General features: G+C 41.5%; 2 protein-coding genes and 1 pseudogene across 2 annotated transcripts; 2 read left to right on the top strand and 1 right to left on the bottom strand.

The window, feature by feature from the left end:
• Positions 1-50,387: 50,387 nt before the first annotated feature.
• On the top strand, positions 50,388-62,485 carry LOC122050328 (alpha-dioxygenase 1-like). Its single transcript, XM_042611244.1, has 14 exons — positions 50,388-50,477; positions 50,563-50,823; positions 50,920-51,072; positions 58,202-58,366; positions 58,464-58,517; positions 59,035-59,363; positions 59,828-60,023; positions 60,459-60,574; positions 60,707-60,923; positions 61,013-61,158; positions 61,242-61,469; positions 61,549-61,751; positions 61,857-62,100; positions 62,201-62,485. Exons 1-14 carry the CDS (start codon positions 50,388-50,390, stop codon positions 62,424-62,426), a joined length of 2,628 nt encoding a protein of 875 aa, XP_042467178.1. The 3' UTR covers positions 62,427-62,485.
• On the top strand, positions 56,817-59,652 carry LOC122051687 (annotated as a pseudogene).
• Positions 59,821-60,241, bottom strand: LOC122051688 (tubulin alpha-3 chain-like). Its single transcript, XM_042612908.1, has one exon. It carries the CDS (start codon positions 60,189-60,191, stop codon positions 59,967-59,969), a length of 225 nt encoding a protein of 74 aa, XP_042468842.1. The 5' UTR covers positions 60,192-60,241; the 3' UTR covers positions 59,821-59,966.
• Positions 62,486-72,089: the final 9,604 nt, after the last annotated feature.

Here is a 72,089-nt window from a genome sequence, read left to right as displayed (position 1 = left end):
CACTCCTATGTGCAGTGAAAATTTAAAATTTTATTTATAATTTAACAATTAAATCAAAGAAGTGTTTGTATGTATTTTTAAACAAACATAAACATAATCTTTATCTAAGCATGCATTATAATCTAACAGTTTAAGTTATTGGACCTCGTGGTTATTTTGATATGATCAACCAAGTTAAGTTAGGTTCTGTTTTGGTTTGATCCCAGTGTCTAAGTGTGAAGGAGCTTAGGAGCACAGAAAGTCGAACGGAAGACGCAGCTAGCGAGAAGGATGGCACGGGAAGGGAGCCAACGGGCTCGATGTATTTTAGGGACGAGGTGCTCGGAAGAGTACACCGATGGATGAGAAGAACGTACACGATGTTCGAGGGATGAGAAGTTGGAGCAGAAGCCTGCTCGAGAAGAAGGTGAGAAATTAGGTTTGGGTGAGCTCTATTTCGGTTGGTCGAAATCACCCAAATGATCAGAGCAGCGGAAGATCCAAAGGAAAGCTTGGAGCAAGGTATACGCTGCTGGAGGCGCCTTCAAAGAGCATTAAAGGCACCTCTGAGGCACCCCAGCACGCCTTCGCTTCCTTCAAGCGGAAGGCGCCTTCCATGAACATGGAAGGCACCCTCTATGTGCAAGGGAGGCACCTTCTATGCTTATAGAAGGCGCCTTCGACCCAATCTTGCTACTATTGGCAGTGGATAAAGCTACAGATAGGATTTCCAAGAGTTATAAAAAGGACCCTGGAGCTAGAAAATACAATAACAACTGATGTAATTACTTTCCTAGTCTTTTCTGAGCTTTCATTGTGTGTAAAAGGCTTTTTCGCCTTCAGAGAAGGAGATTCTTAGTGAGCTTTGCAACTGTAACGCCCGAAAATTCTCAAAAGTATTTTAGAAATATTCTATGTTTTTTTTGAAATTTTAGAATATTTTTATGGAATTTTTAGAGTAGAGGAAGTAGTAAAAATAAATAGAAACGTAAAATAGCTTAAGCGGGAATCGAACCCGAGACCTATTGGGTCCTACGACTTATAGTGGACTCTAGTAACCAAGTGAACCCAGCAGGGCCGTGCTGAAAGGAAAGGGAAACAATTTTATTTAAGTTAGAGTTGGGTGAATTAATTCCTTAATATAAATAGGGAATTAAGTGAGGAGTTTTAATTTTACCGTGACTTACCTCTTCTCCTCACCCTTACACGCCGCCCCCTTCTCCTCTTCTTTTTCTAGGCGCACCAAGCCCCAAGGGCTAGGGTTCCGTCCCAAGGGTTCCCGAAGCACCTTCCGGCGACAACTTCAGTTACGAGGATGTTTCTCTCCGCGAGAAGAACGTGTGGACGCAAGAGAATCATCGAGAAGATCGTCTCCACCGGAGATCTAGCGATCAGATCGTAAGGAAATCTAGCGCGAGATGTAAGAAACCCCTCACCTGCAGTATAAGTAGTTCTCGTGTGATTGCATGCTTTAGTTTATTAGTTTATGAATTTTCGGCACATAGGGTGTGCAACAGCGCACGCCAAGTGCTTGATAGCATGTTCAGCACAATTAAAATGCGACTTAGGCATTTTAATAGTTTAGCTAAATGCGATAGAAGCATTTAATTAGTATATGCAGTTTTTCTACAGCTTATATGGGACTACGGTTCAATGGGTGGGCTCCCACAGTCGCCTCTAGGTTCAGACAACCTAGCTCTAGATTCAGATAACCTAGAAATAGCAAGATAAGAAAATTTAGCTATAACCAGTATTTTATTTTAGCAGTGGCACTGTACCGGATTAGATATCCAATGGGTTGGGCTCCCACAGTCATCCCTAGGTTTAGAAAACCTAATAAACCCTACTAAATACGGGACTTGCAAACCCGGGTCTAGTTAGCGATGCGCGCATAGCACGTACAGTTATCGGGCCCATCAGCAGCATGATTATGTATTTTCATCTATCTATGATAAATAGATTTTTTAAAACTCACAAACCAGTTGTGTATACAGTTTAAACTCAGTTCTAGCTTAGTTTTAGTTTTAGCTCAGTTCATGATTCAGCTTAGTTTCCATTATTGATACATGTGATAGCTCTATGATTAGTTTTGGTTTCTATGTTGTATGATACCATGCCATGCTCTCACCTGTTCAGCATGTATTTCAAATAGCATGTTTTCAAATCATAAATTGCATCGTATGCATGTTTTGTGAGGTAGATGGTTTCTTACTAAGCGATAGCTTACAGATACTCTTTCCTTATATTGCAGATAAAGGTAAAGGAAAGATGGACTAGCGGAGGCTGGAGGGCAATGTGATGAAGATGTGTGTGGAAGGAACCTGGAATAAAGATCTTGGAGAAATTAGCAAACTAAGACTTTAGTTTTATATAGTGTTATTTTCCGCATTCCTAGTTATTTTAATGCCTTGAATCGTGAACGATTTGCTTAGATTGTTAGTACTCATGCTCATATTCCTAGTTAGGTGTTATTGGTATGTTTCCAGCTATTATAGAACTCTTGTAGGTGAGTTTGGCACGAATCAGTGCTGAAATCAGAGGTTTGCTGCGAAATCAGAAACCCCAATCGATCAGTTGATCGATTGGGGGCCCTCAATCGATCAGTGGATCGATTGGGAGCCTGGTTCCGCGAACAGTAAGCTTCTGGATCGATCAGCCGATCGATCCAGTCGCATTCTGTCGCGAACAGTAAGTTCAGGGATCGATCGTTCGATCAGGAAATCGCTCCCGCGAACAGAGAGCTCTGGAATCAATCATTGGATCGATTGGCCAGTTTTGATCGATCAGCCGATCGATCCAGAATATTACCCCGAGCACAGTATCAATCTGAATCGATCCATGGATCGATTCAACAGCTTGCAATCGATTGAGTCCAAGCGGGATCGATTGGGAAGCAAGGTTTCGACCAGGAACCCTTGTAATTCAGTTCCTTGACCATAGGGGATGTAGGATATGCCATGTATACCTTAGATTACATCCCTCAGCACATGTAGGACCAGGAATTTGTATTAGCTTGACAAAGTTTTTAATTGGTACAGTTTTCCGCACCTAGACTTAGTAATGGTCATGGATGTAGCTTAGCACAGCATAATGTGACGGTCCGGCCTTACAGCCTAGCCAGTAGAAGGCGGGTCATTACAGAGTGGTATCAGAGCAGAAGTTCCATACTTCCTACACACACATCAGCATTGAACCTGCAGCTTCCAAGTAAGAATTTCTCTCACTTTGTTATGTTTATTGCTTTTATGTTTGTAGATAACTAAAGTATGCTTATCTGTGATAGTAACTAACATGATAGTATTAGCTAGGTAAACATGATGCTTTAGTTATGTATGTCCTTTGTTCCTTTAGAAATGGCACGAGGACGCCCAGCTAGAAGGGCACCAGCTACTGAGTCCCAGCATGAGGCAGGCAGTTCAGTGCCTCCCCCAGACCTTACAGCATTCTAGCAGAACAGCAACAGGAGATAGCCACCTTAAAGGCTAATCAGCAGAATACTCCCACTGTCACCCCAGAACCGAACATAGCAACCCCAGTAGTTATAGAGGTTCCCCCAGTCCAGCCTACAGCACCAGTAGCCCCGACAGCAGAGGCAAAGAGAGAAGCCTATCTGATCCAGTGGCAGAGAGTCAAGCCCGAGAACTTCTCAGGCACCAGCGAACCATGGGATGCTCAAGCCTGGTTCAAAACACTGGAGAGTACGATGGAGCTTCTGGACTGGCCAGAACATGAGAAGGTGAAATGTGCCTCCTTTTGCTTGACAGGAGATGCACATATGTGGTGGGAGAGAATTAGAGCGAAGCGCCCAGTGAACCAGATGACATGGGCTGACTTCGAGAAAGAATTCTTCGAGGAGTTCTTTCACATGCGGGTCACAAACCGCCACTACGACGAGTTCACTGAATTTCGTCAGGGCAACCTATCAGTGGAGGAAGTCATGAAGAAATTCAATAGACTGGCTCGTCTATGCCCCGAACTAGTCAGCACTGAAAAAGAACGAGTCCGGTTGATGCTCAAGATGTTGAGGCCGGAAATAGCAATGAACGTGGCTGGCGGCGTTCATAGGCCGCAAACCACCGAAAAACTAGTCAGCAGTGCTCTGACCACTGAGCACTACCAGAACAATATCAAACAGCAGAAGCAAGTCCTCTCAGAGTCCAAAGGGCAAGGAGGCTCAAGTACTCAGAAATAACAGGGCCACAGCTCTAACTGGAAAGGGAACTCCAGCAACAAGCGCAAACCAGGGAGTTACCCGAAAGGAGGACTAGCTAGTAAACAACCTAGTTATCCCAAATGTGCTACTTGTGGGAAATTCCACCCAGGAGTTTGTCGCAAGGGCACACGAGGATGCTTTGAATGTGGACAGGAAGGGCATATGGCTAAGCAGTGCCCAAACAAGACAAGTCTCCCTCAACCACAGCCGATACAGTATGGAGGCCAGCCAGCTCAGTTACATCACATGCAGGCCGTTCTAGATGGTCCACACATCAGCCAGGGCTGACTAGAAGCCCCTCCAGCTACGACCAATGCGAGGATCTACTCACTCACCAGAGAGGACGTAGCGAATGCCTCGACAGTTGTTACAGGTCAGATTAGTATTTTACAGCAAAGTGCAACTGTCTTATTCGATACTAGGGCAACCCATTCTTATATATCCAGGGCATTTGTCGAGAAGTTAGCGATACCCCCAGAGGTACTCAGTAGTCAATTTATGACGACATTACCTTTAAGAGAAATTATGACATCCACGCACTGACTCAGAGCAGTGCCAGTCATTATAGTAGACAGAGAACTCTTTTGTGATCTGATAGTGCTAAATATGACTGATTACGATGTTATTTTTGGGATGGACTTCCTGATCAGATACGGTGCCTCTATAGAGTGCCGTAAACATAAAGTCGTATTTTAACCCGAAGCAGAAGTGCAGTTTGAATACGTCGGAGAACCAAAGAGAAAGGCCAAGAAGTTTCTCTCAGCTCTAAAAGCACAGAAGTTAATGGATACAGGATGTACGGGATTTTTAGCGCATGTAGTCAATGTCAGTCAGGATAAGGACCAACAGCTAGCAGAGGTCCGAGTTGTATGTGACTACCCAGCAGTCTTCCCAGAAGAGTTACCAGGCCTAGCACCAGACAGGGAGATTGAATTTGAGATAGAACTCATTCCCGGTACGAATCCTATCTCCAAAGCACCTTACTGCATGGCTCCAGCAAAACTGAAGGAACTTCATGAGCAATTACAGGAGCTGCTTGACAAGGGCTTCATACGTCCTAGTCACTCACCATGGGGAGCGCCTGTATTGTTCGTAAAGAAGAAAGATGGGAGCATGCGCCTGTGCATAGACTACCGGGCACTGAACCAAGTTACCATCAAGAACAGGTATCCTCTTCCCAGAATTGATGACCTGTTCGACCAACTAAAGGGAGCAGCAGTGTTCTCTAAAATAGACCTCAGATCAGGTTATCATCAGGTGAAAGTTAAAGAAGGGGATATACCCAAGACAACATTCAGGACTAGATACGGACATTATGAGTTCGTAGTCATGCCCTTTGGCGTGGCAAATGCTCCAGCTACTTTCATGGACCTCATGAACAGAGTATTCAGGGACTACCTAGATAGATTTGTTATTGTGTTTATCGATGACATTCTTATCTATTCAGGAACTCAGGAAGAACACGCAGAGCACCTGAGAATAGTATTGTAGACCCTTCAGCAGAACCAGCTGTACGCCAAGTTCACGAAATGTGAATTTTGGTTAGATCAGGTGTCCTTCCTGGGTCACATCATCTCAAAGGATGGTATCATGGTAGACCCTAGTAAAATAGAAGTTGTGAGTAACTGGAAAAGACCCAAGAATGCCAGTGAGATCAGAAGCTTTTTGGGACTAGCAGGTTATTACAGAAAGTTTGTAGAGGATTTCTCCAGGATAGCCTCCCCACTGACAGATCTCACCAGGAAGAACAGAAAATTTCAGTGGACAGAGGACTGGGAGAACAGCTTCAGCGAGCTAAAGAGGAGATTGACTACTGCACCTATTCTGGCTCTACCTGAAAACACAGACAGCTTTGATATTTATAGTGACGCCTCTAAATTGGGACTAGGAGCAGTACTGATGCAAAATGGCAAGGTGATCGCCTATGCCTCCAGACAACTCAAGGACTATGAGAGGAATTATCCTACTCATGATCTTGAGCTTACAGCAGTCGTGTTCGCTCTCAAAATTTGAAGACATTACTTGTATGGAGCTCAGTGCAGAGTGTCCTACTAACTAGACTGTGAGGCCGATCGTCACAATATGCTAACTAATTCATGTACGGAAAGCTGATCTGATGAAAATTTTGCTGAACTAATGATTATGCTTCTGTTAATCGCTATACTATCTGAACTTAATGTTTAAACTACCCCTTGAATTGCTGTGGCTATGCTAGAAGGGGTGTTCTAGGTCTTTGCTGTCATCTAAGGCTGAACTAAAGTGTTTTCAGCTGGTACTAGGCCTCTGATCGATCCACGGATCGATCCAGCGTGCTACTGTGCACGGAGACTAATTTGGATCGATCGGCTGATCGATCCAGGTTGGTCAATCGATCCAGTGATCGATTCAGGACCCTACTGTACGCGGAAACTAGCGTCGGGATCGATCGGCTGATCGATCCAGTATGTCCAATCGACCCAATGATCGATTCAACGACGCGCTGTACGCGGTTCAGCTCGGATCAATCGGCTGATCAATCCCCAAACCTTCTGTTCGCGACGGAACTCGGCTGGATCGATCGGCTTATCGATCCAGGCACGTTCTGTTCGTAGAATAAGCTGCCCAATCGATCAACGGATCGATCGAGAAGCCTCCAATCGATCGGCTGATCGATCGGGGTTTCTGATTTCGTATCAGAAGTCTGATTTCAGCACTGGTTCATGCCGAAATCACATACAGCAACTCTATAAGCATAAAATAGAACTAATAAGCATAACATTACTCATGGAGTGCTATCTAATATGATGACAACTAACCATCTATGTATACTGTCATAATTCAAAACACTTAAACAACTAAAGTGCAGGAAAGTAATGACTTAAAGAAAATGCTATGTTCTAAGTGGGCTAGTTCCCAAGCATCGTTATTTCAAGTTCCTTTTTCCACACACATCTTCATCGCATTGTCCCCCAGCCTCCGCTAGTCCATCTTTCCTTTACCTTTATCTGCAGTATAAGGAAAGAAGTATCTGTAAGCTTTCGCTTAGTAAGAAACCATCTACCTCACAAAACATGCACACGATGCAATTTATGATTTAAAAACATGCTAATTGAAATCTATGCTGAACATGTTAAAGCATGACATGGCATACTATCATACAAAATACAGAATCAAAACTGATCATAGAACTATCACATGTATCAATAAGAAAGAGCTAAGCTAAAGCATGAACTGAGCTACACTAAACTGAGCTAGAACTGAAATGAAACTGTATACACAACTGATTTGTGAGTTTTGAAAACTATTTATCATAGATAGATGAAAATAATAATCATGCTGCTGACGGACCCGACAACTATACGTGCTATGCGTGCATCCCTAACTAGACCCGGGTTTGCAAGTCCCGAATTTAGTAGGGTTTACTAGGTTGTCTGAAGCTAGGGACGACTATGGGAGTCTAACCCAATGGATATCTAATCCAGTACAGTGCCACTGCTAAAATAAAATACTGATTATAGCTAAATTTTCTTATCTTGCTATTTCTAGGTTATCTGAACCTAGAGTTAGGTTGTCTGAACCTAGAGGCGACTGTGGGAGCCCACCCATTGGACCGTAGTCCCATATAAGCTGTAGAAACTGCATATGCTAATTAAATGCTATTATCGCATTTAGCTAAACTATTAAAATGTCTAAATCGCATTTTAATTGTGCTAAATATACTATCGAGCACTTGGCGTGCGCTGTTGCACACCCTATGTGCCGAAAATCCATAAACTAATAAACTAAAGCATGCAATCACACGAGAACTACTTATACTGCAGGTGAGGGGTTTCTTACCTCTTGCGCTAGTTTTCTTATGATTCTAATCGCTAGATTTCCGGAGAAGATGATCCTTTCGACGATCTTCTCGCATCTATGCGTTCCTCTCGCGGAGGGGAGTGTCCCCGTATCCAAGATGTCACCGGAAGAAGCCCTTGGGACCCTAGGGATGGAGCCCTAGGCGTGCTTGTGGTTAGCGCCGAGAAGGGGAACGGGAGAAGAGAGGGGCAGCGTGACTAGGGTGAGGGAGAGGAGAAGTTGCGTTAAAAAAAACAACCCCACTTAATAATTCCCTATTTATATTAAGTGGTAATTTCGGCCCAACTTACACATAAATATTATTGGTCCCCTTTCCTTTCAGCACGACCCTGCTGGGTTCACTTGGTTACTAGAGTTCACCTTAAGTCATAGACCCCAATAGCTCTCGGGTTCAATTCCCGCGTAGGCTATTTTACGATTCTATTTATTTTTGCTACTTCTGCTACCCTAAAAATTCTGTAAAAATATCCTAAAATTCCAGAAAAATACTAGGATATTTCTAAAATAATTTTGAGAATTTTCGGGTGTTACAGTATTAGCTTGACAAAGTTTTTAATTGGTACAGTTTTCCGCATCTAGACTTAGTAATGGTCATGGATATAGCTTAGCACAGCATAATGTGACGGTCCGGCCTTATAGCCTAGCCAGTAGAAGGCGGGTCGTTACAGGAACCGACTTGGATTAACAACTACCTAGGTTATAACCAAGTAAATAGTGATATTTTATTTCTTTTTTAAGTTGTTATTTCTTTTTATAATTGCTTTACTAATCTGAGTCCAAGGATAGAGGAAGGGTATATTTTTCTGTTTCAGGCAATTCAACCCTCTCTTGCCGGCCCTGTTACACCAACAAGTGGTATCAGAGCCCAACCGCCTCAAAAGAACTAACCACCGACTGAAGCATCAAGATCAAGACGATGGTCAGACCAATGATCTATCCACCAAAATTTGAAGGAGAATTTGCGTTATGGAAGAAACGCATAGAGGTATTCTTCAAAGCTAACTTATAAATTCTACTAATAATTAAATACGGCTTTGTAGCTCCAAAAACCCCCCAAGGAGAAGAAAATGAAGAATATCAGTGGACCAAGAAGGAGCAAGCAGACTTCGTAGCAAATGGACGAGCCAAGTTCCACCTACTCAGCATACTTCCGCCCCAGGAAGTAAATTGAATCAGAGATTACGACTCAGCAAAGGAACTTTAGGAGAAGTTCCTGGAATTGCACGAAGGAACTTTCGAAACAAAGCTTGTGAGACGGAGCGTGCTCCAGAATCAACTGCTAAGAAGGGTATTGCCTTGATTGCAGGTACAAGAAGAACCCAGGAAGCAAAAATAAAGCATAAAACCAAACCAGAGTCCGAAAAAGAACCAAACTCAGAAGATGATGACGATGAGATAGAAGCCAAACTCGTCAAGTTAGTACGCAAGCTCTACAGAAAGAAGAAGAGGTTCACAAAGAAGGATATCAAGAAGGTGGTTCAGTCCAAAAAGGCACAAACGAGTCCAAAGGTAAAGTTCGAAGTAACCTGCTACGGATGCAATCAAAGGGACACGTCAAAGCCAATTGTCCAAACCTAAAAGAAGTAAAGAAGCATAGGAAGAAGAAAGCACTGCAGGTAACATGGGACGAGTCCTCTTTAGAAGACTCCGACGAAGAGCTCGAACAGACGAGCTTTATTGCACTGACGGCCCGAGAACACATCGACGAATCAGAGACCCAAAGTGAATCAGAAATCGAGTCTAAGCAAAGCTACGGATCCATATCCATTTCTGAATGACCCAGACCCACTGTAAGAAATTCACTGCATAATTTAGTTAATTATTTAATGCGCAAGTTAGCTAAATCTAATGTTCGGGTCAAATCGCTTCAAAGGGAGGTAACAGCCCTTAAAGAAGTGACTAACCCTAGCTCCTTGACTGATTTCATTCAGACTGTAACCTCAACTCAAGTCCAAAAGCTTGAGGAAGAGAATTCTAGCTTGAAAAATCAAGTCAAGGAACTAAATGACACGTTGGAACAGTTTACTTTGGGCTCCAAGAATCTTGATATGATTCTTGAAAAAAATGAGCCGTTTACAACTGATCCGGACTTGGATTTAAGGCTAATGGAAAATACAAATCTTATTTATCCCTTGTTAATCGAAATAATAGAAAATTAGTCCAAGCATGGGTCCCCAAGTCAAATTTGGTTAATCAAGTTGGACTTGGATACTATTGGGTCCCCAAGGATCAGATTCATTACCTTGATAGACCTTATCGAGGCTATGATCCAAGGGAAGCCAATAGAAAGACCATTTTTATCAATAGAGAGAATTGTTTGATGATTGCTTTTACTGCTTTTATTATACATGCTTATATTAGGTTAGATAAGGACTTAGGCATAATTTACACTTGACTAGTTAGACCTAGGGATTTTAAAAGGAAAATTAAATATCCAATTTCTTTGAAAGGCTTTGTCTAGAAGTAGTGGATGATCTCATACCCAAGAAGGTATAATGCCTCTCCACAGCCTAGAAGCCAATCTTTGAAATATATATTTAATTGACTAATTGAAAAACTTGAGTCTAACTCAAATGTAAATTAATCCTTAGACATAATTAAAGATAAAATTAACCATCTCAAAAAAAAAACTCATAAGTTCCTTGATTGATAATTTAGAAAAGGGTGAGATGGACTTAGGTAAAATTTAGATCAACCAAATTAATTTAATCTAAATAAATCAATTAACATAATTAAACTTAAATTAATTTAATCTAAATAAATCAATTAACATAATTAAACTTAAATTAACCTAAATAAATCAATTAACATAATTAAACTTAAATTAATTTAACCTAAATAAATCAATTTAACTTAAATTAATAAATCAATTTAAACTAATTAATAAATCAATTAATAAATCAACTTAAACTAATTAATAAATCAATTTAACTTAATTAATAAATCACTTAACTTAATTAATAAATCAACTTAAACTTAAACCTGATTAACACCATAAAACCATCTCACAATCACCCATAGGGATATCATGTTTGACAACCTAGACCGGGTGAGATAGAACATTAAGGAGTTAATTTCAATCAAACTATCTTTTGATCCATCAAATTAAACCAAATCAAATACTTTATATGTAGGAACATAAAGATTTGGATCAATGGATGCTAGACAGTTGATCCTGTCCGAATCGTCGAACCAAAGGACGCTGGGCACGTGGCGCACTCCTAGTCGATGGTGTAGGCCTCCGTCTGGTCGCACGAATCTCCGGCGAACCTGCACAGAAGTCGGGCCGGGAAGGGGTTCCCGGCGGCGACCCTCCGACGCTCAAGTCAGGTAAGCGAGTGGTGGAAAAAGTGGCTCCAAAGCTTGTAGAATGCGTACCTCCGACGAAGTAAGAGGCTCTTTATATAGAGCGGTGAAAGAACTAATGCACGTCCACCGAGGCGCATACGTGTCTGCAGCCCATACCTCGGTATGTACCTGTCAGAGAGCTTACCTGACACCATACTGCTACAGTTCAATCACGTCTTCGATGGGACAACAGAACACCTTGTTGTCAAACTTAGAATATGGCCTAGCCATAGGACTTGACGGCTGTCAGAAGATGTTCCTATCCTTCACCCACCGCCCGGCCGGGACGTCCGTCCGGCCGGACGGCGCGAAGAGCGTCGTCCGTACGGCCTTAATTCCCTGTGCCAGCCGGCCGGCACGCCCATTATGTCCTGCCTTCTCTTAGGCCTTCCGCTCGGTCATTATTTACTATTTCATTGAGCGTCGGAACCCCGACCCCTGTCAGGGCGTCTTTCACTATCAGACGTTTACGGGCAGGCCGATCGGCCTGCCCTTTTTTCATTCGTCCGGTCGGCTCACCCTTCTTCGACGGACCACCTGGCCCTTTGACCTCCACGTGGCGTTGACCCCTCGTTAGGGGGTCCCGGGCTCTTACCATCGGATCACTTGCCTTCCCCTCGAGTCTAGTCGAAGGAGGTGAAGTCCGACTGACTGGACTGCCAATCTGACTGAGCAATAATTGCTGCATTGGGCCACTCGGCCAAGCGTAAGGATGCTCATCCGTTCGGCGGTATCTTGTCCATGCCTTGTGTTTTCTTGGCATCCATGTACGATGCTCTCCCCTATTACCCATCACGTGCGCTGCGCATGGTAAGGGGAGTTCATTAAATGCGGCCAGTATCCTGCTGACACGTGGCGATCGTGCGTTTGTCAGCGTATGGCGGTGGCGTCACTTCCGATGGGACAGCCGCCGTTTGAAATGAACGGTTGGATGACGACCTTGATATCGGTGACCTGAATCGGACGGTGGAAATTGATGGCGGTCGCCCATATAAAGCTCCCGACCCCTGCTCTTCGCCGCATTTCGACCTCCTCGTTTCTAGACATCCCGCTGCTCCTCCTTTCGCCGGCGACCCTGCGTTTCGGCTTTCCGGCGACCCTACAGCTTCTTCAGACCATCTTCCTTGCTCGTAAGACCCTTTTTCTCGCTCCCAACGTTTTCTTCTTTCTGTTAATGGTTTCCTACAGTCGGTTTCCACCCATTCCTTGCTTGAACCTTCCCCTTTTGTCCCGCATTCTTGTCTTTCGACCATGACTAGCACCTCGCAGTCTACCGGCGGTGCTCCGGGTCTATGGTACTCGACCATGGAAAGCCGTTTTGATGAGGAGGACGCGTTGCGTCTCGCTCGGACTTACGACATTCCTTCCGACCACCAAATAGTATTAGCCACACCGGCTGATCGGCCTCATGAACCGCCGATCGGCACAGTTCTTTTTTTCCGAGACCAATTTCTGGCCGGACTACGCTTCCCACCCCATAAATTTTTCCTGCAAGTCTGCAATTACTTCCGCATTCTGCTCGGCCAGGTAGTTCCCAACTCTATTAGGCTGCTGAGCGGAGTAATAGTTTTGTTCAAACTGAACAGCATCCCCTTAGACCCAAAAATCTTCCACTACTTCTACTATCCCAAGCAGGCCGAGTGGGGAACTTTTGTTTTTCAATCTAGGATAGGTTTCGTCCTCTTCGATGGCATGCCGAGCTCCAACAAACATTGGAAGAAGCACTTTTTCTATATACGTTTTCCCGAGCGGCCAACTTTTCGTACCAAGTGGCAGACGGCGATGCCAGCACAGCCGGAGCTTGGCAAATTTAGAGGCGACGTGGCCTACCTTCATGCAGCCGAACGGCTGGTTGGTCAGCGTTATCATATTGACAAGCTGCTCCTTCCGGGAGTAATGCACATATTTGGCTTGTCCTCTACCACAGCCGATCTGCCCTGCAGTATGAGTAAGTTCCCTTATCTTCCCGTTTATTTTGTTCTAACTGATTTATTTTTTGCTTCTGCATCTGAAGTCATGTGGCGCGCCAAGGCGACTGAGAAGCTCAAGTTGAAAGCCGCTCAGATTGAGGCGGTGATGAACAAAGAGGTCGCCGAGCGGGGCCTTGGTCTAGCTGATCCGACCGGCGAAGCAAGTGAGGGGACTCAGAATGCCCCTGAAGCCGTAGCAGCTACTACCTCCCACGAGGAGGCAGCGGGCGACACAGAACCTCCTACCCAAGCCGAGGTGGAGGGCCGTTCGGCCGACGATGTTCCGCTAGTCACTCGGAAGCGCCGCCGCCCGGAATCTGCGTCTGCCTCCACTCCACTTGATGAGCCACAGCCCGAGCGGGGCGCGGATGCTCCGATGTTGTCTGGGATGGTTTCCCTCGAGAGTACTCCGACCCCACATGGCTCTCCGAGGGCTAGCTCTGAGGTGCCGCCATCCAGCCCTTCTAGAACTCTGCGCCGTATCAGGCGTTTGGGCGACCTTCCCTCCTCGTTCACCGGTAAGGCCGATGCCTCTCAGAGCGAGCCGAGCGGCTCGAATTTAATTAAGACCGTTATGCGCCTCCCCTCAGAGGAATACATGGCTGCTGCTGATCGGCCAGTGGTCCCCGAGCAGCAGATCACCTTGACGGGCCCCCTTGCAAAAGCTTGGGAGGACGCTCGGCGTCGCATAAAAGCGATGACTCCTGGGCAGCTCGGCGACAGCAACCTCCAACAGGCCACCGGGGTATGCTCTTCTTCTTTATTCGTGTAGTTGAATTAAGTTTTTAACCTATTCACCTTTGCTCGTAGAACTGGGTGGAGCAGATTGCCATTAGCAATCAGTTGGCCGAGCTGGAGGACGAACTGAGCCGCCGGGGACAATCAACAATCGACGGCCGCTCTGGAGAAGGCCAAAAAATCACTTGAAGCCGAACGGAAAAGGGCTTCCGATCTGGCGAGCAAGGTCGTTCGGCTTGAGGCGATGATCAAGCAACGAGATAAGGAGATCAAGACGGCGACCACCCGGAAGCTCCAGGCCATCGAGGATATGGACCGGATGAAGGTGGAGATCCGAGGGCTGGAGCAACGCATCAAGGATCTGGATGCTCTGCTGGCTACCGAGAAAGGAGAGCCGCTCGGCCGATCTCCAAAGATTTGATGGAGACTTGCAGGATCTCCAAGCCGCCAGCGACGCTGCCCACGCCGCGCTCAAAGAATATCAAGAGGGGGAGTCGGCCCGTTCTGACGAAGTGAGGAAGGCGTATCTCCGCTCGGAAGATTTCGGAGAGAAGTTTACCGACAAGATATCCCTCACTTTCGAAGAAGCGATCAAGGCGGCGGTGGATTACCTGAAGACCAAGGGCCACCTGCCCGCTGAGCTGGCCATCCCCCCCGAGGACCTCGCGGCCGTGATGGGCGCCATCCCCGACACTCTTTTTGACTTTGACGCGTGATAAGCGTTTTTTTCTGTGTATGAACTTTTTTGTATTCCAGCCGTTCGACCCAACTTTTTTGGTTCACCCAGTGGATAATAGATAATCTTTTCTGTTCCTTCAACTTCTGTTTTGGCAAGAAATTTTTCACTCGTCGCGACTGAAGTGTTCTTTAAAACTCTTCCGCTCGGCACCACGCTCGGCACCATGCTCTACCAGACAAGTCGATTGTTTTTAATGTCTTTTATCATGCGACTGAGCAGCCGGTCGGCGTTCTAACGAAGCCGCTCGGCGTTTACACGCTACTATCTTTTAACTTCTACTGACAAACTTTTGCTCTGTGCCTTACCCCCAAAGGGGTTTTCCGTACACATTTGATAAGCGAGCCGCTCAGCCGTATGTTGGTCTTAACGACCAGGCTATCGTTGATCGTATCATGTGAATGGCTATCCGCTCGGACGTTTATAGACGCCGACTCGTCTCTCGATATTTAACGTCAGAGCTCGACGATCTTCCGCTCGGACGTTTATAGACGCCGGCTCGTCTCTCGATATTTAACGTCGGAGCTCGACGGTCTTCCGCTCGGACGTTTATAGACGCCGGCTCGTCTCTCGATATTTAACGTCGGAGCTCGACGGTCTTCCGCTCGGGCGTTTATAGACGCCGGCACGTCTCTCGATATTTAACGTCGGAGCTCGACGGCCTTCCGCTCGGGCGTTTATAGACGCCGGCTAGTCTCTCGATACTTAACGTCGGAGCTCGACGGTCTTCCGCTCGGGCGTTTATAGACGCCGGCTCGTCTCTCGATATTTAATGTCGGAGCTCGACGGTCTTCCGCTCGGACGTTTATAGACGCCGGCTCGTCTCTCGATATTTAACGTCGGAGCTCGACGGTCTTCCGCTCGGGCGTTTATAGACGCCGGCTCGTCTCGATATTTAACGTCGGAGCTCGGCGGTCTTCCGCTCGGCGTTATAGACGTCGGCTCATCTCTCGATATTTAACGCCGGAGCTCGACTTCGCTCGGCGTTTATAGACGCCGCTCGTCTCTCGATACTTAACGTCGGAGCTCGGCGGTCTTCGCCGGACGTTTATAGCGCTCGTCTCGATATTTAACGGAGCTCGGCGGTCTTCGCTGGCGTTTATAAGCGCCGACTCGTCTCGATATTTAACATCGGAGCTCGGCGGTCTTCCGCTCGGGCGTTTATAGACGCCGGCTCGTCTCGATATTTAACGTCGGCTCTCGACGGTCTTCCGGCGTTTATAGACACCGGCTCGTCTCTCGATATTTAACGTCGGAGCTCGGCGGTCTTCCGCTCGGACATTTATAGGCGTCGGCTCGTCTTTCGATATTTAACGTCGAAGCTCGGCGGTCTTCCGCTCGGCGTTTATCGGCTCGTCTCTCGATATTTAATGTTGAGCTCGACGGTCTTCCTCTCGGACTTATAGACGCCGGCTCGTCTCGATATTTAACGTCGAGCTCGGCGGTCTTCCGCTCGGGCGTTTATAGACGCCGCTCGTCTCTCGATATTTAACGTCGGAGCTCGACGGTCTTCCGCTCGGGCATTTATAGCGGCTCGTCTCTCGATATTTAACGCCGGAGCTCGGCGGGTTAATTTTGAGCTGCCGATCGGCGAATCCATTGGCCATCCTTTGCATTAATTTTGCTTCTGCATTACAAGGACATGGGTGACTAACATATACAAAAATGATTTACATTCGTGCACCTTTCACCCTGCTCGATACTGGAGATGATTCGCACTCCACGGTCGATCCAACTGCCTTCCTCCTCCAAATAATATGCTCCGATCGGAGCTTCTCAATAACCTTGAAGGGTCCGCCAGGAGCTTCTAACTTGCCGACATCGCCGACCGACTTGACTTTCTTCCAGACGAGAGGAATGATCCGGGGATTACACGCGGTTGTAATTTTGCTTCATCCATTGCCCATCAGCCGAACGGACGCCTTGGCTCGCTCCTCGTCGACCAAATCCAGCTCCATGTTCCTCCGTTCGGCGTTGCCATCATCATAACTCTGAATTCGGACGGACTCGACGCCGACTTCAACCGGAATAACTGCCTCGCCACCATACACCAAATGGAATGGTGTGACGCCCGTCCCTTCCTTCGGAGTCGTCCGGATGGCCCACAAGATGCCCGGCACTTCATCCGGCCAACTTCCTCCCAAATGGTCGAACCGAGCGCGCAGAATACGAAGAATTTCCCGATTGGCTACTTCGGCTTGACCGTTGCTTTGGGGATAAGCCACGGACGTGAAGTGTTGCTCGATGCCGTAGCTCTTACACCAATCCTCCAGCACCTTCCCTGTGAATTGCCGTCCGTTGTCGGAAATCAGTCGGCGAGGGATGCCGAACCGATAAATGATGTGTTGCCATATGAACTTTTTGACCATTTGCTCGGTGATCCTGGCTAGCGGCTCGGCCTCCACCCACTTGGAAAAATAATCTACCGCCACTAGTAGAAATTTCCGCTGTCCGGTCGCCATAGGAAATGGACCAATGATATCCATTCCCCACTGGTCGAACGGACACGAGACTGTAGATGCCTTCATTTCCTCTGCCGGTCGGTGGTTGAAGTTATGGTACTTCTGGCATGAAAGGCACGTCGACACGGTCCGAGCGGCGTCTGCTTGTAAAGTCGGCCAAAAGTACCCGGCCAGGAGGATCTTCTTGGCCAACGATCGTCCGCCCGGATGCCCTCCGCACGATCCTTGATGTACTTCTTGGAGGATGTAAGCCGAGTCCTCCGAGCTCACGCATTTCAACAACGGGCGGGAGAAAGCCTTTTTGTAAAGCTGATCGTCGATGAGTGTGAACCGACCGGCTCTTCTCCTCAGCAGCTGAGCTTCATACTCATTGGATGGTGTGGCGCCTGAGCGGAGGAACTCTATGATGGGTGTTCTCCAGTCGCTCGGAATCGTGAGGCCTGCCATCCGGTCGACATGCGCCACCAACAATACTTTTTCAATTGACTGCTGAATGGCGATCGGCGTTATTGAGCTCGCGAGCTTGGCTAACTCATCGGCCGCTTGATTTTCTGCTCTGGGTATCTTCTGAACAATAACTTCTCTAAAATCGGCTTTGAGCTTTTCGAAGGCTTCAGCGTAGAGCTTGAGTCGAGCATTATTAATTTCGAAGGTACCCGAGAGCTGCTGAGCGGCCAACTGCGAATCCGAATGAAGCGTTACCCGACCGGCTCCGACATGCCGGGCAGCCTGCAAGCCAGCTATGAGGGCCTCATATTCTGCTTTATTGTTGGTAGCTTTATAATCTAGCCGGACGGATAAGTGCATCTTTTCTTCTTGAGGGGAGAGCAACAATATTCCAATCCCGCTTCCGAGCCGAGTGGACGACCCATCCACATATATTCTCCACATAGCTTCCGGCTCTGGCCTTTGCACCTCAGTCACGAAATCGGCCAAGGATTGCGCTTTGATCGCCGAGCGGGGCTGGTATTGGATGTCGAACTCACTTAATTCCGTCGTCCATTTGATGAGCCGTCCAGAGGCCTCTGGATTTAGTAGGACACGTCCGAGCGGGCTATTGGTTTTGACAATGATCGTATGCGCCAGGAAGTATGGACGAAGGCGCCGAGCGGCCAGGACCAAAGCGAAAGCCAGCTTCTCAAGCCCAGTGTAGCGAGATTCAGCATCTTTTAAAATGTGACTAAGGAAATATACAGGCTCTTCTCCGCTCGACCTCACTAAAGCTGAGCCGATTGCATGCTCGGTTGAAGACAAGTACATATGAAGTGGCTCACCCGCAATCGGCTTGGCTAATATCGGGAGAGAGTTCAGAAATACCTTCAAATCTTCGAATGCCCGGTCGCATTCTTCGTCCCAGTAAAATTTTGTAGCTTTGCGTAAGATCTTGAAAAAAGGAAGGCTCCGGTCGGCGGTTTTGGAGATGAACCTGGACAGAGCGGTGATCCGACCGGTCAAACGCTGCACTTCCCTTGTATTTCTTGGAGGCGGCATATCTTGTAGAGCTTTCACCTTGCTGGGATTTGGTTTGATTCCCCGCTCGGTCACTATGTACCCCAGAAAGTGCCCTCCTTTTGCTCCGAACAGACACTTCTGGGGATTTAGCTTGACTTCATATTTGCGCAGCGTTCGGAAGGTTTCCTCCATGTCTTTGAAGAGATCAGCCGCTCGGACTGATTTAATGAGAATGTCGTCCACATAAACTTCTAGATTCCGCCCGATCTGCTCTCTGAATACTTTATTCATCAAGCGCTGATATGTGGCCCCCGCATTCTTCAATCCGAACGGCATTACATTATAGCAATAAGTGCCGTCGGCCGTCACGAAGCTAACCTTTTCTTGATCTTCACGGGCGAGCGGCACTTGGTGATAGCCCTGGTAGGCGTCGAGCATACAGATTAATTCGCAGCCGGCCGTAGAGTCCACCAGCTGATCTATCCGGGGCAGAGGATAAAAATCTTTCGGGCAAGCTTTGTTGAGATCCCGAAAATCAATGCACACTCTCCACTTGTTGCCTGGCTTGGAGACTAACACTACGTTAGCCAGCCAGCTCGGGAACTGCACCTCGCGTATATGGTCGGCTTTCAAAAGCTTTTCCACCTCCGCCCGGATGATGGCATTCTGCTCGGCGCTGAAGTCCCTTTTTCTTTGCTTCACTGGCCGAGCGTCCGGTCGGACATGCAACTCGTGCTGCGCTATGCTCGGCGAAATTCCGGGCAGCTCATGTGTCGACCAGATGAAGACATCATGATTTCTTCGGAGGCATTGGATCAGCTCATCTTTCTGTTTCTCCTCCAGATCGGACGCAATAAAAGTCGTGGCCTCCGATCGGGTTGGGTGAATCTGCACTTCCTCTTTTTCTTCATAAATTAAAGAGGGTGGCTTTTCGGTGATGGCGTTTACCTCAATTCGGGGCGCCTTCCGAGCGAAATTAGCTACTGCTCGGACCATCTCGATGTAGCATCACCGAGCTGCTAGCTGATCTCCCCGTACCTCTCCCACTTTGTCCTCCACTGGGAACTTGATCTTCTGATGGAAGGTTGAGACGACCGCTCGGAATTCGCTGAGCGCCGGTCGTCCCAAAATGACATTGTAGGAAGAGGGAGAGTCGACTACCACAAAGTTTGTTGTTCTTGTCCTCCTGAGCGGCTCTTCTCCCAGCGAGGTAGCCAGCCGGATCTGTCCGACCGGCTGAACTTCGTTACCAGTGAACCCATAGAGCGGAGTTGTCATGGGTAACAGCTCGGCTCGATCCATTTGCAACTGATCGAACGCCTTCTTGAATATGATGTTGACTGAGCTCCCTGTGTCAACAAATACGCGGTGAATAGTGTAATTGGCTATTACCGCTTTGATGAGCAGAGCATCGTCATGGGGTACTTCAACTCCTTCCAAGTCCCCGGGCCCGAAACTAATTTCGGGTCCTTCCGCTCGTTCTTGGCTACAGCCGACCGCATGAATCTGGAGCTGCCGGACGCTCGACTTTCTAGCTCGATTGGAGTCTCCTCCGGTCAGCCCGCCAGCAATAACGTTGATCTCGCCTCGGGAAGTATTGCTTCTATTTTCCTCTTCCCGAACGGATGGTCGAGACCGTTCTCTGGACACTCGGCGATTCTCCTTCCTTGGGGAACGATGCCAATCGGGAGTCTGTTGCTGTGGCCTATCAGCTCGCGTCCGATCGGCGTCATGAGTTCTCCGTTGCCTGTCGACTGAGGGAGACCGTCGTCCGGCATTCCGGGGCGCAGGATGAGCCACGAAGGGAAGACTTCGACAATCCCTTGTGTTGTGCGTATCCGTCCGGTGGAAGGAGCAAAACATCAGGGTCCATTTCTTTTTTGGCTTGGGTCGGGCGGCGGCTACCTCTTGCATGTGGGACCTGGCATGGGGGGATTGGATTACTTCGTCCCTTGGTCCTCTGGGCGGCTGATGAACAGCGTGCTGTTTCCGCTCGGCTGGAGGAGCCCGCTCGGTTGGAGTTTCTTTTTTCCTAGCCGCTTGTGCCTCTTCCACGTTGATGTATTCGTTCGCCCGGTGTAGCATGTGATCATAGTCTCGGGGCGGCTTTCGGATGAGCGACCGGAAGAAATCCCCATCCACCAGGCCTTGTGTGAAGGCATTCATCATGGTTTCCGAGGTGGCCGTTGGAATGTCCATCGCCACTTGGTTGAACCGCTGGATGTAAGCTCGAAGCGATTCACGGGCTTCTTGCTTGATGGCGAACAGGCTCACGCTCGTTTTCTGGTAGCGTCGACTGCTCGCAAAATGGTGGAGGAAGGCCGTTCGAAAATCTTTGAAGTTCGTGATGGATCCGTCCGGCAATCTCCGAAACCACCGTTGAGCCGATCCCGAGAGAGTGGTAAGAAAAACTCGGCACTTTACTCCATCTGTGTATTGATGGAGAGTAGTTGTGTTATCGAACTTACCCAGATGATCATCTGGGTCGGTTGTCCCATTGTACTCGCCGACCGTCGGAGGCGCGTAGTGCTTTGGCAGAGGGTCTCGTAGAATAGCCTCTGAAAATTGGCGATTGATCCGCTCGGGCGATGCGTCCGCTCGGGAGGCTTTCCCCTTTCTGTCATCTCGCCTAGGAATTTTCTCCAAAGAAGATCCCCTATCCCTATGAGCTGGTACGGCTTCAGGGGTGCGGAATAGGGCTCGATGAAATGCAACGGTGGTCGGTGGTGCTTCCGCTCGACCACCAGACGCCGATGTTGCTTGCTGCTCAGGCCGCTCGGCTGTGTCTTTTTGTTTTTGCTCCACGAGCTTGGCGGCCCTTATCTCGATCAGAGCGTCAAGTTCCTCGTTCGATAGCGTCACCACGTGTTGTCGTCCAGCCTCTTCCATGGCTGCCGATCGGACGCAGGAGCATTCCCACAAATGGCGCCAAATTGATCCTGTCCGAATCGCCGAACCAAAGGACGCTAGGCACGTGGCGCACTCCAAGTCGATGGTGTAGGTCTCCGTCTGGTCGCACGAATCTCCGGCGAACCTGCACAGAAGTCGGGCCGGGAAGGGGTTCCCGGCGGCGACCCTCCGACGCTCAAGTCAGGTAAGCGAGTGGTGGAAAAAGTGGCTCCAAAGCTTGTAGAATGCGTACCTCCGGCAAAGTAAGAGGCTCTTTATATAGAGCGGTGAAAGAACTAATGCACGTCCACCGAGGCGCATACGTGTCCGCAGCCCATACCTCGGTATGTACCTGTCAGAGAGCTTACCTGACACCATACTGCTACAGTTCAATCACGTCTTCGATGGGACAACAGAACACCTTGTTGTCAGACTTAGAATATGGCTTAGCCATAGGACTTGACGGCTGTCAGAAGATGTTCCTATCCTTCACCCACCGCCCGGCCGGGACGTCCGTCCGGCCGGCCGGCGCGAAGAGCGTCGTCCGTACGGCCTTAATTCCCTGCGCCAGCCGGCCGGCACGCCCATTATGTCCTGCCTTCTCTTAGGCCTTCCGCTCGGTCATTATTTACTATTTCATTGAGCGTCGGAACCCCGACCCCTGTCAAGGCGTCTTTCACTATCAGACGTTTACGGGCAGGCCGATCGGCCTGCCCTTTTTTCATTCGTCCGGTCGGCTCACCCTTCTTCGACGGACCACCTGGCCCTTTGACCTCCACGTGGCGTTGACCCCTCGTTAGGGGGTCCCGGGCTCTTACCACCGGATCAATAGTAAATGCTCTAGGTACATGACTGGAGATAGATTGAAATTCACTAAGCTGAAATTCAAGAACCTAGGGCCTGTTGCATTCAACAACGACGGAACACTTAAGGTAATCAAAACAAGTAATATCCAACTAAGTTCCGATTTCTATATTCAAAAAGTTTTATTGGTTGATCGATTGAATTTCAACTTACTTAGTATTAGCCAATTATGATGACTCAGGGTACTTAGTCACATTTTCAAAATCTGAGTGCTTAATTAAAAATGTTGAAAATCCTAAAATCTCACTTAAAGGAATTAGGAAAAAAAAATCTATTCAATTGATCTACCAACCTCCTCATTTAAGTGTCTATTGACACAACAAGAGGAAACCAAGTTGTGGCACAGAAGACTAGGTCACACTCACACCAGACTTATTTCAAAAATGAGTCAAAATGGCTTAGTTAGATGTTTGCCCAAATTAAAATTTACCAAAAATTCAATTTGTGCTGCTTGTCAACAGGGTAAACAAATCAAGTCAACCCACAAGTTAACCAACTTGAATAGAACTAATTCAATACTTGAGCTCCTTCACATAGACTTATTTGATTCACATAGGGCCAAATCACTAAGCAAAAACCAATATTGCTTACTAATAATTGATGATTACTCAAGGTTTACTTGGGTAAAATTTCTAAAAACTAAAGATAAAACCTACAAAATCTTTAAAACCTTTTGTAACTTAGTAGAAAATGAAAAAAAAACATACTAAAATTAAAAATTAGAAGTGACCATGGGGGAATTTGAAAACCTCAAATTTATTGAATTTTGTGAAACTAATGGATATAAAAATGAATGCTCATGCCCTAGAACCTCCCAACAAAATGGTTTAGTAGAACGAAAAAATAGAACCCTGCAAGAAGCCGCTAGAACCATGTTAAATGAATACAACTTAAATAATCAATTTTGGGCTAAGGTAATTAATACAACCTGTTACATTCAAAATAGAATTTTAATCAATAAAATTCAAAATAAAACTCTATATAAAATATATTATAATAGAATTCCCAATCTAAACTATATTAAAGTGTTTGGGTGTAAAGTTCATATCTTAAACACTAAGGACTACTTAGGAAAATTCACATCAAAATCAATCTCAGGAATCTTTTTAGGGTATTCCACAACCAGTAGGGTCTATAGAGCTTATAACAAAAATACCCTAAAAGTTGAAGAAACAATTTATGTGATTTTTTATGAAGAAGATAATTTACCTAACTCAATAAATGAAACTATTAATCAAAACACTGAAAATATTAATTAAAACACTGAAAATATTAATACAAGAAACATAGAAGATGATGAAGATGTTCAAATTAAATCTAGTCAATTACAAGAACCAATTATTTACTCTAACATAAGACCATCAAGAACAAGTATTAATCACCCATCTAACCAAATTTTGGGTGATCCAACCTTAGGGGTTCGAACTAGAGCATCTTATAGGAACCTAAGTCAGATAGCCCTCATTTCTAAAATTGAACCCAAGACTATAGAAGAAGTCCTACCAGACCCAGACTGGATACTAGCAATGCAAGAGGAGTTAGCCTAATTTTAAAGAAATTAGGTCTGGGAATTAGTACCTAAACTCATAAATAAAACCATAGTTGACACTAAATGGACATTAAGAAATAAATTAGATGATCAGGGTGAAATAGTAAGAAATAAAGCTAGGTTGTTGCTAAAGGGTTCAGCCAAGTAGAAGGATTAGATGACGATGAAACCTATGCACCCATAGCCAGACTTGAATCTTTTATAATGCTGCTGGACCATGCAGTACATAAAGGATTCAAGCTATACCAAATGGATGTAAAGTCCGATTTCTTAAATAGGTTCATTAAGGAAGAAGTATATGTTGGGTTCTTCGGGTCGCGAAAACCGCTTTTTCGCGTCGCGGAAACCCCGAGTCACCCAAAGCCGTAGATCCGTGCAAAGATTCGTAAACAAAAACTTTTCGAAAAACCTTTTCTTGTACGAGTTTGTAAAACCTTAAGATCTACACTAGATAAGGGTTATACCTTCGAAGCGTGCCTTTCGCTTATCCCGCTCGTCCAAGGAATTGCTGGATCTCTAGACCGTCAAGCGCCGGTCCTCTAGAAGTATCCACACGGACACGTAGGTGGAGAAAACCTCACACAAAGGTGTGCTAGCACCTTGGTGAGATTCGGCCAAGCAAGGAGGAGAGGGAGAGGGAGAGCTTGAGAGGAAGAAGGAGGAAGAATCACCACACTTGAATGAAATGAATGAAAATCAAATCAAATTCAAAAGTGGCCGGCCACTTCTCATCAAGAGTAACTCCCCATTAAATGCAATTAATGTGAAGTTAATAAGAAAATGGCTTTGTAACTTCCATGAGGTGGCACACCATGATGATGTGGAACATCATCATTGGTCCACCTAATGCCAACTCACCAATGAGGTGGCAAAAGGTCAAGTCAAAATTGACCTTTGGTCTTCCTTCTCTAGTCAAGTCAAACTTGACTCAATCTCTACCATGGTTGATCTAATCCAACCATTTGATTCAAGCCAACTTAATATAATGAATCTAATTCATTAAATTAAATTGATTTAATAAGTCATAATCTAAATTAGACTCATTAAATACATGACTCAACTTGAGTCGAACTCAAGTTAGCCCAATTAGGATTACTCTTAATCCAATTTGATTCATCAAATGAATCTAATCCTCTTGGTTCATCATATGAACCTAATCTCCATCTAATTGTCCTAAGTGTGTGACCCTATAGGTTCTTGTAACGTTGGCAATGCCCTAAACCCATTTAGGAGCATAAGTAATGAGCGGTATCTAGCAACACATCATTACTACCCAAGTTACAAGAATGTCGAGATCCGACATCACCTTGTGACTACTAATTGTGACTCCTCACAATATGTGACATTGTCCTTCTATCCTAGACATCTAGATTGATCAATATGAGGCATAGACCGTGTCATCCTCTAATCAATCTAAATCTTGAACTCCAAGTAGACTCACTCGATCAAATGAGCTCAACATCTAATGTTGACTCATTTGGGCATGGCCATGCACTTAGTGGTCTCACTCTATCAAGAATATTGATGTCGCTCCCGTCATATGGGAGGGATAGATCCCATCTACATCACTCACATCCCTCTGCATAATTTGTTACATACCCGGTAATCGCCTTTATAGTCCACCCAGTTACGGGTGACGTTTGACGAAACCAAAGTACATAACTCCTTATGTAGGGATCCATGGTGACTTCAAGTCAAAGGACTAATAGTCATACTAATAGCCACATGAGAAAGTATATGACACTCATATAACGATCCATGATACTTTCTCATGGTGGGTTATTCAGTATACATTCTCCAATGTATACCCATGTGTCAGCTTGATATCTCTATATCCATGACTTGTGAGATCAAGTCATCGAGCTGACCTACATGCTAGTCTTATTGCATTAACATTGTCCCTGAATGTTAATACTCGACTACGAATGATTTAGAGTAGTGTTCCCTATATCATCTCACTATCGATTCAACTAATCGATTGATATAGGTATGAACCTTCTACTCAAGGACGCTATTATACTTAGTCTATTTGGCACTAATACAAACAAGTATAATAACCAAACTAATGCCTTTATTAAAATACAAGAATATGATACAATGAGTCCATACAATCATCAAATGATTGGCTCTAGGGCTCTAACTAACAATCTCCCACTAGCACTAGTGCCAATCAGTATAGGCTCTAAGGCCTAATGACCTAGTGTGACCATCATGCTTCCTCTGTGCCAAAGCCATGGTCAAGGGATCTGCGATGTTAGCCTCTGAAGGTACTCTGCAAATCTTCACATCTCCTCTATCGATAATCTCTCGAATGAGATGGAAGCGCCGTAGTATATGCTTGGTCCGCTGGTGTGAGCGAGGTTCCTTCGCTTGTGCTATAGCTCCATTGTTGTCACAATAGAGCTCAATGGGGTCGAGAATGTTGGGAACCACCCCAAGTTCGATGATGAACTTGCGGATCAAATCGCCTCCTTTCGCCTCGATGCGGAATGTACTCACATTGTAGAATTAGCTCATATCCTGCTTCGAACTCTTCCAGCTGACAGCACCACCATTAATGCAAAATACGAACCCCGACTGCGATCTATAGTCATCCTGGTCGGTCTGGAAGCTAGCATCACTGTAACCCTTTACAGTTAGCTCATCATTGCCTCCATATATCAAGAAATATTTTTTAGTCCTTCGTAAGTACTTAAGAATATTCTTGACCGCTATCTAGTGATTTTCACCTGGATCTGACTGGTATCTGCTCGTCATGCTTAAAGCATACGAGACATCAGGTCGAGTACATAGCATGGCGTACATGATCGATCCTATGGCTGAGGTATAAGGGATCTGATCCATTCGATCTCTCTCCTCTCTAGAAGAGGGACCTTGAGTCTTCGAAAGACTCACGCCATGTGACATCGGCAGAAATCCCTTCTTGGAATTCTGCATGGCAAACCGAAGGAGTACCTTGTCAATGTATGTACTCTGACTTAGGTCAAGCAATCTCTTAGATCTATCTCTATAGATCTGTATCCCTAGAATGCGGGATGCCTCACCTAAGTCCTTCATTGAGAAGCAACTCCCTAGCCAGGTCTTGACAGACTGAAGCATAGGGATGTCCTTCCAATGAGCAGTATGTCATCCACATACAATATGAGGAAGACAACTATGTCCCCTACAACCTTCTTGTAGACACAAGGCTCATCTTCGTTCTTGATGAAACCAAACTATTTGATTGCATCATCGAAACGAAGATTCTAGCTCCGAGAAGCTTGCTTTAGTCCATAAATGGACCTATGCAGCTTGCATACTCTGCTAGTATGCTGTGGATCTACAAAACCCTCAGGTTGTGTCATGTACACATCCTCGAGTAGGTTTCCATTCAGAAACGCGGTTTTGACATCCATCTGCCATATCTCATAGTCATGGTAGGCTGCAATAGCAAGCATGATCCGAATGGACTTAAACATCGCTACTGGAGAAAAGGTTTCATCATAGTCAATACCATGAACCTGCTTAAAACCTTTAGCTACCAAGCGACCCTTATAAATAAGTCCATCCATGTCAGTCTTTCTCTTAAAGACCCACTTACACCCAATGGGTTTTACCCCTTCAGGTGGATCAACCAAAGTCCATACTTGGTTGGTGTACATGGATTCCATTTCGGATCTCATGGCTTCTAGCCATTTCTCAGAGTCTGGTCTCATCACAGCTTCCTGATAGGTGGTAGGCTCATCCTCTATGAGCACAATGTCATCATGGTCAGACAAGAGAAATGAGTATCTCTCAGGCTGACGACGTACCCTATCAGACCTGCGAAGAGGTATGTCTACTTGAACTGGTTGTTGTTCCTCAACTCTTTGTGGAACATTATCCACAACACTTTGTGGTTCCAGTTCAATTTCCATCGAGGCATCAGTGCTATTGTTCGCATCTTGAACTTCTTCAAGATCGAACATGCTCCCACTAGTCTTTCTAGAAACAAAGTCCCTTTCTAGAAAGACCCCAGTCTTTGCCACAACTACCTTGTGCTGACTGGGAATGTAGAAGTAATATCCCTTAGTTTCCTTGGGATATCCGATGAAATAGCACTTGTCGGATTTGGGTCCTAATTTGTCTGAGACTTGACGTCATACGTAAGCCTCACAACCCCAAATCCTCATGAAAGACACATGGGCATCTCTCCCAGTCCATATCTTATATGGTGTCTTTATCACGGCCTTTGATGGAACTCGGTTGAGAATGAAAGCTGTCGTGTCTAGAGCATATCCCCATGGATATGTCGGAAGATCTGTGTGACTCATCATAGATCGTACCATATCTAATAGAGTACGATTCCTCCTTTCGGATACACCATTCCACTGTAGTGTTCCAGGAGGAGTGAGTTGGGATAGAATCTCACACTCAGCTAGGTAGTCACGAAACTCATGGATAAGGTATTCTCCACCTCGATCTGATCGAAGTATCTTAATACTCTTGCCAAGCTGGTTCTGTACTTCATTCTTGAATTCTTTGAACTTTTCAAAGGATTCAGACTTATGTGTCATCAAGTACACATAACCATATCTACTGAAGTCATCAATAAATGTGATGAAGTATCTATAACCGCCTCTAGCAGCAACATTGAAAGGGCCACATACATCACTATGTATGAGTCCTAACAAATCAGTTGCTCTCTCACTATGCCCACTAAAGGGGGTCTTGGTCATCTTGCCTCGTAGGCATGACTCGCATATCTCATATGATTCTAAATCAAATGAGTCCAGCAAACCATCCTTATGGAGCTGGGATAAGCGCTTGTCATTTATATGACCTAAGCGACAGTGCCAGAGATAAGTTTGGTTCAAGTCATTTGACTTGAACTTCTTGGTATTTATGTTATAAATAGGGCTCTCAAGGTTTAGAATATAGAGTCCGTTTATTAGTGGTGCACTACAATAGAACATATCTTTTAAATAAACAGAACAACATTTGTCTTTTATTATAAAAGAGTATCCTTTCTTGTCTAAACAAGAAACTGAAACTATGTTCTTAGTAAGAGCAGACACATAACAACAATCATCTAAATCTAGTACAAGCCCAGAGGGCAAAGACAGCTGATAAGTTCCTACAGCAACAGCAGCAACCCGTGCTCTATTGCCTACTCGTAGGTCCACCTCGCCCTTTGCCAATGCTCTGCTATTTCTCAGTGCCTGCACATCAGTACAAATGTGAGAAGCACATCCAGTATCTAATACCCATGATGTAGAAATAGATAGATTGACTTCTATAACATATATACCTGAAGTGGAAGTCTCACTTCGCTTCTTCTTAAGATCCTCCAAGTATACCTTGCAGTTCCTCTTCCAGTGCCCGGTCTGACCGCAGTGGAAGCAGGTAGCATCCTTGGCGACCCCTCCTTTAGGCTTCAGTGCCTTGCCTTTGCCCTTGGTTTGGGACTTTCCCTTACCTTTGGGCTTGCCCTTGCCCTTGTGCTTACGGATAATCCTACAGCAACAGCAGCAACCGTGCTCAATTGCCTACTAAGTAGCTCCAGCATGGCTTGTCAATCCTGCTATGTTATAATTGAGAACGAATTGACTATAGCTATCCGGCAAGGACTGCAAGATCAAGTCAGTGGCCAGCTCTTGGCCAAGTGGGAACCCCAATCTTTGTAGGTTCTCTATGTACCCAATCATCTTGAGTACATAAGGACCTACAGGAGCCCCGTCTGACATCTTGCACTGAAACAGTGCCTTAGAGATCTCAAATCTCTCATGCCTCGCTTGTCCCTGATATAGTTGGCGAAGATGCTCAACCATATCGTAAGCGCCCATCAACTCGTGTTACTTCTGAAGCTCAGAGTTCATGGTCGCGAGCATTAGACAGGACACATCTAATGCGTTGTCTTGATGCTTCTTGTAAGCATCTTTGTCTGCTCGCGGGGCATTGGCAGGAGGAGCCTCCGGAATGGGCTGCTCCAGGTTTACGTTCTGGGTGAGAACTATTCTCAAATTCTTGTACCAAGAAATTCGCTCCGTTGAGCTTGTCCTTCTCAAGGACAGATCGCAGGGAGAAGGAATTCGTGTTTGACGTCATGGTTATCTACAACAGAAAATTTGCAGAAATAAATATCATATTCTTTTAAAATCATTTAATTAGGCCTTTAATTAAAAGATGCTCCCACTGAATACTATAATTCATGTGGGACAAGATCCACATCATACTAACCCTTGAGTTAGCTTTGGCTAATACGCCCAAGGCTTAGTATGACGGTAGGTAACGATTACCAATTACATCTCTATGCAACTCTTGTTTATAGAATCAATATCCGCATTTATATTAAAACTCGAGTTAGCTTTGGCTAATACGCCCGAGAGTTAATATAGATGTGATTTTTGACCTATCTTTTCCAACCGTTGGAATAATGCCTATAGTTGACTCGATCCAACCGAGTAACTAGGAATACTCAATCTAATTGAGTTTGTATTCACCCATGCGTTGATAGGCGGGACCAAGGTTGTCCCTCCGTACCCTACCAAGATAATATGTATTGCTCTGCTTTGGCAGATTCAACAACACATGTGATCGAGGTAGTGATAGGTATCACGGCACGGTTAGACATTTAGAGTTGGTTCGATCTAGATCTAATCTAATCGAGAAGGATGCATCTTGTGCATGACTTAGATCTAATCTAATCGCAAGGGTGCATCATGTGCACGACTTAGATCTAATCTAATCGTTAAGGCACTAATTAATTAATTAATTATTAAACATGCATCAAATACATAGCAATTAATTAATTAATCTATTTGTGATTTAGTCATGGCCCTACTACGATCTTCTCAAGCCAATGAGAAGATCGAATGGTCAACCTAGGGTCAACAGCTTCTCCAAGCTCCTCCCTTTGACCACCTTGTGTTGCTCGTGCCCGCCTCGGAACTCCGTCTCGTGTGGACCCTCCACCGCTCCAATTTGTACATTACAATTTGAAACTCGAGTTACATTCGAGTCTAAATCTAATTTACAACAAGAATATAAGAGAAGGCATGACGCGCAGGTCGCGAATAAATAAAAACATACAACACGCGCAAACACATAACGACACGCAGGCCGTATTATGAATTACAACACAACCAATCATATTGGGTTTTGGGCCATGACTATCACAAAATTTATATATAATTCAAAATTATATATTTTCATAATTTTCTATAATTTTAAAATTAATTTTTAAAATTTTTACGAGTAAAATTTCCCGGCGGTCCCGTTTAGCGGTTTCGGGCGCAATCGCGGAACGGATCCCCTTGCGGGGCCCAGGGGCAGCGCCCCTACCCGCGATCTAACCATCGCGAGGGTTCCTTTGCGATCCAACAGCGCCTAAACCCGCTGTCCCAAAACGATTTGGGCCGAGACATTGTCGTTTCGGAAAAATCTTCCCGGCGGGTTCGTTTTTAGCGATTTCGGGTGCAATCGCGGAGCAAATCCCCTTGCGGGGTTAGGGGCAGTACCCCTACCCGTGATCTAACCATCGCGAGTTGCTCCTAAACGATCTAATGGCACCCGACCCCGCTGTCCCAAACGGATTTGGGGCAAAACGAAGCCGTTTAAAGGAAAACTTTCCGGTAGCCGAAGCCTACAAGTGTCGAGACACTTGTGCTTCGCTTCTACGGAAAAATTACTCATAAAAACTCTAAAAACTCAATTTTTACAGAAAATTACAGAAGGTATATTTTTCATAAAAATACAAACGAACTCGTACAAGTCTTTGCACGTGGCTCTGATACCACTGTTGGGTTCTTCGGATTCGCGTCGCGGAAACCCCGAGTCACCCAAAGCCGTAGATCCGTGCAAAGATTCGTAAACAAAAACTTTTCGAAAAACCTTTTCTTGTACGAGTTTGTAAAACCTTTAGATCTACACTAGATAAGGGTTATACCTTCGAAGCGTGCCTTTCGCTTATCCCGCTCGTCCAAGGAATTGCCGGATCTCTAGACCGTCAAGCAGTATCCACACGGACACGTAGGTGGAGAAAACCTCACACAAAGGTGTGCTAGCACCTTGGTGAGATTCGGCCAAGCAAGGAGGAGAGGGAGAGGGAGAGCTTGAGAGGAAGAAGGAGGAAGAATCACCACACTTGAATGAAATGAATGAAAATCAAATCAAATTCAAAAGTGGCCGGCCACTTCTCATCAAGAGTAACTCCCCATTAAATGCAATTAATGTGAAGTTAATAAGAAAATGGCTTTGTAACTTCCATGAGGTGACACACCATGATGATGTGGAACATCATCATTAGTCCACCTAATGCCAACTCACCAATGAGGTGGCAAAAGGTCAAGTCAAAATTGACCGTTGGTCTTCCTTCTCTAGTCAAGTCAAACTTGACTCAATCTCTACCATGGTTGATCTAATCCAACCATTTGATTCGAGCCAACTTAATATAATGAATCTAATTCATTAAATTAAATTGATTTAATAAGTCATAATCTAAATTAGACTCATTAAATACATGACTCAACTTGAGTCGAACTCAAGTTAGCCCAATTAGGATTACTCTTAATCCAATTTGATTCATCAAATGAATCTAATCCTCTTGGTTCATCATATGAACCTAATCTCCATCTAATTGTCCTAAGTGTGTGACCCTATAGGTTCTTGTAACGTTGGCAATGCCCTAAACCCATTTAGGAGCATAAGTAATGAGCGGTATCTAGCAACACATCATTACTACCCAAGTTACAAGAATGTCGAGATCCGACATCACCTTGTGACTACTAATTGTGACTCCTCACAATATGTGACATTGTCCTTCTATCCTAGACATCTAGATTGATCAATATGAGGCATAGACCGTGTCATCCTCTAATCAATCTAAATCTTGAACTCCAAGTAGACTCACTCGATCAAATGAGCTCAACATCTAATGTTGACTCATTTGGGCATGGCCATGCACTTCGTGGTCTAACTCTATCAAGAATATTGATGTCGCTCCCGTCATATGGGAGGGATAGATCCCATCTACATCACTCACATCCCTCTGCATAATTTGTTACATACCCAGTAATCGCCTTTATAGTCCACCCTGTTACGGGTGACGTTTGACGAAACCAAAGTACATAACTCCTTATGTAGGGATCCATGGTGACTTCAAGTCAAAGGACTAATAGTCATACTAATAGCCACATGAGAAAGTATATGACACTCATATAACGATCCATGATACTTTCTCATGGCGGGTCATTCAGTATACATTCTCCAATGTATACTCATGTGTCAGCTTGATATCTCTATATCCATGACTTGTGAGATCAAGTCATCGAGCTGACCTACATGCTAGTCTTATTGCATTAACATTGTCCCTGAATGTTAATACTCGACTAGGAATGATTTAGAGTAGTGTTCCCTATATCATCTCACTATCGATTCAACTAATCGATTGATATAGGTATGAACCTTCTACTCAAGGACGCTATTATACTTAGTCTATTTGGCACTAATACAAACAAGTATAATAACCAAACTAATGCCTTTATTAAAATACAAGAATATGATACAATGAGTCCATACAATCATCAAATGATTGGCTCTAGGGCTCTAACTAACAGTATATGTTAGTCAATCCCTAAGATTTGAGGACTTGGACCACCTGAACCATATTTTTAGGTTAAAAAAAGCCCTATATGGACTAAAACAAGCACCTAGGGTGTGATATGAATGTCTATCAAATTATTTAATAACTAAGGGATTTAAACAAGGTCAAATAGATCAAACCTTATTTGTAAAAATCTTAGAAAAAGATATCTTTATAACCCAAATTTACATAGATGATATAATTTTTGGTTCGACAAACACTAAATTTTTAAAAGAATTTACCAAATTAATGGAAAGTGAATTCAAAATGAGCCTAGTTGGGGAGCTCAACTTTTTCTTAGGCTTACAGATTAAACAAATCAAAGATGGAATTTATATTTTTCAAACTAAATATGCTAAAGAACTAATCAGAAAATTTGGCAGGAAAAATTTGAAAAATATAAATACTCTAATGACAACTAATATTAAAATCAATTCTGACTTAGAAGGAAAATCAGTAGGCTTGAAAAACTATCGAAGTGCGATAGGAAGTCTACTCTACCTAACCACAAGTCGACCCGACATTCTATTTGCAGTAGGTATGTGTGCAAGATACCAATCTTGTGTAAAAGAGTCACACCTAACAAATGTTAAGAGAATTCTAAGGTATATTTAAGGGAACCCTTAATGTAGGATTTTGGTACTTAGGACTTGCACCTTTGACCTAACTGGCTATTCTGACTCAGACTATGTCGGATGCAAACTAGATAAAAAAAAGCACAAATGGTAGCTATCAATTTCTTGGTCAGTGTCTAGTAAGTTGGTCAAGCAGAAAGTAGCACTGTGTTGCTTTATCCACTACTGAAGCTGAATACATAGCTCTAGGAGAATGTGCATCTCAACTACTATGGATGATACATACCTTAAAAACTATCAACTAGATTATAAAAACACAAAAAAATTTAATTGATAATGTAAGTTCAATTAACTTAACCAAAAACATAATTCACCACTCAAGAACTAAACACATAGAGGTAAAACGCCACTTTGTAAGGGATCATGTAGCTAAGGGTGATATTGTATTTAACTATGTTGAGTACAAATCAAACCTGGCTGATATTTTCACAAAACCCTTACCTAAACTTGAGTTCAGTACACTTAGAAGATAGATAGGACTGTGTTTTGTAGAATAGAGTTTACTGTCAAACTTAATTCTTCTAATTGTTATTTCAGTCTGTTACTCATTTTTAAAATTCTAGAAAAAATATTTTCAAAATTCCAATTTTATTAGTTTTTCAACACATTGGACTTAGCTTAGGTATTTACCCCCTAGAAAGCATGTACCCCTAATTCTTAGCCAGAGCATCTCACAAGCACACTAGGTTTACCTTCCTTGTGTATGAAAAACACTTAGAATTTACTTAATTTGACTAATCAAGAGAAAACTACTACCTTTTGGTAAACAGTTAGTAATTAAAGGTTAGACAATTGTTTGTAAGTAAATATTTTGGTTACTCATGCTTGGAATCTAGGATTTTTTATATATAACAAAATTATTTTGGCATTAATCAAAGGGGAGTGAACAAGGGATTTTTAAAACCAAGTTGATATTTTCTTTTGACTTAGTTTTTGAAATAATAAAAAAAATATTATGGTACTTAGTGTTAAAAACTTTTTTATAGTTTTTTCTCTACATTTTACTAAGTGTTGGAATTTTTTTGTTAGAATAAATTCTTGGTTTTTGAAATAAATATTTTTTTACTCAGCTTAAAAATGTCTTTTGGAAAAATTATTTTAACTACATTTTACTAAGGCTTTTCTTTTTCTGAGCTTCAGTGCTAAATTTTAAGATTCTTTTAAGCTCATTTTTTTCTAAAGTCAACATTTTTTTATCAAAATATCTTAATATCTAGCTAAGCATTAAGTAAAAGTACTTATCTTGAGCTTATCTTTCACACCTTTTTTTTAAAAAAAAAAGTAAAGTACTTAACTAAGTTTTAGAACTCTTTAAACGTTTATAACTTTCTCTCTAAGTAATTTTCAAAAATTCAAAATTTTTCTAAAGTTTCTTTATCAAAACTAATATTTAAAGTACGAGTTGCCTTTCAGGGGAGCTAATTATTCCCTTTTATAATTAGTATTTTTGATCTATGGCAAAGGGAGAGAGGAAAGTAAAAGTTAAGTTAAAAATAAATAAAAAGTTAAGTTAAAGTTGAATAATTAGAACAACTTGTTATTGCATCACTTACTATGTTTTTAATGTCATGTTGTATTTATCTTACTATCTTTTTATGCTATGATCTTGTTATATTTTTACTTAACTTTGAATTTTATTGTCATAATAAAAAAGAGAGATTATTAGTGCGGTAAGCATCCGACGATCGAACCTAAGTTTTGATAATGGCAAAGGGTTCAAAGTTAAGGTCATTTGTGATCTAACATATTTAAATGAGTTTGCAGAAAAGTCCTAAGTGTACTTAGGCAAAAGTCCTAACTGCGGTTAGGCAGGTGGAAAACCCTAGGAGGTGGTAACCCTAGGCGAAAAGTCTTGACGGGTCGAGGGCTTCAGGCAAAAGTCCTAGAGTCGAGGACTCTACGTGGAAAGTCTTGGTATCACGAACCAGGTGAAAACTGGGCGGGTCGTGGAGCGGAAAGTCCTGGAGCCTCGGGCGCTGAGCAAAAGTCTAGTTGGTCTAGAGGATTAATTGACAACATGTAAACTCTCTTGAGTGGAGTAGGTGAGGATGCGCTCCCCGATGAGGGAACAGTAGGCGTCGGTTCGACTTAGGGTTTCTGGTCGAGAATCCGAAATCAGAACTAGACAGCCCGATGATTGTCAAATACTTTAATTTTACATATCTATATTGTGATAACTTTGTTTTGCAGGGTATACTGGTTTGTTGGACTAACGTATTTTGTAGGAAGCGAATTGGACATCCTTGCCTCGGATAAACAGTACCCGAGGTGCCCTCCATGGAGCTTGGAGGCGCCTCGGGTCGCATGTAGAGACCCTCTCGCAGCAAGGTGTGAGGGCGCCCTGGATGCTGAACAGAGGGCGCCCTCTATGGAGCTGAGGGTGCCCTAGACGTAGGTGGAGGGCACCCTCGATGAGGTTAGAAGTGCCCTTAGGTGGATAAGCTGCGAAGTGGTCAAAGCTCATCCACGCAGCAAATTCGGTGCGGATGAGGGTGCCCTCCATGGTGTTGGAGGCACCCTCAATGGGATTTATAAGGCAGATTCAAGCAACAGTAAAGGAATAACACAATTTGACAACCCTTCTTCCGTGTGCTGCTTAAAGATAGATCCAACGAAGCTGCAACAAGTCTCCGACAACCAAAAGCTTCAAAGATTACTATTTTCATTGTTGGTATAATTTCATTACTATTTAATATTGTAAACCTAAACTGTAATATTTCCGGATTGATAGTGATTACCCAAAGTAAACACTTAACGAGCGTGGGTCTTGGAGTAGGAATCGCCCCAGGCTTCGAACCAAGTAAAAAACTTGGTGTTTACGTGTTTGCATTATTTACTTTTCCACTGCGTTTACTTTGAATCTTCCGAAACGAAAGTGAAAGCCACGAGCGATATTCCACCCCCCCCCCCTCTAGCGCTTTCGATCCAACAAGTGCAACTTGCACCAACACTTCCTACATCCTAAATCTAGAGATCTACTTCATTGTAAAGGAAATACAACCAAGAGACAAGAAGTAAAGCAATCTACAACTCAAAATGTAAAGAGAGAGAAGAAAAGGCTTATCCATGTAACGTCGATCTTCTTAGATGCAATCCTCACTCTGGAAGTGGGCAGATCGACAAAGATGGACGATCTCAGGTTCCCTCAAGGGGGAGAACCCTTCCCCAAAGAATGGGAGCGAGCCCCAAGCTAAAGATAAGTAAAAAGGAGAGAAAAAAAATCTTTTATATAGTGCTGGGCATGGGCCTGGCACGGCCACAGTCTCGTCCCATTCCACGGTCGTGTGAAACCACACGGCCATAGTCTGGTTTGGTGGCATGGCTGTGTGAAAACACACAGCCATAGTCTGATCTGGTGGCACGACCGTGCGGATTCACACAACCAAGGTTGACTATGTTGGTGCGGGAAGCATCCGACGATCGAATCAATGTTTTGATTATGTCAAAGGGTTCAAGTTAAGTTATTTTGTTATCTGATATGCTTGAATGAGATTGCAGGAAAAGTCCTAAGGTATCTTAGGCAAAAGTCCTAGCTGCGATTAAGCAAGCAGGAAAACCCTAAGGGGTGGTAACCCTAGGTCCTAGGGGGTGATAACCCTAGGCAGAAAGTTTTGGTGGGTCGAACCTTCGGGTAAAAATCCTAGGGGATGGTAACCCTAGGTGGAAATCCTGGTGTCGCGAACCAGGTGGAAGTCTGGACGGGTCATGGAGCGGGTGTCCATCATAAAGACTGGAAGACTCGAGCACCGAGCAAAAGTCCAGTCAGTCTGGAGGATCGAACTGGTAAAAGGTAACTTCTCCTGAGTGGAGTAGGTGAGGACATGTGTTGGGGTTGCAAGGTTGCAAATATAGTCCCACATTGAAAACACATGAGAAAGATCATGAGTTTATAAGAGAAAAAGATATCTCTATTGGTATGAGACCTTTTGGGTAAAGTCCAAGAGCAAAACTATGAGGGCTTAGGCCCAAAGTGGACAATATTATGTAATTGTGGAGATATCTAAATTCTTTTAGATCCTACAATTGGTATCAGAGCCCGGACTATCAGAAATTTTAACCTCCAACTGTGCACAAGAGCTATGATTTGATTGAGTCATGTGGGTACAATATTGACCTTGAACAAAGAAAGTGGGGGCTTCTATGTTTGGATCAAGAGGACCAGACACTAGGCAAGAAGTCCTAGTTGCGACTAGGTAAGGAAGTACTAGTAAGTTGGGTGGACCAAGGGGCAGGAAGACCTGGTGGGTCGAGGATCGGACATGGGAAGCCTGTGGTCCTTTGTTTGAGGGGGGGGGATTGTTGGGGTTGCAAGGTTGTAAACATAGTCCCACATTAAAAACACATGGGAAAGATTATGGGTTTATAAGAGAAAAAGATATCTCCATTGGCATGAGGCCTTTTGGGTAATGCCCAAGAGCAAAACCATAAGGGCTTAGGCCTAAAGTGGACAATATCATGCAATTGTGGAGATATCTAAATTCTTTTCGATCCTACAACGTATTCCCCGCTGAAGGAACAGTAGGCGACGGTTCGACCTAGGGTTTTCGGTCGAAAATCCGAAGTTAGAACCGGACAGTCCAGTGATTGTCAGACTTTTATTTTTATGTTATGATTATGTGCTAACTTTATTTTGCAGGATATGTTATTATGTTGTGGAATAACATATCTTGCAGGGACAAAAGAACAAGGTTTGCCTTGGATGAACAGTATCTGAGGCGCCCTCCATGGAGCTTGAAGGCGCCTCGGGTACAAGGCTGAGAAGTCTGTGCAGCAGAGCTGGAGGCACCCTCATGGAGGCTTAAGGCGCCTTGGACATCCTTGAAGGCGCCCTCAAGGAGTATGGAGGCGCCTTAAAGAGGATAAGCGGCGAAGAAGTCAGGCCTTATCCACGCACGGCTGACCCGGGGATTGGAGGTGCCCTCAAGGGACTTGAAGGCGCCCTCAACAGCCTTTATAAGGCAGTCTCGACCAGCATCTTGCATCAAGACATTCCAAGCGATCCTTCTTCTGTGTGCTGCTCAAGAGACGATCCAGAACAGCTGTAGCAACACCCCGACGACTAGGAGCTTCAAATTTATTATTTCTGTTGTCGGTATAATTTAATTAATGCTTTACTTATATTTCATACTTGTAATCTTGCGCGATTTTAGTTGTTCCCCAAAGTAAACGCTCAACGAGCGTGGGCCTTGGAGTAGGAGTCGCCCAAGGCTCCGAACTAAGTAAAAATACTTGGGTCCTTCTGTGTTTGTTTTAATTTCCGCTGCACTTACTCGTTAAGTTTTCTGAATACGAAAAGTGAAAGCCATGAGCATTATTCACCCCCTCCCCTCTAGCGCATCTCGATCCAATAATTGGTATAAGAGTGGGGTAGCTTCGATTTGGTGTAACCACCAGTCAAGCATATTTTTCATGGTAATTTTTAGTTTTTCAGAATCGATCGGAATAGGTATTCTTGCTGTCTTCCGATCTAATTTTTCGGAATCGATTTTTTATTCTCGAAGTTGGTGCAACACCACTCGAGATCGAGTATTAGTTTTCTTGTTTCCTGCATTACTAATATAGGATCAAGTCCTGGGACAAGTTTTTTTTGTTTTTCCTTGTGGAAGTTTCTATGGCTCTTCAAGAAGACTACAGTACAGCTCGACCTCCACTCTTCACCGGAGAGGACTTTGGCTACTGAAAGGGTTGAATGGAGTCATACCTTCAAACACACTTTGAAGTCTGGATTATCGTCAAAATCGGTATTGAACTTCCAACTGATGACACCGGCAAACCGATTTCGTGCGAGAACTGGGATGCAACTCTGATAAAGAAGGTAGAAGCAAATGTCAAAGCCACGTATACACTTCAGTGCAGCCTAACCAAGGAGGAGCTGAACCGTGTCAGCCCCTTCTCAAGTGCAAAATAATTGTGGCAGAAGCTGATTGAGCTACACGAAGGTACTTCCAATACAAAAGTAAGTAAGCATGATTTAATAGACAAATTATTTGAGCAGACTAATACTACTTTGGCCGAGAAAGGTGTTACGTTGGTTGCAGGTACAAGCAAGACTGGAATTACATGTTACCAGAAGGGACACTACAAGGCAGATTCTCCAAACCAGAAGCAACGAAGAAGGAAGGTGTTGAAGGCAACATGGTCCGAGTCATCAGACGAATCTAAATCTGACAAAGAAGAGTAAGCAAGCATCCTTGCTTTACCAGTACAAGCACATGTTGTAGAAATCGAGTCCGATTCAGAATTTGAGAGCGAGTCAGAAACCGAGTCCGAACAAAACCATGAATCCACATCTGTTTCCAAAGGGCCCAAACTCACTGTAAGCTCCTTAATTTCTAACATAGATAATCTAGAAAATTTAGTTTCTTATTTATTAAAGAAATTGGCTAAATCCAACGTCCGGGTCAAGTCACTCCAAAAGGAGGCAACAACCCTTAAGGAAGTGACTGACTCGAGTCCTTTAATTGAGTCAGTTCATATTGGAAGTTCAACCCAAGTCCAACAACTTAAGGAAGAAAATTTCAATTTGAAAACTCAAGTTAAAGAACTCAAGGACACATTGGAACAGTTTACCTTGGGTTCCAAGAATCTTGATTTAATTCTTGGAAAATAACGAGCCGTCTACAACAAATCCGGACTTGGATTTAAGGTCAAACACAAATACAAGTTGTACTTATCACTTGTGAATATAAATAATAAAAACTTAGTCCAAGCATGGGTCCTCAAGTCTAACTTGACTAATCAAGTCGGACTTGGTCAGTATTGGGTCCCCAAGGATCAAATACATTTCCTTGATAGACCATATCGAGGCTATGATCCAGGGGGAGCTAATAGAAAAACTGTCTTTATAAATAAATAGAATTGCTTGATGATTGTTATTTTCTGCTTTACTTTTATGCATGCTTATATTAGGCTAGATTAAGGACCTAGGCGTAATTTACACTTGATTAGTTAAACCTAGGGATTTCAAAAAGAAAATTAAATATATAATTTCTTTGAAAGGCTCTGTCTAGAAGTGGTGGATGATCTTATACCCAAGAAGGCCTAATGCCTCGCCACAGCCTGGGAGTCAATCTTTGAAATGTGTATTTAATTGACTAATTAGAAAATCTGAGTCTAACACAAATGTAAATTAATCCTTAGACATAATCTAAATTAAACATAACCATCTCACAAAAATACATAAGATTCCCTGATTGACAACTTAGAATCGGGTGAGATGGACATAGGATAAACTTAGTCGAATTTAATCAACCTAATTTAATTTAATCTAATTAATCAACCTTAATTCAATTTAATCAATTTAATAAATTTAACTTAATTAATTTTAATCTTAATTTCAAAATTATAATCTAATAATTTCAAAATTCAAAATCATAATCTACATAAAATATAATTTTCAATTCATAATAATTTCAAATTTCAAAATCATAATCTACAAAATAATAATTTTCAAATCATAATAATTTCAAAATTCAAAATTAGTATTTACAAAATTAGAAATTTTCAAATCATAATTAAATTTTAAATTATTAATCATTAAATTTTAAATTTTCAAATCATATAATAATTCATTTTTAAATTATAGTTAATTCAAAATCTTAATGATAATTAATTTTTAAAATCTTAATTAATTCTAAATCATATTTTCAAATTATGATTTAAAACTGAATTAATTATATTTTCAAAATCTTTAAAATTTTAAATGTTTAATCATTTGAAATTCTAGCTCACTAAATTTTCAAACTTATCTTAATTTCAAATATTGATAAAAATTAAATAAAGTTAACTCCGTCTCTCACTCACTCATAAGCTGAACATGCTTGATAACCTAGAATGAGTAAGATGGAAATTTAGGAAAATTATATGTAACAATTGCTAAGCTTTTGTTAATTTACATGTTTGGACTCTAAGACCCTAAGAATTTATTAATCAAGGGGGAGTGAAGGAAGTCGAGTTAAGTTTTTCTTAAATTTTTTAATATTTCTAAAAATTCAATTTATTTTTAAAATGAAAATTAAAACTACTTACTGAATTAAGTAGTCTTTCAAGAAAATATTTTTTAGTTAAGTTTTTAACTTTAAATCTAAGATTCTATTAAATTTTTTCTTTAGCTAAAGCTTTTATCAAAATCTATTTTAAGTTGTGTACTTTTTCAAAATCGTTACTTGAAGCTAAGTGTTTTACGTTTGAAGCTAAGTGTTAAAATTCTCAAAGTCTTTTTAAAGCTAAGTTTTTTTAAGGCTAAATACTTGACAAAATGATTATTTTCAAAAGTTTAGCTAAGTCTTTGATAAAAGTGTTTTCAAAGCAAAAAATTTAACTAAGTTTTTTTTGAAAAAGCTAAGTATTTTTGCAAGAAATTTTTCTTTCAAACCCTAATATTTGTTAAACTCCCTTTCAGCTAAGTTTTTAGCTCAGTAATTTTCAAAACTAAATATTAAATTAAAATATTTTCTAAACTTAGCTATTTAGCAAGGCGTTTTATCAACGCAACTATTTTAAAGCTGAAAATTTAGCTAAGTTTATTTTTCAAAAAAGATACAAAACTTATGTTTATCTAAGTTTTTATTGAAAAAGTTAAATATTTTTTCAAAACATTTCTAAAATAGCTAAGCATTTTTAAAACTAAATTTAGCTAAGTGCTACTCTTCAAGGGGAGCTTAGAATTACATAGAATATTTTTCTATTTTTTATCTCTACCTATTCTTTTTTATTTATGTCAAAGGAGGAGAGAAAAAGTCAAAGTTAATAAGAAGTTAAGTAAATTATGAAATTTTAAAAAGTTAAGTAAATTAAGAATTTAAACATAAGGAGGAGTATAAGTTTTATAAATTAAGAATTTAAACATAAGGAGGAGCATAAGTTTTATAAATTTTTACATTCGTGCTCATGTATAAATTTCTTATTTATTGTCATATTTTTTACTTAACTTTGAATCGTGTTGCCACAATTAAAAATGGAGAGATTTTGGTGCGGGAAGCATCCGACGATCGAACTGGTGTTTTGATTATGTCAAAGGGTTCAAGTTAATTTGGTTTGTTATCTGATATGGTTGAATGAGATTGCAGGAAAAGTCCTAAGATATCTTAGACAAAAGTCCTAGTTGTGGTTAGGCAGGCCGAAAAATCCTAGGGAGTGGTAACCCTAGGTCCTAGGGGTGGTAATCCTAGGCGGAAAGTCTTGGCGGGTAGAAGCTTCGGGCAAAAATCTTAGGAGCGGTAACCCTAGGTGGAAATCCTGGTGTCGCGAACTAGGTGGAAGTCTGGACGGGTCATGGAGCAGGCGTCCAGCATGAAGACCAAAAGACTCAAGCGCCAATCAAAAGTCCAGTCGGTCTGAAGGAACGAACTCGTAAAAGGTAACTTCTCCTTAGTGGAGTAGGCGAGGACGCATTCCCCGTTGAGGGAACAGTAGGCGTCGGTTTGACCTAGGGTTTCCGGTCGGAAATCCGAAGTCAGAACCAGACAGTCCAGTGATTGTCAGACTTTTATTTTTATGTTATGATTATATGCTAACTTTGTTTTGTAGGATATATTGTTGTGTTGTGGACTAACATATCTTACAAGGACAAAAGAACAAAGTTTGCCTCAGATGAACAATACCCGAGGCTCCCTCCTTGGAGCTTGGAGGCGCCTCGGGTACAAGGCTGAGGAGTCTACGCAACAGAGCTGGAGGCGGCCTCGTGGAGGCTTGAGGCACCTCGGACTGCCTTGAAGGTGCCCTCAAGGAGTATGGAGGCGCCTTCAAGAGGATAAGTGGCGAAGAAGTCAGGCCTTATCCACGCACAGCTGACCCGGGGATTGGAGGCGCCCTCAAGGGGCTTGAAGGAGCCCTCAACAGCCTTTCTAAGGTAGTCTCGACCAGCAGCTTGCATCAAGACATTCCAAGCGTCTTCTGTGTGCTGCTCAAGAGATGATCCAGAATAGCTGTAGCAACACCCCGACGACCAGGAGCTTCAAATTTATTATTTCTGTTGTCGGTATAATTTAATTATTACTTTACTTGTATTTCATACTTGTAATCTTGCACGATTATAGTTGTTGCCTAAAATAAATGTTCAACGAGCGTGGGCCTTGGAGTAGGAGTCGTCCAAGGCTTCGAACCAAGTAAAAATACTTGGGTCCTTCTATGTTTGTTTTAATTTCCGTTGCACTTACTTGTTAAGTTTTCCGAATACGAAAAGTGAAAGCCAACCTTAGGTCAAGGTTGACCTGGTTAATCTGACTCGAGTTGACCTGACTCGAGTTGTGTTTTGATGTTTGACGATGTTTGACGAGAAGAGAGTTGTATTCTTGATGTTTGACAAGAATAGGTGTTTGGGAGATTGTAGGTGCAACCTTAGGTCAAGGTTGACCTGGTTGACCTGATTCGGGAAAAGTCCAAGCAGGGAGCTTGGCACGCGAAAAGTCCAAGAATGGAGACTTGGCACTGGAAAAGTCCAAGTACGGAAACTTGGCACGGGGAAAAGTCCAAGCAGGTAGCTTGTCATGCGGAAAGTCCAAGTATGGAGACTTGGCACGGGGAAAGCCCAAACAGGGAGTTTGGCAAGGTGGAAAGTCCTGGTGAGTGAAACCAGGCAGTGGGAAAGTCCTAACTGGGATGTTAGGCAGTTGGAAAGTCCTGGTGAGTGAAGCCAGGCAGTGAGAAAGTCCTAACTGGGATGTTAGGTAGTGTGAAAGTCCTGGTGAATGAAGCCAGGCAGTGAGAAAGTCCTAACTGGGATGTTAGGCAGTGTGGAAATCCTGGTGAGTGAAGCCAGGTGAAAATCCTAGTGAGTGAAACTAGGTGAAAGTCCTGGTGAGTGAAGCCGGGCAAGGGAAAATCCAGATGGATCAAGGGTGATCGGACATCTGGTGATGGGAAGTCCAAGTAGGTCATAGGAGTGACCGGATACTTGGTACGGAGAGAAAAGTCTAAGTGGGTCAAAGGGATTGACCGGACACTTAGCGGGGAGTCCTAGCAGGTCAAGGGAGTGACTGGATGCTAGGCGCAATGTACCAACAGGTCAAGATTGACCGGATGTTGGTTTGGACTTGGTTTGGGCGAAAACCATGAACTGGATCGATCTGGTGATCGATCCAGTGATACCTCGAATATTCTGATCGGTCTGGTGACCGATCAGTAACACATCAGTAGCCTACTGTGTGATAACTGATCGGTCTGGTGACCGATCAGGAGTCGATCAGAAGCCGAACAGGAGCGAGGCGCAAGAGGGGCTGATCGGTCGGGGGACCGATCAGTACAAAGCCTGATCGGTCCCCAGACCGATCAGGAAGTTCCCTGATCGGTCTGTGGACCGATCAGGAGGTTCCCTGATCGGTCCATGGACCGATCAGGGACGGAACAGAAGCGAAGGCTAGAAATAGGATCGGTCTGTGGACCGATCCACATTGAGCCTGATCGGTCCACAGACCGATCCAGGCACTAGCCGTTGCGACACAACGGCTAGATTTCTTCTGTGTTTCTTCGCTTTCTTCGCAGGTTATAAAAGGAGGGCTGCTGCTGCGAGCCTGACTTCTTCTTCCTCTTCTTCCTACTGAGCTGCTGCTGTGCTCTTGAGCTTTGTTGAGTTCCGAAGCTTCGTGTGAGCTTCTTCGACTGGGTTCCTGCTGTTGTAGGCATCTCGTTAAGTTGCTGCTTCAACCAGTCGACGAGAAGGCAAGCGTGTTTGTTTTACATTCATATTATCTTGTGTTTCTTTGTATTTTGTATACTTTTATCTTGCTGTTGCAAGAGTTATTGTGGCGAGGTTTCTCCACCCACAAGGAGTATATATTAGCCGGTTCTCCGGGGACTCATCCACCGACGGATTGATAGGCTTCGTCCACCTTACAGACACGCCGAGGAGTAGGAGTTTCATCTCCGAACCTCGTTACATCGACGTGTATTGAGGTTTGATTTCTTGTCTTCGTTTCTTGTTTTTATTTCCGCTGCGCTAACCCTAGTTTGTAGAAAGAAACGCGACGATTTGGGGCGGCAATTCACACCCCCCCTCTCTAGCCGAGTACGAACGATCCTAACAGTCTCGACCAGCAGCTTGCATCAAGACATTCCAAGCGTCTTCTGTGTGCTGCTCAAGAGATGATCCAGAATAGCTGTAGCAATACCCCGACGACCAGGAGCTTCAAATTTATTATTTCTGTTGTCGGTATAATTTAATTATTACTTTACTTGTATTTCATACTTGTAATCTTGCACGATTATAGTTGTTGCCTAAAATAAACGTTCAACGAGCGTGGGCCTTGGAGTAGGAGTCGTCCAAGGCTTCGAACCAAGTAAAAATACTTGGGTCCTTCTATGTTTGTTTTAATTTCCGTTGCACTTACTTGTTAAGTTTTCCGAATACGAAAAGTGAAAGCCACGAGCACTATTCACCCCCCTCCCCTCTAGCGCATCTTGATCTAACAGACTCTGACTCTGAAAAATCCACACGACTGTGTAAATCCACACAGCCAGAGTCTACTTTACATCTGGAAACCCACACAGTCGTGTGAATCCACACAGTCAGTGTTATCTTCTTCTCTTCTTCATTGAACGACTGTGTGGAATCCACACAGCCGGGGTCATCTACTCCTCTGGTAAGTGGCACGGTCATGTGGATTCCACATGGCCACGCCCCTTTATCTTCATTTGTTCTCCAAATTACCTATCAAGGCCATTTTTGTTCCAAATAGCGTCCTGTCAATAAGAAAATACACAAAGAGTAGATCTCCGATAAAAAGTAGAAAGATGATATTACAATGAAATAAAGTACAATAAACATAGATTATGCTCATGAAATATAAATAGGTGTGTGTCAAAACATACGTAAAAATATATATAATCTACGCACATCACTAGTCCCCTCACCCGCTCTTGGGTACCATCCCAGTCATAACTCCTAGTCAGCTCCTCAGCCTGGCAGGTCTTTTAGGCTTAGTCCCCTCACCCACTCCTGGGCACCATCCCAATCACAACTCTCGGTTGGTTTATCAGCCAGTCGGGTCGTCTGGGCATAGTCCCCTCACCTTCTCCTTGGCACCATCCTAGTCACAATTCCTGGCCGCTCCTCAGCCTAGCAGTTCTTCTGAGCTTAGTCCCCTCACCCACTCCTGGGTACCATCCCAGTCACAACTCCCGATCATCTCCTCAGCCTAGTAGGTCTTTTGGGCTTAGTCCCCTTATCTGCTCTTGGCAATCATCCCAATCAAACCCCCGGTCAGCCTATTGGTCATGTTTCCAGGAATGCGACAAAGTTGTCAGAGAATCATAACCACTCGCCGGAGAATAATGACTATGTGTAAGGGAATATTCTGAGGCCCTGCCACCTGCGTTACACGAAATCTTCTTCTATCCAATGGGAGTTCTTCGTACCTCATCCACCATTTAGCATACTCTGTCACTCGACATTTCTTGCTCCTTCATCATTGTGGAGGTTACGAAAGGTAGTATAAAAAGGAAGGTTGTCCCTAGGAGTGAGGTACCCACACGCACATACGCATCTACTTCATCTCTTGCAATTCTTAAGGCTCTTAGTATGATTTGAGCGTCGGAGGGCATTCGTCAGAGACCTCTTCCCTAGTTTTGGGCACTAATGCTCCTATGTGATTAGTTTATGGTGTGTGGAGGTCCTCCCTCTCTCAAAATTACCACCTCATCACCGGCACCCCCATCTGAGTCAGCTTTCGAATGAGATCATATAACATAAACAAGCTCTTATCTTGATAAATACCATGCTTATTCACGAATATTTGGTTCATTTACAATCCTACTTAACAAGATGTTTTCAAAGTGAAGTACACGATTGAAGTCCCGTGTGACTTATATGCCCTGTGGGCGCTCAAGTGTGTACCTGGTGGGATGTATGTCGGGTCTATCTTAGGCATGTATTGTAAGGATCTAGTGTACTAAATAAGCAGAAAGCGTAGCTGAAAACAAATTAGATCCTCTTCAGAAGATCCATACGAAGAAGAAAAACCTCATATACTAAGTTAAATTAAAAGGATTATACCTTTGTTGCATGCATTTCACAATCCCGACAGTAACTTTTCTTTGGATGCATATCTTAGCGCGATCAAGTGGTCGCGCCTCTACGGTATCCACATGAACAAGCTTCTCTTCTGTCTCACAAACTAAAGAAGTGGAGAAGAAAAATCAACTAAAGTTGTGCTAGCAACCACAAGGAAGGTCTCGGTGGAGGAAAGAAGAAGAGGACAAGATAAAATGAACTCACTTGTTCCCTTTGTTCCCCATGCTGAAAATCATGAGAATTTGTCTTTTGTATTCATCAAATGAATACCAATGGTCATATGTCTTTTGATCTTCCTTCTTGAATTGATCTTAATCATCTTTCATGATGAGTCTTTTAGTCTTCCCCCTTTACTTAGTGAATTCAAGTTCACACAATGAGTCTAACTCATTGACCCTCATCTGTCCAAATTGACTACATGAGTCTAATTCAAATTGGACTAAATCCAACAATTGGATCTAATTGTGTCTAACTTAATGAGTTTAATTCGGATTAGACTTAATCCAATAATCCAACATATGAACTCATCTCTAAATCAACTTGTTCATTGTGTGTGACCCAATAGGTTCTCGTAATGTTGACAATGTATCCAAATCAACATTTTAGATACATAAACAATGAGTGACATCTAGCAATGCATCATTGATACCCAAGAGATGAGAAAGTCAAGATCCGACCTAACTTATCCGTGGCTATTATCTTGTATGACTTAATCCTCTATTCTTGATATCTAGATTGATCAATGAAGCATAGACTGTATCATCCTCTTATCAATTTTTGTGTTTCTTGATCTCTAAGTAGACACACTCATACAAATAAGTTCAATATCTCATATTGACTCATTTGAGCATAGTCACGCATTCTTGTGTCATACTAATCAAGGGGCTCACAGATATTGCTTCCGTCATATGGAAGGGATAGATCTCATCTACATCATTCACATCCCTCTGCATAACTCATTGCATACCCAGTGATTGACTTTATAGTTCACCCCTGTTACAGGTGATATTTAACGACACCAAAATACACAACTCCTTATGTAGGGAACGGTAGTGACTTCAAGTCTAAAGACTATTCATACCAATAGTCACATGAGAATGTTTATGACACTCATATAATGATCCATGAAACATTCTCATATCGAATCATTCAGTACATATTCTCTAATATATACCCATGTGCCAACCTGATATCTCATATCTATATATAACTTGTGAGATTAAGTTATCCGTTGACTTACATACTAGTCTCAACGTATTAATACTGTTCTTATATATTAATACTTGACTAGGGATAATGAAAAAGTAGTGTCTATATATATTTACAGGCTCCCAGTATCAATTTAACTAATTGATATGCTGTAAACTGTAACCTATTAACTTAGAATATTATTATATTTATTCATTTGATACTGAACTAAAATAAATATAATAATTAATTTTATTTTTTATTAATTAATAACATATAATTTTATCAATCATCTTATAATTGATATTAAGATTAATATTAATATGTATTTTGATCGGGCTATGCCAGATCGGTCGATTGGATTGCAGACGCTCAGATGTGTGCTTGGTCGACCGTGTGTACGATCGGTTGATCGGTTTGTTCTGGTGGATTGACTTCCTGTACTACTGCTCCCTTCCTGTGCAGTTGATGACGGAGATTTCGAAGTATATCAGAGATAGTGGGAAATAATAACATGCATGAGTCATCTTTGAGATGGACCGAAATAAATGCTTCTTTTCCCACATAATTATCTTGTTTCTTTTATAATTAATCTCGTTTCAATTAATTGCTTGTCTTTTCGTCTTATAAATAGATAAATAAATAAATAAATAATAGAGTTGACTGATTTTCTCTGTTCTTCTCTCCGTTTGAACTTCTCGTTGTAAAATAATGTACAAGAAAAAGAAAAGGAAATTGCTTTCCCTCCTCTAAGTAAAATGATGCACAAAAGAAAAGTAAAGAAAATTACAGAAAAAGAGAAGAGGCATGCATGTGTGTGCATCGATCTTTTCTCCCAGCTCTCTATAAATTGCGCCTAGCTTCCCACGGACATTTTATCCATCCAACTAATTATTCCAAAACTGTCAGCAATTAATCATGGGTCTTCCCCTCTTGGTGCCCTTCATCCACCCTGACTTCCATCAAGTGTTCGAGAGAATGCCTCTGGGCGACAAGCTCAGCTTCCTCGTAATGATCATCGTTACTATGTACATTTCTAGCGTGGGACTTGATTGATCTCTCATGTACATTTTGTGCGCTGCATGCATGACAGTACGTGCACTCGCTGGACAGACTGGGGCTGTGGCACAGGCTGCCGGTGTTCCTGGGGCTGACCTACTTGCAGCAGCGCCGGACGCTGCACAACAAGTACAACCTGCGCGCCGTCGGGGAGAGCGAGACGACTCCGTTCGACCCCAAGGACTACGCGTACCGGACCGATGACGGGGAGTTCAACGACCCGAACAACAGCAAGGCCGGGAGCCATAATGCCTTCTTCGGAAGGAACACGCTCCCTCAGGATCAAAACGATCCAGTAAGTGTATAAGTAAGTAAATTCTTTCTTCAGGGAAGAGCGCCTTGAGCTTTTGAGACCATGCAACATGATCTGTGCATGTGTATGAGAGAGTAGTTGCTGTGTCCCCATCCGGCGATCGTGGCGAGGAAGTTTCTGGACCGGAGAGGAACTTACAAAGACACCGGCAAGCAGTTCAATCTGATTGCAGCGTCATGGATACAGTTCATGGTGCATGATTGGATTGATCATCTCGAAGACACTCAGCAGGTAAAACTAAGAATTATACATGTATAATATTCTTTGATGAATTAACAGTATAATCACAAAGTACTTCCTGTGTTTTCATTATCATCACAAAGGTAAATCTTCATTTTGCTAAAAAAAAAAAAAAAACTACCTTTTTTTTTTCATTCTAAAAATAGTCTCTTTTATTAGTCCAGTCTAAATAGCACCAAAACTTCTCATGATTAAAATTACTCCAATATTAAATATTCTTTTGCTAATATTAGGTCAGTTTTTATAAAAAAAGTTGGAGTAATTTTGGCTATGTTAAATAAAAAAAAAGGTCACTTGGGAAGAAAATTTAGAATAAGTATTCTTTTAATAATTAAAAAAAATCGAGAACCTTCTTCTTGTTTTTGCAAATACCAAATATATTTTTTTTCCCATTTTAAGTTTTAGGGTAAAATGATACAAATTTATAAAGTGCAAAATTGAATGGAAAACAAAATCGAATATGATACCTTGCGTATCTTTATATGAGTGACGATGGATGATATTCGATGTGAGTAATCTGATATAATTAAAATCTAAAATTTTAAATTCCTCTCTCATCTCATACATAACAACTGAGTAATCTGATATAATTAAAATCTAAAATTATAAATTCCTCTCTCATCTCATACATAACAACTCTCCTTTCTCCCTTATATATAATATGATACTGGATTGTAGAAATGAGTACCAAGATGGTACTAATTTCTACAAACAAAGCACCACCTGATTTGTATCCTTGGTGATTGTTTGTAGAAATCAGCACCACCTTAATGTTGATTTCTACAAACTAGCACTAGTGTGGGTAAGTGATGTTAATTTTTACTGTAGAAATCAACATCAAGTGGTACACCAAGGCTATAAATCAACACCACTTTGGTGCTGATTTATAGAAACTAGCACTAATCGGTGCACCAAGGCTACAAACCAGCATTAATACTAGTTTCTATCCAAGTGGTGTACTAAGGCTACAAACCATCATTAAGGTGATACTAATTTGTAGAAATCAGTACCAAGGTGGTGTTGATTTCTATAAACAAAAATCAGCACTAAGTAGTGCACCAAGGCAATAAACCAACACTACCTTGGTACAGATTTCTACAAACTATCATCAATGCTGGTAAATGGTGTCGATTTCTATAAACCAACACTACAAACTAGCACTGGTGCTCGTTTGTAGAAACTGACACTGGTGTTGATTTGTAGAAATTAACACAAGTGGTGCACCAAGACTATAAATTAGCACCAAGGTGGTGCTAATTTTTATAAACCAGTGCAACCTTAGTGCTGATTTGTAAAAACCAACACTAAGTGGTGGACCAAGGCTTTGTAGAAATCAGTACCAAGTGGTGCACCAATGTTACAAACCAACATCAAGGTGGTGTTGATTTTTATATACTAGCACCAATCGTCTTGATGTTGATTTGTAGAAATCAGCATCAAATGGTGCACCAAGGCTTCAAATCAGGACCAAAGTAGTGTTGGTTTGTAGAAACCAGTACTAAGTGGTGCATCAAGGCTTTGTAGAAATCATCATCAAGTGGTGCACCAAGCCTACAAACCAACACCAAAGTGGTTTTGATTTCTACAAACCAACACGAATCGTCTTGGTGTTATTTTGGTGCACCAAGGCTATAAACCAACACCAAGGTGGCGCTGATTTATAAAAACCAGCACTAAGTGGTGCACCGAGGCTTTATAGAAATCAGTACCAAGTGGTGCACCAAGGCTATAAACCAGCTTTAAGGTGGTGTCGATTTCTACAAACTTTGGTATTGGTTTATAGAAATCAGCACCAAGTGGTGCACCAAGGCTACAAATCAACACTAAGGTGGTGCCCTTGGTGTTGGTTTTTAGAAACCAACACTAAGTGGTGCACCAAAGCTACAAACAAGCATTGATGCTGGTTTGTAGAAATCAGCATAATCTTGCTACAAACTAACACCAAGTGATGCACCAAGGCTACTGGTTTGTAGAAATCAGCACCAAGGTGATTCTGATTTCTACAAATCAATACCACATTGGTGCTGATTTCCATAAACTAGCACCAAGGTAGTGCTGATTTCTTCAAACCAGCACCACCTTTGTGTTAGTTTGTAGAAACAATCACCAAGTGGTGGACGAATACTACAAACTATTGTTGGAAATGTGAATGGAATAAAGAGATGGAGACGAAGAGACTATTATGCATGAGTTTAGTCCCACATTAGAAGTCTCTTGGCTTTATTGTTGGTTTATATTATGACACATGCATTGACGTTGTAAACATATGCATGGGGAGAGCTCTCTCACGCGTGAGTGCGCAAGGGTGGGTGCAAATCCAGGGCCCGGATTGTACCGAACCAAGGTTGACTCGTGCACGAGCACGACTTGTGCATGTCGAATGCCGGACCGGTTGAGGTAAAATTTACCCAAAAGAATGAACCAACATATAGCCACTTGAATCTTGCTCAAGGATGTAATGGAAGCATTAATGTGAAATTAATGCTGATTCCGTAACGTCTCGACATTAATAGCGGCATTAAACTCTTTAATGGTGATTTCGTAACGTCTCAGTATTAATGACGACATTAATCTCATTAATAATGATTCTGTAACGTCTCGACATTAATGAAGACATTAAACCCATTAATGACGAAACTAAACTCAGCATTAAATGATCATAATTTGATCATTTATTGCAGGCAAGATGAGAGCTCCTATATAAGGAGGCTGGATCTTGAGCAAAGCGAAGAAAAAGAACGAAAGCAAAGCGAAAGCAAGAGAATTCCTCCACCTTCGTTCCCTAATTCTTTTCTCTCAGTCGTGCATCCGCTCGGCTAAACTATTTGTGATAGCACTCAGGTGCATTCTCAGTTCGCCACGAACAACCAGTGCTTGGTTGCGTTCGTGGTCTTGCCGTTGTATCCTGGGAAACAGACGATCCGAGAAAACCTCGAAGCACAGCCGAAGGTGGGACGAATCTGTTTCAAGGAAACTGCGTCGATCGCAGGCCTCGGTCTGGTGCTCTGTTTGTCCGCTCGGTTGGACTCTTCATTTGCTGGGTCGGCCACTCGCCCTTCTGATCTGCCCGACTGGTCTCCCGCTCTGCCTGTCTATCCTTCAGTCTGCTCGGACGATCTGATTGCTCAGACTCTGAGGTCAGAAAAACCAGCCCCTGCTGGCAGCCTGAGATTATCTGCTCAGGTCATCTTAACTGTGAGTTGAATTTAATTCGAGTATTTAGATTCAGCTAATTTCCTGTAAATCTCCGGCTACAGATTGTTTGGTGTCCAACAACTAACACTAGTGCTAGTGTTGATTTATAGAAATCAGTACCAAGGTGGTTCTGATTTTTACAAACCAACACCAAGGCAACAAACCAACACCCAGGTGGTGTTGGTTTGTAAAAATCAACATCACCTTACACTACAAAAAAACTAAGTTTTAGGGACTAAAAATTTTCATTCTAAATCTACAACAAATTTAGTGACAAAAAAAGAAATCGTCACAAATTAGCAACAAATACTATTTTGTCACCAAATTCATTGCTAAGTAGCAACAAAATTAGATATTCATTGCAAACTTTGCGATAAATAACATATTCTTTATATATTTCAGAACGAAAATGAGATTCATTGCAAACTCTATGACGAATTAAACCAATTGGTGTTGGTTTTTATAAATTAACACAATTTTACATGTAGGAGAGAGAAGATACTTGTTGCGCATGTAAATAAAAGAGAGATTAAAAAATTTAGATTTTGACTGCGTCAGATCTTCTGTGTCGGATGTTGCCCACCGCCACTCAGTTAAAGGTATGCAGGGTATTGATATAGTGCCCAACTCCATTTCCGTAGTAGTTTTTGCAACTGAGATGACTCGGGGCGCTTGGAATCACTCAAGATGCTTTGAGACATCTTAGTCATGGAAACAAGGGCATAGGTGGAGTCGAGCACCATATCTAACGCCTACTAGAATAGCTATTATCCTGCGGATTGACAAGAGGGAAGATTGGAAGAGAAACTCAAGAAAAAAATGCCAAAAAGCAAGGGAAATTTATAGGATTTACCAAAAAGGCAACTTTGTTAAAATAAAAGAGGAATGAATCCTCATACAAATAGAGACATGTGTTTATATATATTATTGACCCAAGATAAAGAAAAACAAAATCTCAATATATAGACCTAAATTCCAAGTTTGTAAAGAAAGAAAATAAATATTTCTAGAAAAAGAACTCTCTGTATAGAAATTAAATTTAATAAAATAGGATACTATTATAGATTAATTATGAACCATAATTATTAAGAATACTAAAAATATCCTAAATATCGTAAAAATATAAATTATTAAAAAATAGTAATAAAATCTTCAGAGGCGCAGTTGAGAGCCTGAATGATATAATTTGGGTCTGAAAATTGATGGTTACGGGTACCTAGTAACAAATGTAAATTTTTTAATTCTGCACACATAGCCACTTATATAATTTTATTCTGAGTTTTGAGTCAAAAGATATGATCATTTGAAATTTAAGAAGTAGTCATATTAAGTTGGACATGCATCAATATCACTCCTATAGATATACCATCGAGAAGGTGAAGAGATTATATATAGTTAATTTGGAACTTTAACATCAACCTAAATTTCTTCCATAACTATTTTCATGAGTAAAATACCATAGACCTTGATCTCATTATTCTTGGTCTTTGATTATACGAATCTAAAAAAATATTTGTTTTCCAAAATATTGAGTGAGACAAAATAACTAGAGCTGTCAGACAGACCGATCTCAAAGGATGGATTAACCCATGGTGAGACGAGTCGACCCATGGCAAGCAAACCATTTAGTGGGGCGAAATGGACCGACTTGCTTAGCGGATTAAAAAAAAATCCCCAATCCAACCTAACTCATGGCGGGGGGTTGCGAATTAGATGGACCAATCGATGAATCCATCAAAAAATAAAATAAAATAAAAAAGTTCGTGATGTCTTAGGTTGGTTCACGGGTTACTCATCTAGTTAAGGGAAATGTTCATTAATGGAAATGAATTTAATACATATTACTCAATAAAACATGTACAAGTTAAGAAGCTTATCATAAAGATAATTATACATCAATCTAGTAATCCCAATTGAATCAATGCGCTATAAAATAGCAATAAGTGTGCTCTTAGCTTTAATGAATATGAGAGAAGCACCAAGGACCTCAACGAATGTTAAAGGTGTATGTACGACTACTTCAACATTTTCTCAACTCGTGGATCAACCTAAGTCTACTACGAGCTGACTTGTGTGAGTCATGAGTATAGGCCGATTGGTCTATCTTAATCTATTTTTAAATAAGTTAATAAAATATAATTTAATATATTTAAATTATTTAGTAAGATAAATTAACTTGATAGATATAATCTAAATTGACGGCCCATCACCCGCTTGAGTGCATCGTGCATATTTATAGCCTTGATCCATCACATTGCTGGCTCTTAAATTTTTGAAAGATCTCTGGTGTGCTTTGGTTCATTAATTATATCATTTCTGACGACGCTTGTGGACTTAGATTGTCCTTGTTGCTCCTGCGAACGTGGCCGACCAATGTGCCCTTAAGTCATTTCGGTTCTATTGTACAAAAGAGGGGGAGGGATCTTCTGGACCGCATTCCTCTGGTCCACCCCTGGACCACACTGGGGATATAAAATCTACCTCACGTGTAAAACACGTGCACGCACCCACTCGAAAAACAGCCCTAACCTCTCTCTCGCCCTCCAACGTCGCTCCAGCGCCGAAGCCCCAGCCCCGTCGCCTCCCTCCCTCCCTCCAGCGCCGAAGACCTAGCCCCGTCGCCTCCCTCCCTCCCTCCAGCGCCGAAGCCCTAGCTCCGTCGCCTCCCTCCAGCGCCGAAGCCCTAGCCCCGTTGCCTCCCTCCCCCGACCTCGAGCGCCGACCTCCATCGCGACGACCTCCAGCGCCGACCTCCATCGCGACGACCTCCAGCGGCCTCCAGCATCGCGGCGACCTCCCTCCTGCGGCCTCCAGCGACCTTCGCGCCCTCCAGCCCCCGCGACGACCTCCAACGGCCCCCTCCAACGACCTCCGCAACATCCAGTGCATCGCCGACCTCCCTCCCGCTGCCTCCACCTCCAGTGCATCCCTACAAAGTGTTCCTAATTTCCCCAACGTACACATCAATTCTTACAAAGTGTTCCTATTTGCCCCATTTATCAGTTTATTCTTACAAATTGAATCAACTTAGACTTGAACAATCACCAACTGACATTATGGTTTCTTACCTTGCATGTTCTACGCTAGTAGTGTTTCACAAGCAGTCGCATGTGCATCTACATGCATCTTTTAGCAATTGTTCAATTTGGATCCATGCTTTCCCCTTGCATTTATTTTCCTAGCTGTTTTGAGAGACTTTTCCTAGTTGATGTTGAAAAACTTTTCATTTATTATTGTTTGTGATGTTTAAACTTGTCATTTATTTTGAGTTTGAGTTGTTGTTACCAAATCCTTTGAACTATAGTTGATTTAGTTAAAGGGTGTTGGCTTTGGGGATTTTGTTGGATTCTTGATGTTTATATGATCTGTGGAGCAGGATGTTTAAGTTTCTTAGTTTGTAAAAGCAATGCATGCTTTAATGAATTAAACTCATGATATGTTGACATGGGCAACAGTTAGTAAGTGTTCTATTTTATATAGGAATGTGTTCTATTGATCTCTATTAGGATTTAATTTCCAAATCTGAATTTTTGTGAAGTATGTTCATAAGTTCTTATTTATGCTACTGATCATTCTCAAAAGAAATCCTTTAAACTATAGTTGATTTAGTTAAAGCTATTACAATTCATGTTAGATGCCCCTTGAGTTGCTGTTTTTTAAATGTCTTATTTTGATTATCTGATTCATAGGTAGTTTTGATTATCAAATTAAATATCTTAATTTGATTATATAATTTATGTCTTATTTTTTGCATGGTAGTGTTGTTCATGTACAAGGAAAGACATGCAAAAAATGGCCATCAGGTATCATGCTTCAAATGAACATATATCTGATGTGTTATAATTGAAGCAGCCTCTTTAAGTAATGTGTCTGTTTGTAATAGTTGGAAAATTTCTTTTTGTTGCTTGATTGGTTCTTCGAGTAGCATGCAATTGCTTATGCTGAGGGTGAGAAATACTATGGAGCAAAAGCAACAATTAATGTCTGGCAGCCAAAGGTCCAGGAATTCAATGAGTTCAGTCTCTCTCAGCTCTGGATATTAGGGGGCTCTTTTGGGGAGGATCTTAACAGCATTGAAGTTGGTTGGCAGGTATACTTCTGTTCTTCAAATTTGATCATCCTAATCTTCTCAACCATTCTCTTAGGATCAATGCTTGCATTAACTTATTCTAGTGTTTCAATATCAGGTCAGCCCAGATCTGTATGGGGACAATTACACAAGGCTTTTTACTTATTGGACTGTGAGTTCAATCTCCACTAGTTTTGTTATCCTGTTTTATCTTTGCAGTTTATTATTAGTAAAGGAGATGCACTTACTGAGATATTCTTCATTTCATTGTACCATTTCTTAGATTAATATCAAAAGAATTGGTTTCATGGTTGTTTTTTGTTTTTTGGTACTTGCTTAGTTGATTATTAGTTTTTTATGTAAAATTTCAGAGTGATGCATACCAAGCAACTGGCTGCTACAACCTACTGTGTTCTGGTTTCATTCAAATAAACAATGAGATTGCGATGGGTGCCAATCTACCCAATTTCGAACTATGACGGATCACAATACGATATAAGCATACTTGTTTGGAAGGTTCAGTTTCAGTTAACATGCAAATTCTAGTATAATAATAAACCAAGCTGGAGAATCTCAACCACTCTTGTTTGTTTCATCATGCACAAACACCAAATGCAAAAGCTCTGCAGATCTTTTTCTTTATAATTGATAACATTTTTCTTTACCATTATGAATAATGGCACTGACAGGATCCTAAGGAGGGGCACTGGTGGATGCAATTTGGGAGGGACTATGTGCTTGGCTACTGGCCTTCCTTTCTCTTCTCCTACCTGGCAGATAGTGCGTCAATGATCCAATGGGGAGGGGAGGCTGTGAACTCTGAGCCAGATGGTGTGCATACTTCCACAGAGATGGGGAGTGGGCACTTCGCTGAAGAAGGATACAGCAAGGCGAGCTACTTCAGGAACATTCAGATAGTTGATGGTTCTAACAATCTAAGAGCTCCAACAAGGATCGGATCCTTCACGGAGCAATCGGATTGCTACAATGTGCAGAATGGGAACAATGGTGAATGGGGGCAATACTTTTACTATGGAGGACCTGGTCGAAGCTCTACTTGTCCGTAGCCTTTAAGTATTGTGATTTGTTAACATCCAGTGTAGTGTCGTTTCTTGATTTAGTATTGTTTTCTTGAGCTGTGGAAATTTGGAGAGAAGCAGCCATATTTCTTAAGAGAAATATGGTTTCTGGTAATGCTTTGATGGATCTGCCATTGGTCCCTACTTTTTTTTAGGGTACTTAGGCAATGGCAGTGTCAATGACTGAATGTTATCTTGGCTCTGTCAAATGTGTGTTTGATTTGGTTATTGAGATATGCCTCAATTTGTTGTCTAACGTTACATCGGCATTTCAATATGCTATTTTCATTCCATCAATCTTCCACAAAAAACACACGCATGCGTCCATCACCAACCGTGAACATAACCTGAAAGTAAAGACAATATAGCATTAACGATATGACATGAGTCAAATTGTAAGCAGAATAGCTGAAACAGTTCAGGTTTACGGTCTTAAACATTCCAAATTTCCAACACAAAAAGATGGCAAAGCTTCAAGCAGATACAATGATTCCCCGAAGCAGATGAACAAAAAGCAAATCCCATTAAGGAAACAAGATCACTTAGTAATCTTCAGGATCTTCCCCGTCTTCATCTGCACCTTCTGCGCCAACCTCCTCGTAATCCTTCTCGAGTGCAGCCAAGTCCTCTCGTGCTTCTGAGAACTCCCCTTCTTCCATTCCTTCACCAACGTACCAGTGAACAAATGCTCGCTTGGCGTACATGAGATCAAACTTGTGGTCAATTCTTGAGAATACTTCGGCAACGGCAGTGTTGTTGCTTATCATGCACACATCACGCTGAACCTTGGCTAGGTCTCCGCCAGGCACCACTGTGCGCAGCTAGGTCTCCGACGGAGCTAGGGCTTCGGCGCTGGAGGGAGGGAGGGAGGGAGGCGACGGGGCTAGGTCTTCGGCGCTGGAGGGAGGGAGGGAGGCGACGGGGCTGGGGCTTCGGCGCTGGAGCGACGCTGGAGGGCGAGAGAGAGGTTAGGGCTGTTTTTCGAGTGGGTGCGTGCACGTGTTTTACACGTGAGGGAGATTTTATATCCCCAGTGTGGTCCAGGGGCGGACCAGAGAAATGCGGTCCAGAAATTCCTCCCCACAAAAGAGATCCCCACACACAAAGACTTGATCACTGCCGGTCACTCGAACATCCGTACTGCTTGGTGGTACGTCAAATATATGCTCTAGTTGACTTTATATTAACATAAAAAAAAACTAAATTAAATGTTAAGATCATATTTAGTGAGTATTAGGAATAGAGTTTTATTTGATTAATCCGTATTGTAATCTATTGTTAGGGATGGAAGTGCCATCTATGGGAGCGAAGGGAAGAAAGAAATGGCGGTGAGGACCTACGTCGACGGCAAGTTGAAGCTAGGCGACAACAATCTCCTTCAGCACGATCCCGTCACCGGAATCGCCATTTCCGGCGACATCCGCAACAGCTGGGCCGGCGTCTCCACGCTGCAAGCCCTCTTCGCCAAGGAACACAACGCTGTTTGCGACGCACTCAAGGCAATGATAATTAATTGAGCGTTTAATTAATTTCTTATCAATTAATCATATCTTAATCGTAGTTTTTATTCTCGATCGATTAACTGCAGGCAGAGTATCCCTATCTGGACGACGAGGAACTGTTCCGGAAAGCAAGGCTGGTGACTTCGGCCGTCATCGCCAAGATTCACACCATCGACTGGACGGTGGAGCTCCTCAAAACCCACACTATGAATGCTGCCATGCATGCCAACTGGTAATGACTATCAGTCCTGACATGTCAAATTCTTTAGCAGTTTCAACAGAAACACACATTAATTAACGCTGGTAGCAATGAAGGTATGGATTGCTGGGGAAGTGGGTGAAAGAAAGGTTTGGGCACATTGGAGGAGAAGCCCTCGGAGGACTCGTCGGTCTGAGCCAACCGAATAACCACGGGGTCCCCTACTCCCTGACGGAAGAGTTCACCAGCGTTTACAGAATGCACCCTCTTCTTCCAGACTCTCTCCACCTCAGGAACATCAACACCACTCCTGGACCGAATAAATCCCCACAGTATCTCAAAGAGTATGCATGTGTACATTTTTGTTTTGCTTGATAAGAATATAAGATACTTAACTGTGCAAATTAATGGGGTGCGGAACAGAGTCAAGATGGAGGAGCTAGTGGGGATCAGAGGCGAGTCGAAATTGGGCGAGATCGGGTTCGAGAGGCAGTTGGTGTCCATGGGACACCAGGCTTGCGGCGCCCTTGAGCTGTGGAACTACCCGTTGTTCTTTAAAGATCTCATCGCCCAGAACGTCGACGGAACAGAGAGGTCAGATCACGTCGACATGCCTGCTCTGGAGAGTGCGTCTAACTACTGTTATCCTGTTTTATTGAAGTCGATCGATCTTTTTGTTTTTGTTCTATGATAATGATCCGGTACTGATTGATGAAACTGTATATACATAGTCTATCGCGATCGCGAACGGAGCGTCCCACGGTACAACCAATTCCGCAGGGGCCTGCTGATGATCCCGATTTCGAAATGGGAGGACTTGACGGACGACAAGGAAACGGTCCAAGATCTGCGCGAAGTCTACGGGGAGGACGTCGAGAAGTTGGACCTGCTCGTAGGCCTCATGGCGGAGAAGAAGATCAAGGGATTCGCCATCAGCGAAACTGCTTTCTTCGTCTTCATTATCATGGCATCGAGGTATATATATATATACACACACACAATATCATGCAATTATTAACGCAATTAAATGCAAGACTATATCGATCATTATTTACAAGCGAATCAATATTTACAGGAGACTGGAAGCTGATCGATTCTTCACGAGCTACTTCAACGAGGAAACGTACACGAAGAAGGGGTTTCAGTGGGTGAACTCGACGGAGAGTTTAAGGGATGTGATCCAACGCCACTATCCCAGCATAGCTTCGACATGGATGAACTCCACGAGTGCATTCTCCGTGTGGGACGCTCCTCCCAACTCCTTCAATCCCGTTCCATTGCTCCTGAGGTTTCCCAGTTAAAAAGCGACGATCGAGCTAGAAGATATACAGATTCAAGCGTGCTAATTAATTTTAAGTTGAAGAAGACTAGTAATGTACGTAGATGTTGGAGTCGATAAGCTTTCTGAATTCGTTTGATTCGTAATTGATTGTATTCGTGCAATAGTTTAATTAATTGTGTCGGTGTAGTTATTTCTTTGAACTAAGTTTGATATATAATTGTTTTAAATAAAAAAGGGTCATATGTATTTAGGGGGCGTTTGATATAGATTACTCGATCAGAATGATAATGGGTTTGATTGAGGGTTAATCATAATGAGAATCAGTGATTGAATTGTTGGTGCTTGGTATAAATAATAAAGGTGTTAATATAATGTGATTGATGTTGCTAGTTAAATGAAAGTATACAATGGGAATTAGTCAAATTTCTAATTTTACTCTTACCATTAAACAATACAAGAAAAGTTGTAGCAATCGCTGGAATATGGTACAAATAATGCACCTACAAAAAAAACACACAATCGTCGGAATATGGTCAACACGGTACAAATAATGCACCTACGAAAAAAACTCACGAACAATTATTATACATATTGTAGTTTTTAATCAAAAATAAAAAAAATAAACATATCATATTGTTTGTTTTTTTATTTTTAAAAAATATAAACAAGCAGTAGTCGTTTAAAAAAACTGCTATCATGCCGTATATCTCAAGCATAGTGATCATATTTCACAGGCTTATTATTTATATATCGAAGTACAAGTAAACACAACACATATCTTCAAAATAAATCATTATTAGCAATTAATCATTGTTTGAACACAACATTAGTTAACATACCATCCTAAAAATACAAAAAATAATCAATTAATTGAATGATAACTAGGTAGTTATTCGAAACCTGATTACTAAACAAGATAAGTTAAAGAAATGTTTCCAGATTTTTCAAAACCAACATATTCAAATCTATAATTATAAGAAATTGAGCATAAAATCTTCTACTTCAGATGAATCTAAACTAAACAATAACTTAACTTTCATAGCATCCTCACAAATTACTTGAGTAGCCTTGTACTTGTTCTTCCCAACAAATCCGTACTTATTCAACATCTTAAGAACTTATGACATTTTAGAAGATTTACCTTAAACCCAAGCTAACATAGACTCAAAGTGTGAGCTAACATTTTGCATAAAATCATCTACTCAATCACCGAGTAATTTGAAGTTACTGTCAATATTTTCGTACATATGCATTCCTTGCCTTCTTTGAAACCTTTTCAACTCTATCAATGGGTAAATTATTTTTCTCCTTAGAGTGAGATGCTCTAGATGTAACAAATAGTTGTTAATTTGACATTGAATCAACTTCAACTATATTGTCAGTAATTGTATTGTCATATGTTATGGATAAATCATCATCAACATCAGTATTTGTTATGTTATGTGCTATCATCGAAGGATCTTCTATAGCAAGGATTGTTGCTTTGTCTTTGCTATATACCATCTCTAACTCTTAAAGATAAGGGAATAATATAATGAAAAGGCCTTTAGCTTCACAGCGACCATGTACCCAAAAAACAACAAAACAAAAAAATAGCTCTCAATAATTGAACAATGCCAAATCAAACTCTAACCCACAAACAATTTTTATTAATTAAAAAAAAATAGCATAACGTTCAAAGGTATAATGAACGAATATCTATAGTAAACAAAGAAGAAAACACAAATCAATTATATGTACCATAATTCATTCAAGATACCATGTTTCTTCACATGTTATCTTCTTTTCGATATAATTCCAAGTATAACCACTTTGTTTGCATATTTCATTGATATCATGGCATTTCTTCTTTAAGGTTTTAATCCTAGAATCAATGTGAGTGGCATATTTTGTTAAATTTGGCAGCATTTGGATCATAATTCTTCTTAACTCGACCATGTATAGTTGTTCTTGAAACCTCCATCAGCTTTCTAAAGAAGATCGATTGTCATATCCTGCAAACATCTTACTAATGTCCAACTTTCCACTACCTACCAGAAAATTTTATTTTTACCTCTTCCACAAGTAACCTTCTTCTCCACATAGTCATCAAGATTATTCTCCATCCTACTTCATGTCAAAGTCACAGACAGAGTAACTATTAAATGTGTAACAATATTAAATCATGTTTAAAGAAAGTTGATGATACATAAAACATCGACATGATACATCAAACATCGACATAATGCATAACATTAAAACATAAAAGTTTTACAAAGGTGAATACAGAAGAAAAATAAAAAACAAACATCACACCAATCATAGTAATTCCATATCAAATAACCTGTTTTGCCAATTACATTTGGAGTACTAAATTATTCCTAAAAGTTATTCTTTAATCAGTTGGGGTAATTATCCATATGTACTATGTTTCAATCTCATGATCACTTTCATCTTCATGTCTCATGAATTTATAGATCAAATTATGAAGCAAACAATAAGAAATAATAATACGGACTTGGGTTTGTATTGGAAAACATGAAGGGGAACCTAGAATTTTTCAACATCCCTTCAACAATACAAAACACCTCTCAATAACATTTTTTGCTCTAGAGTGCTTCATGTTAAAATATTCTTTGGTTGTCTTGGGTCGATGACCATCAAACTCATTGAGGTGATACCTATGTCCATGATAAGGTGCCAAAAATTCATCTAAATTACAATATCCAGCATCTACCAAATAAAAATAACCTATACCAAGGAAAATAAAGTAAATGCAAGTATTCCATAAAAATAGAAAAAAAAACTTAAAGAATAAAATAGTTACTATTTACCTTGGGAGACTTTAAGGCTAGATAGTCTACTGATAGCAACATAAAGAACCCGACCATCATGAGCAGAACCTTCCCAACCAAATAACACATATATAAATTGCATATTTGGGCAACACACTCCCAACACGTTTGCAACAATCCCCCCTTTCTTATGCAATAACATTTTTTTTCTTCTTTAAGGTGTGTCACTAGGATAAAAGTATCATCTAAAGCACCTAAACAATCCTATAATATTCATAGTGTTGAATGAAAACTATTTTAAAATATGAACTATACGTGATTAAAAAAATATTACGTAAAATGGTTTCCACCTATCTTTTTTGTAATCATCGCGTACCGGCTCAGGTTTCTTTAGCAATATGTGCTGCAGTTGTAAAATTGCTTGAAGACAAAGATTGAAATGACAACTAATTGTTTCTCGACTGTTGGTACAATTTTCCTAAGTTAAGATTGACCAGTTTAACTAAGCTTAAGTTGGCTCAAGTTTGAGTCTTGATGTTTGAGTTTTGATGCTTGACAAAAATGAAAATTGAAGGTGCAATTGCCTGTTTGGGGAGATTGCTAGTGTAATTCTCATCTAGTCAAGGTTTGACTAGTTTGATGTGAAAAAAGTCAAGTAGATCAAGGTTGATCGGATACTTGACTGAAAAGTTCTAACTAGAGGTTAGGTAAAGGCAAGTCCAACAAGAAGGTTAGCAGAAGATGAAAATCCAAATGGGTCAGTGTTGACCAGACACTTGGTGTGAAAAGTCTTAATAAGTGAAGCTAGACAGTTTGAAAGTCTTGGTGAGTGAAGCCAGATAGATAGAAATCCTGATGAGAGAAGTCAAGTGAAAGTCCTAATAAGTGAAGCTAGGCAGTGAGGAAGTCTTAGTGAATGAAGTCAGGTGTGTGAAAATTTAGATGAGTCAAGGTTGACTGGATGCCTAGTGTTTGAAAGTCCAAGTGAGTCATGGAGGACCGGACCCTTAGCACGAGATAGTAAGTTCAAGTGGATCAAGGTTGATAGGATACTTGGTCAAGGATTGACCAAACACTTGGTGACAAAGTCCTAGTAGGTCAAAGTTGACCAGATGTTAGGCATGAGGGAGTTCTAACAGGTCACGGTTGACCGAATGTTATGATTTGGAACCCTAGACTTGAGTTAGTCAAGTTAGGATTGGTAAATTGATCAGTTGATTAATTGGAAGAGTTTTTTCTAGCAACGATAGCCCAATCAATCAGTTCATCGATTGGTGGTCATTCGCATAAGACCACAGTGTGCTCTCCAATTGATCAGCTGATCGATTAGGATATTCCAATCGATCAGTTGATCGATTAGGGCAGGTTTTATCGTGATGACGTGAGAAAAGTATAAATCAATTGGTCAATCAATTTCGGATTCTTCTGTGAAAGCATAGAAGGTTGCTGAATCGATCAGCCGATCGATCCAGCTGCTCCTAATCAATCAGTCGATCGATTGGGAGATAACTGTTGCATAGGTTGTGACTTCTGAACGACTGGGATTGCTTAGGTCTTACATGAATGTCAATTGGGAGTAAGTCCAATCGAGATCACGAAGTATAAAGGCGACAGCGAGGTTCAAACACAACAACTCTTCACTCGATCTTCTCCGCCAGTTCTTGGAAGCTTAAGGCTAATGTTACTACACTTCCAAGCTTACAAGAGATATTCACAAGGAACAAGAGATCAAGCAAGAAAGTTTTTTATTTGTATTTGTGTATTTACTTCTTGTTTCGAGTTGTATTGCTTGTGTGAGTTGTAAGAGATTTCTCCATCTCCAGATTATTTCTAAGGAGTATTTTTGATAATGGAGAGAGTGCTCTGTGTGAATCCTTAGATTAGTCACCTCTTCTTGAGGTGGATACCAAGTAAATCCTAGTGTTAGTACTAGGGAGTTTGTCGCTTCAAGTTTATCCGCTGCAACAACATCTACAAAGCGAGCAAGTGAGCGAGACTAGTTATTCTCTCCCCCTCTCTAGCTCCTAAGGGTCCCAACAAATGGTATCAGAGTGAGGTCGCTCTTTACCGAACTCATCATCTGAAGGCAACAAGATAGAGGAAGTTGAAGCCCTAAAATTTCAACAAGTCAAGATTATCATCAAGGAAGCTCAACTTGAAGATGGATTTTCAAGATGGACTCGGATATGATACAAAAGCACCTCTTCCATTCATATCTACATGCTTCAATCTTTGGAATCAAGAATCGAAAACTTCGTAATGATGGAGATAGAACAATGGTTTACTCTAATGAAAGGATTTGAGGCTCCAAAGGATGACAAAGGCAAAATCCTCAAAAAGAACAAATGGAGCAAGGAGAAAATTTAAAGAAGCAAGGTCAATGACAAAGTGACCAAATTGTTGGTCAACCTATTTCTAAGCAACATTTTGATTCAAATATGAGAGTATGAAGATGCCAAGGAGCTTTGGAGTAAATTGGCAAAGATTCATGAAGTCCCCTCCACTATATTAAATCAAGAAGAATCTAAAGAGGGAGACTCATTGGATTAAGAGTAAGAGGAGTCGAAAGTTGAGAGATGCTCAACATCCGAAGAAGAAGAAGAAGAAAGTGAAGAAGGTCCATCCTCTAGAGAGCACGAAGACAAAGGAAAAAGAGTGTACTCTTTGTTTTATGTGAATGAGGATTCGAACATTGAGAGATGCTCAACATCTGAGGATGAAGATAAAGTTGTATTCACCTCAAGAATTGAGGAGTGTAGATCATCAATGCCGGATCAAGAAAATGTCTATACATCCGGATCAAATGAAGAAGAAAATATCATCCCTACAAGAAAAGAATGTATAACTATTTTAATTTGTAAAAATAAAGATCACATCATTTTTTTTGAGTGTAGGAAAAGTGGGCACCATAAAAGCAAGTGCCCTAATTTGACTTGGCAACCAAGGTAAAGGAGAAGTTAAAAAAGACACAAGCCTTGGCACACAAAGGCAAGGAACGCATTGTGTGCTTCTTGTGCAAGCAAAAGAGGCACTATCGAAGTCAATGCCCAAGGAGAAAGATTCTGGTCAAGAGTCAAGGAGGAAGCTCAAGTCAAGGAGGAGCTCTTAATAGTAAACTCAAGGTATCATTTATTGATGCAATTCCTCTAAGTAATGATAAAAATTATGCTAGTTCAAATTTATATTACTTTAATGCTATTTATCATGAAAATAGAAAACATGATAAGGTTAAAGAAAAATATATAGTATATCATACCAAGATTATCTCGCCTAAGATTATGAAGGTAGATAATAATTCAGGCAAGAAATCAAAAGAAATTAGATATATGCCCATGAAAAATAAAACTCAAGGTTTTAATAAAAAAAAACAAAATTTGAGGACTTATGAAAGGAAAATCAAGTCTTGAGGTCAAGACTTGATAAATTAGAAAGGGCCCTTAAGAAAATGATAAATGGTGTCCAAGGGTCAAATGGACAAAACCTAGGAATAAATAGACAAGAATTGTCCAATGATAGGGGTTTGGGTTACAAACCTCAAGTCAAGAAAGATGTGTCCTATTACCATAGAATTTCATATAGTTATGGAGCTAACCCTAGGTCTAAGGGTCAATTCAACGTTTCAAGGGAAGTTTTCCCTAGAAGCAACCTTGAGAAAACCAATATGACTAAGGCTTCTAAGAAGCATAAGAAAGCTACTAAGAAGGTAATAAGGGAAGTTATACCTAGAGTTGATCGTGAGGAGTCTAGCATGACCAAGACTTCTAAGAAGCTTAGGAAGGTCATTAGAAAGGTAATAAGGGGAATTATCCCTAGTGAGTACCTAGTACATCCAAGGAGCACAAATAGATTTTAGATTCCTAAGAGTGTATTCTCTACACCCTAGATGGGTTTAGATAATGTCAACTCCAACTGGAAGAGTAGTTAACCTAACCTTGAATAAGTTGACACTTGAAAGACATTTTCAATGCAGTAGTACTCTTTGAAAATGAGAAGGTTTTAATGGTTAATCTTTAAAAGACTAAAATGTGCTAAAATTTGAGAAATTGTACTTAATTAAAATTGGCACAAATAGAAAGAGTAAAAGAAATGTCAAGTTAAGTTTTCGGCATTTTCTTGGAAGATAAAGGGGTAACTTAGGATTAATTTTGATCTAGTAATTAATTAAAGATAGTTAGATATATAATCTAGGTATATTATTTATGTTAAATTGTCATACTTTGTTTGCCTATAAGATGCCAAGTCATCATTTCACACATATATATTGCCATGATATTATGATACATTCATACATTCATCATGATTATCCATAATATAAATTTAGAGTTTATTTTAGAAAATATGCATGTGATATTTGTCAAGATCATTTTTATGCATTATGTCAATTCCTTGTAATTAAGGACAATGACATTAATCAACAAGTGACATCTTAAGTGGATGATTAATTTTAAAATGCCTAAATAGAAATGCATGATCCCTTAGTTTAGGACAAAACCAATATTCACATCTCACAAGGACTATAGGTTAACTTATATGTGTTTTAGTGTACATTAGATACAAGTAAGATGTTAGGATGGTGAACAAAACTCAAGATGTTGATCTAGTATATTTTTTGAGTTTTAGTTTCATCAAAACACATAGTTTATGTATTATTCAATCATTGGAAAAGCAAGTGTACAAGTCATGTGCATTTAGCTTAAGAAAAATATTTGGAAATTAATTTTGAAAATAATTTAATATATACTTTAGAAAATCTTGGTGAAGACTATCTTTTAATAGCAATCGCCATTATATAGTTCAACACAAACTTGGAAAAAATATTAAAGATTTCAAGAGTTTATAACTTTATGTTAATCTTTGACAATAAGATGTATTTTCTTAGAAAACTATTTTCCCTGATAGTATATGATTTAAATAATGTCTACGTAAAATTTTATGATTTTTGAAAAATCGTAGAGTTATTTAGCCATTTCTAAAATTTAGCCAAAAGCTTATTTAAGAAAAATCAGAAACCTAATTGATCAATCGATTGATTGGGGGAGTTTAATCGATCGATTGAACTAGGTTTTCCGTGAATAGAAGCTCATGGAATCGATCAGTTGATCGATTGAATAGCTTTGATCGATTGAGTCCCAACATCAATCAATTGGAAAAGCTGAGTTTAGCTGCAAATGTCTGATTTCATTCATTTAAGCCACATTTAGTCATGTTAACCATCCTTAACCCTATGAAACTCATTTATGAATATTTAAGGGTAGTTTTCTTAATGAAAGAAAGGACTAGTTAAAGAATACTAAGTTGAAGTTTTAGGATGAGGTTTAATTTCAAAGTTGAATTTTGAACCTCAAAACTTTAAATTTTGGGTTTCCTAAAGATTTAGGAATTCTAAGTCATTGTTGGTACAATGACAAAAGTTTGGAGTATGTTTTGAGGGGGAATTACTCCTTAGAGACATTAATTTAATTTTTTTTTCAATGAAATAATGAAAGATTGGAAATCTTCATTGTGTTGAGTGTATGCTCTAGAATGTGCATTTGAACACAATAAAGGGTATGAGACCTTCATTGTGATGTTATGAACAACAAGTGATGTTATGAACAATATATGGATAACTATTTAGGGGAGAGTTTTTGATATGTATCAAAGGGGGAGAATGTAGAATTTAAGCTAGAAAATTCTCAATATTCACACGGGGAGATTGTGAAACTCTTATGTTTAAGGGGGAGAATAAAGGAAACTCTCATTAATGCTTTGGCATGAAGAAGAAGTTGAGGCTATGAGATTAGCGTAAATTAAATGTATTGTCAAATATTAAAAATGGGAAGATTGTTGGTGTAATTTTTCTAGGTCAAGGTTGACTAGTTTGACTAAGTATGAGTTGGTTCCAGCTTGAGTCTTGATGTTTGAGTTTTGATGTTTGACAATATATGAAAATTACAAGTGCAATTGTCTGTTTGGGAAGATCGTTGGTGTAATTCTCCTCTAGTCAAGGTTTGACCAGTTTGATGTGAAGAAGAGTCAAGTAGGTCAACGTTGACCGGATACTTGACTGAAAAATCCTAACTGGAGGTTGGGCAAGGGCAAGTCCAACAAGAAGATTGACAGAAGATGAAAATCCAAGTGGGTCAGTATTGACCAGACACTTGGTGTGAAAAGCCCTAGTGAGTGGAGATAGACAGTTAAAAACCATGGTGAGTGAAGTCAGGCAGATGGAAATCTTGATAAGAGAAGCTAAGTGAAAGTCCTAGTTAGTGAAGCTAGGCAGTGAAGAAGTACTGGTGAGTGAAGCCAGGCATGTGGAAATCCAGTTGAGTCAAGGTTGACCAGATACCTTGTGTTTGAAAGTCCAAGTGGATCATGGAGAACCTGGCCCTTAGCATAAGACAGTAAATCCAAATGGATTAAGATTGATCGGACACTTAGTATGGGGAGAAAAGTCTAAGTGGGTCAAATGATTCACCAGACACTTGGTGACGAAGTCCTAGCAGATCAAGGTTGACCAGATGTTAGGTATAAGGGAGTCCTAACAGGTCACGATTAACTAGATGTTTGGATTTGGAATTCTAGACTTGAATTAGTCAAGTTAGGGTTGGTAAATCAATCAACCGATCGATTGAATCAGAACCTAATCGATCAATTGATTGATTGGGAGAGTTTTTGCGAGAAATGATAGCTCAATCAATCAATTGATCGATTGGGGTTATGCCAATTGATTAGTTGATCGATTGGTGGTCGTTCACACAAGAGTACAGTGTGCTCCTCAATTTTTCAGCCGATTGATTGGGATACTCTAATCGATCAGTTGATCGATTAGAGTAGGTTTTCTCATGATGTCTCGAGGAAAATTAGAATTGATTGGTCAATTGATTCCGGGGTCTTTTGTGAAAGCACAGAAGGTGTTGGAACCAAAT

This window comes from Zingiber officinale, chromosome 3A, assembly GCF_018446385.1.
Source record: "Zingiber officinale cultivar Zhangliang chromosome 3A, Zo_v1.1, whole genome shotgun sequence".
Lineage (NCBI taxonomy): Eukaryota > Viridiplantae > Streptophyta > Magnoliopsida > Zingiberales > Zingiberaceae > Zingiber > Zingiber officinale.
Note: the sequence above shows the minus strand (reverse complement) of the source record. Positions and strands in the feature narration are given on the sequence as shown.

Bases quoted from the DNA above. Each gene is read 5' to 3' on its own strand.
- LOC122050328 (XM_042611244.1), top strand. From the start codon at position 50,388: ATGGGTCTTCCCCTCTTGGTGCCCTTCATCCACCCTGACTTCCATCAA. The intron at 58,367-58,463 runs GTATACTTCTGT...TTTCAATATCAG, and splicing joins GCATTGAAGTTGGTTGGCAG to GTCAGCCCAGATCTGTATGG. The intron at 62,101-62,200 runs GTATATATATAT...CAATATTTACAG, and splicing joins TTCATTATCATGGCATCGAG to GAGACTGGAAGCTGATCGAT.
- LOC122051688 (XM_042612908.1), bottom strand. From the start codon at position 60,191: ATGATAAGCAACAACACTGCCGTTGCCGAAGTATTCTCAAGAATTGAC.